The sequence below is a fragment of the Pinus tabuliformis genome, chromosome 9, assembly GCF_031772625.1.
Source record: "Pinus tabuliformis cultivar Carrire ecotype Pingquan chromosome 9, CPIR1, whole genome shotgun sequence".
Lineage (NCBI taxonomy): Eukaryota > Viridiplantae > Streptophyta > Pinopsida > Pinales > Pinaceae > Pinus > Pinus tabuliformis.
The window spans coordinates 1,533,525,591-1,533,597,679 of record NC_142307.1 but is presented as its reverse complement, the minus strand read 5'-3'; the positions used below and the strand labels follow the sequence as shown (position 1 = coordinate 1,533,597,679).

Sequence of the window (72,089 nt, the reverse complement as noted above, 5' to 3'; positions counted from 1 at the left end):
ATTTGAAAAGAAATGCATCAGGATCCTCTGAAGTTAGCCCATGAAAGGTAGGAATATTCTATAATGGAATAACTTTCATGGGAGCATTGACAGCTGTATCAACAATAGGATATTGTAATGTAGAGGTCTGAGGCTGTTGTTGATTATTAGCCATTTGATAAAAAATATGCCAATATTCTTCAGGGATTTCCGGAGCTGGAGATTTGTTCCTGGGGGATTCAGAAGAGACTTTTAGAATGATTTTAACAGCACTACCTTGGTCCAGAATACTGGGTGTCCTCTGTTCAACTACTACTTCAGGAGATTTGGGTTCTGATGATTTAATCTTTTCAGCACTACCTGTTTCTCCTTCTCCTTCACGGAGGTTGCAAGAATTCCCTTCTTGTAAAGGGTTAGGCTGTAAGTTTTCAGTGTTCTGAAAACTCTGTTCAGACCCTTCAGTCTTACTGTGAATCTCAGCGTCAGCTACAGATGGTGATCCTGCGGCCTGAAGGGTTACAGTAGGATTTCTTGTAGAAACGGTTCGGGGTCCTACTGATGACTGAGACTCAGCTTTCCTGATGATTTCGTCAATGAAGGTTGATCGTCCAAGGGGCACCGATCCCTTAGATTTTTCAGATCTGGGTGGAGGAATTATATCTTTTTCTACTCTTTTCTTCTTAGTCATTCATACAAAAATTCAAACATTTATTTCTACTTTAATTCCTACGCAATTTTGTTGAAAAGCGGGCAAAGGAGCAAGCACTTTACTTACTCATACGCAGGTTCTTACCTTCCGTTTTTAATACCCAATTCTTTCACAGCAAACAAACATCAAACATCTATTTCTACTTCAATCCCTACACAATTGTGCTGAAAAGCGGGCAAGGGAGCAAGCACTTTACTTGCTTGTACGCAGGTTCTTACCTTCCATTTTTAATACCCAATTCTTTCACAACAAACAATTATCAAACATACATCACCTTCTATGAAATGGAAACACTCTCCCTGGCAACGACGCCAAAATGTTGGGCGCATATAAGGTGTCTTTTAGAACTCCTAAATGCCTCACATTAATTATCGACCTGGGTAAGTCTTTTTGTTTCAAGAGTGTACACAATATGTGCAAGTGATGAAAATCGTTGAATCTACAGAGAGTAATGCTTTAAAATAACTTATTAATTTCAATAAAAGAGCAAACGGATCAAACCATAAACTACCAACTTGTAACTTCAAGGGAATTAACCTATTTAAGCACCAAAACTCAATCTTAATCAAAAGTTCTAATTGTAATTACAACAACCGAGTGCACCATAGCGATAATAGAGCTCTTTCAGCTGAATCTAAACTTCTATATAAAGTAATACACCTGATCTAACCAATAACACTCTGGCTTTCAATTAACACTAGTGAAAGTAAATCAATTGCAAAGCTATAAAACAGAGCAATTAAACTTGCAGTAAAAGAAAGGTAAACTATACAACAAGGAACAACAATGAAATCCACCAGTGACCAGGCCCAAGCCGCGAGTGATTACTGCTTAATTACTTCAGAATATCACGAATAAACAGCAACACGAATTATATATTATTCATTAAATCCAAATGTCATTACAGCATGATGTATCCTTCAAAATAACGCTCTGTATATTAAAATTACAACTAAAGTAAAAAGGCAAAAAGTTAAGTCCCTTTATTCTATTTGTTTTTCCCCTCTTATAGTCAAAGAGGAAAAGAGATAAATGTGATTCCTCAGGATCAGGAGATCCTGAGGAATTCGCAACTAAATACTATTATCAGACAATCTTCCATCTTGCGTTGATCCTCCTGATTTGCTTCTCAATTTGACCGCACAAGATGCACTCTTTTCTCCTTGTTTAGCCTTTGTTGTTCAATAGTTTGAACAACAGCTATTCCATTTGCTAATTTCTACATAAAAAACAACGAAAGTTAGTTTTGACAGCCAAATCGCATCAAAAGCAGTTTTGTTCACTTCTTATCGAAATTCTATCAAAACCTTATTACATCATGGCACAAATGCATAAAAATGAGGAAAAAGATAGTGTAATCAAGAGTAAATTTATACCTGTTGCACGGCCCAACAGTGTTCATCCTCGATTTTTCGAGCTCTCAATGCTACCTTTCTAACACTATCTCCCAAACTTGATATGGTGGATGAATTGGATACTCCTTGACCCATTTCCCTTTGCACTTTCATATACAATATCATCTTCAAAGTCATTGTAAACATAATTAAGCTTATTCTTCTAACTCTCATTTTGGCTGAGCAAACAAACTATGCAGAAGGGCACCAAATTTCAGACCAGATACTAGTGGCAGATGATATCATCCATTCTCGGCGACACTCTAAAAAATAAGGCTTTCTAATCAGGTTGGACCTCTCTAATGCCTTTGATAATTTAAATTAGGATCACATATATAAATATCTCTTAGCTCGTGGCTTCTCTAAGTCTTAGTTTAATTGGATTACCTCTCTATTATTCTCTACTTTATTTTCCATTCTCATTAATGGTTCACCTTCACCCACCTTCAATGCCTCGAGAGGTATTCATTAGGGTGATCCACTTTCGCCCTTTCTATTCGTTATAGCTAGGGAGGGTCTTGCTAGAGCTCTTAAAAATGTTGTTGTTGATGGAAATACCAAGGGTCTTGAACCCTTTGGAAGAAATTATCTGGTCTCTCACCAATAATTCATGGACGATACTATAGTTATGGAGGTTGCTTTGGTTAGAGAGGCTGGGGCATTTTCCCATGTCTTAGACATCTTTAAGGATGCCTTTGGCACCTACATTAATTGTTTTAAACCTCAGATCTGTAATGCCCCATTTTACCTTTCTTATGAGACCAACACTTCTATCTTACTTGGACTTTATGACATGGATTCTATGGCTTCTACTTTATTTTTGAGGACATCATGGTTGATGATCCAATGATTATTTTACTATTATGAATCCATGGGATGATGACTATGATGTATTATTTTGATTTCAATTTACATTGAATTGATGCTTATGATACATAATACTCTTAATGAATTCGATGATGTTCTTTCATGTTGATAAACTTCGACGATTATTTGGGGACCAGATATTACTGACAATTGTTTGAATGTGGCAGATCTCCTTGGCACACATGCACATTGTAGTGCCTTGCTTTGGTTGATTGACCCTGACATTACATTTTCATAGATATAGCCTCTAGGATCATACATTATTCTACGAGGACCTCATCTCAAGGATCTAGTTATTTAACTTTTACTATTAACAGAGGTGATAATAATTGTGATATGTTAGCGTGGTTTTATGATGATAATAGTTGTGATGGACTTGTTAGAGACTATGCCTAATCATGTGAAAGTTTCATTATGTTGTCTTCTTTATATTAGCTTCTTGCTTACAGTTAGTGATTATTATGTCATGGTGATGATTTAGTGATCCAAAAATGGGGCCTAAAGGCTTCTTGTCAGCTTACAAGAACCTCTCCCACTTCCAAAGCTTAAATATTTCCAAGACCTTATGATTAACCAATTGCGGAATTAAAAAGTGCTTGAAAATAGGTGTATGCTTTTAGTTTGCCTTTAACTGTTAAGTGCTTTAAGTTTTGTTGCTTATGCTGATATTTAAATACATGTGACAGTAAGTAAAGTAGAAAATATACAAACACACATAATAGCAATATAATATGGAGTTCACCCAAGCCTCTTGGGCTACGTCTCCTTGAGCTCTAGTCAACTCAACTAGGCTCTCTAGGATTATGGTTTAAATTCTTTTACAAGCTCCACGCTCAACTCCATTGGTTTACACTGAACCTATGGGTTTAGAAATACCATCTTATCCTGCTAGTTGTCCATACTCTGCAGACAGATCTAGGCTTCTCTGGACTAGATTACTTCAATCAGCGCTCTTAGCGATCTTGCTCTAGCTTGCATAAACTCCCTCAGAATTATTTCACTGTCTTTGGAATGCATTCTTCTATCTTCAACACACTTTGGACACCAGCAACAGCTGGATCATTTGATCTCTTTGTTGTTGTTGGCTCTGGCTCTTCGGCTCTGGCTCTAGCTCTCTGAGATTCTCTCAACCTCTGCGTGCATCAATGGTTCGCTCGACCTCCACGCGCCCCTTAGCAACCTTCCAGTGACCTTCAGCAATCTCTCCGTGCTCCCTGGTCAATCGTGCTCTTTGTGTTTTTGTAACGCATCGGTTACAGTCCTCCATCATGGAAAACCATGTGTTTCCCCAAAAGAATCAGTTTCTCATTGCCATAAATCGGTGGGCACAGGAAAACCCAATCGTTCAGCCTTCCTCCTGCGGAAATAGCCAAAAATGCAATACACATGAAAAGCTGACAAAAACACATGATTGAGAGTTTCCCGGACTTCAAATATTATAGGATCGCGCTTAAAATTCTATCGAGTTCGCCATCCCATCGCAAATAGCAATCGCATGGCGTATTGGCCAAAAAAACCAATACACAGGAAATACATAGAAATCTTGAATTCCCGAATTTCAAATATTATGGAATCGGGTGTATAATCGCATTAGGTCCGACCCTTATCGCTTATCACATGTCGCACTGTCAATGGCCCTTTATATAGGGGATCACCGATTGCCGATCACCCTGATCAGATCTTCACCATTGATCTAACACCTCGATCCGATGGCTGACATTGCACGTCGCGTATTGCTATCACATATCGCATTTGGAACGGCCCGGGGGTTCTTTCCATTGACTATGGACTGTGCCGACTCGATCCGCCGATCCGATCATCGGCAATCGCAATGTCGCATAATCGCAATCGCCAAGTCTGGGGTCCCGATATTGTGCGAAGGCCTACCTCCGATGCGATAAGTCAGAAGTCGCAATCAGGGTTCCTTCCGCCCTTGTCTTAAGTCCTCCCCTTTGCACATTTGCGATGCGATTTCCTTAAGGAACCTTTTATGCCATTTTTAGAAGAAATGCCTCCTTTTCAAAGGACAAAGGCAACCTTCTTTCTGCGATAACTTCATCATCCGAAGTCCATTTTAGCCCATTCAAATTGTATTAGATTCAGATTGAAAAGATCTATGCAATGTGACTATTTCCAGGAGCAACCCTTGACTTTCATTTTTCTCTGTGAGGAACACTTTAGACTTAGAAGTCTATCCAAGATCCATTTTGGATCACACCTTCCCACTAAAATAACTTTTGGTCTCCAGAAGACTGACATACTGATCTGAGCAGTAAATGAGAGTAACAACACCCTCTTCTTTCAGCCTCCATACACTTGCCTTGCACAGTGCCTCTGAACCAAAGCCTTTGACCACTCTCCTTCTTGGATGTGCTGGTCCTCTTGGGAAGAACTGTCTTCCTCCTTGACTTCCTATAGAACTCCTGCTGAGAAGGTTACAGAAGGTAGTTTGAACTTCTCTTCCTTGATCATTGATCCAAGGTGGCTCAAACAGATGTGAAGTTACATCTGCTTCACAAAAATTTACATTTGTACCTGTTTGACATGCTGTCAACAACATCTGTTAACAACAATAGAAATACAGGCAACAACTGGATGGCCTAAACTCTTGCTTCAACAAAAGAAATAGATTTTGACATCTTGTGAACACCTCCATGTCTTACATCTGCATACAAATGATGGACTAGATAACAAGCCCACAAAACATGCCTTTAAAACAAATGACCCTTCAAGTCAAGCATGTAGAAAAGATCTCAAGGATTCTTTTCAAAATATGAAACACTTCATCATCATCTCCATCTTGGAGACCAAATCAACTTTTCCCAAGTCATTATTGCATTACATGCATGCCAAAGCAATCAACCCTTAAAGTTAATCACACATACATGTTTAAATACAATGAAATCATCAACATCTCTGTGTTCATGCTCATCATTCTCATGCATGCATTTCATCCTTCAACTTTCGCTTAAGCACACTGTACTTTCAAAGCTAAAATGAAATATAATGTTGCAGCAATAAAGTGAGTCTCCTACTCAACTTTTCCATTCACCTTCTTGGTAAAATCTTGCAACTTGCATTCCATTAACAAAGAAATGAAAATAGATGCATCAATAGACATACACTCTTAATTGGATAAGAACTCTAACCATTTATTACCAATCCATTTCAAAGGTAGGACCTTTGTCTGCACATCAGCATCAACATGTGAATCATCTTGAAACACATCACTCATGGAATCTTTTTTTCCATTCCTGCCATTTTCTCTTTCCACCTTCTTCAAGTTTCGTGGAAGCATTGTTGAATTCAGAGTCCAACACTTTGCAGCAACATGTCCTTGTTTATGGCAGTAAGTGCAACACATGTGCTTCCTCTTGACAACATGATTTGCCTTGTCCAATGGACCTTTGGTTTCTTGCTCCCTTTCCTTCAAAAGTTTCTTGTATGTGGCCATTCTCTTCCAACATCTAGAAACATTATGGTTATCCAAACCACAAAAGGAACAAGCAATTCTTTTCCCATGCTTATATGGAAATTTACCATGCTGAACATAATCAAAAGGAATATGATTAGAACTAGAATTATACCTTTCTCTTTCACCTTTATTGCCTTCATGAGGAGGTGAACTGAATGAAGAAGTGGCTCCCTTTGGAACACCATCAAACTCTTCAAGGCTGTCAGAGTTTCCACAACTCTCTGGTTCAAGTGCATGCTGATGAACACCCGCATCTTGAAAATGATGTTTCAAGATATTACATTCTCCATGAATACAATCTTCGCACTCTTGAGGTAGAAGACCTGAAATGAAACTCCTTCTTGGAACTGTTTCAATGGCCTTCATGGCAGCTTTGGAACTCTCTCCATAAGACTGTCCATAGCCAAAACCCAAATACTTAGGCCTTCCCTCGACTATTATTGGCTCAACAATACCCTGTGCATGTTTACCCAAGCCTTTTCCTTCATAGACCATCTTGGATATTAACTTGGAACCTACGTCTTTGGTATGTTTTTCAAAAGAACCAATATAAACATTCTTAGACGAAATTGAAGACAAACAATAACTATTTACCTTTTATTCAAGTTGATACTTGACTAAGGATTATTTGACAACAAAGAGTTGTGCCTCCAACTCATGCATCCTTTTCAGGTTCATATTTGCACTATGAAGTTGCCTCTCCATTTCTTGCAATTTGTCAGAAAGCAACTGCTTCTCTTCCTCCATGGAATTCAATTGCTCTCTAAGTATGTTGCTCTTCCTTCCATCCTCATACATTTCTCTCACCATATCCATCATGGTGGACAAGTCTTGCTTCATGTCTTCATCAAAGACTCTTGTGAAGAAAGAAGAATTTAAGGACTCACTTGTAGAAGTTGTCATTATCAGAATGAACAAAAGAACTTCAAAAAAGATTAACAAAGAGCTTATTCAACAACCTTTTGCAACAAACCTCTTGTGCTTCAAGGATTGCCTTGAGGTCCTTTGGGATAAGAAGAGTGCCTTTAGCCCTTCTTCCTTTTTGTCCTCTCCTGGACTAAGCTATCAATAGATTTCCTTTCACCTCTGCAAACTCAAACAATAGTCAGTCTGCAAACAAGCATACAATCAGCCTCTGACTGTTTAAACACCTTTCAGACAAGCAATATTTGCTTTGTCAATCAAGCATTCTGATCTCATACCACCTGCTCTGGTATAACTAGCTTTGATATCACCTTCTTTGAAGGTGGGGTTAATCAAACTTAAGCTCTAATACCACCTGATCTGAAAATGGGGCACTAAAGGCTTCTTGTCAGCTTACAAGAACCTCTCCCACTTCCAAAGCTTAAATATTTCCAAGACCTTATGATTAACCAATTGCGGAATTAAAAAGTGCTTGAAAATAGGTGTATGCTTTTAGTTTGCCTTTAACTGTTAAGTGCTTTAAGTTCTATTGCTTATGTTGATATTTAAATACATGTGACAGTAAGTAAAGCAACAAATAAACAAACACACATAACAACAATATAATATGGAGTTCACCTAAACCTCTTGGGCTATGTCTCCTTGAGCTCTAGTCAACTCAACTAAGCTCTCTGGGATTATGGCTTAAATTCTTTTACAATCTCCACGCTCAACTCCATTGGTTTACACTGAACCTATGGGTTTAGAAATACCACCTTATCCCGCTGGCTATCCATACTCTGCAGATAGATCTAGGCTTCTCTGGACTAGATTCCTTCAATTAGCGCTCTGAGCAATCTTGCTCTAGCTTGCACCAACTCCCTCAGAATTCTTTCATTGTCTCTGTACCTTCAGCACACTTTGGACACTAGCAACTGCTGGATCATTTGATCTCTTCGCTGTTCTTGGCTCTGGCTCTGGCTCTGGCTCTTCGGCTTTGGCTCTGGTTCTGGCTCTTCAACTTTGGCTCTAGCTCTTCGGCTCTGGCTCTGGCTTTCTGAGCTTCTCTCGGCCTCTACGTGCATCAATGGTTCGCTCGACCTCCAAGCGCCCCTTAGCAACCTTCCAGCGACCTTCAATAATCTCTCAGCGCTCCCTGGTCAATCATGCTCTCTGTGTTTTTGTAACAGATCGGTTACAGTCCTCCATCATGGAAAACCATGAATTTCCCCAAAAGAATAAGTTTCTCATTGCCGTGAATCAGCGGGCACAGGAAAACCCAACCGTTCGGCCTTCCTCCTGCAGAAATAGCCAAAAATGCAATACACAGGAAAAACTGACAAAAACACAGGATTGAGCGTTTCCCGGACTTCAAATATTATAGGATCGCGCTTAAAATCCTATAGCGTCCGCCATCCCATCACAAATTGCAATCACATGGCGTATTGGCCAAAAAACTAATACACGTGAAATACACAGAAATCTTGAATTCGCGGATTTCAAATATTATGGAATCGGGTGTATAATCCCATCGGGTCTGGCCCTTGTCGCTTATTGCATGTCGCGCTATCAATGGCCCTTTATATCGGGGATCACCGATCGCCGATCACCCTGATTAAATCTGGACCATCCATTCCTTTCCCAATCTGACAACTGATATTGCATGTCGCATATCGCTATCGCATTGGCCCTTTGTATCGGGGATCACCGATCGTCGATCACCCCGATCAGATGATGACCGTTGATCTGACACCTCGATCCAACGATTGACATTGCACGTCACATATCGCTATCACATATCGTATTTGGAATGTCCCGGGGGTTCTTTCCATTGACTATGGACTGTGCCGACTCGATCCGCCGATCCGATCATCGGCAATTGCAATGTCACATAATCGCAATCGCCAAGTTTGGGGTCCCGATATCGGGCGAAGGCCTACCTCCGATGCGATAAGTCGGAAGTCGTAATCAGGGTTCCTTCCGCCCTTGTCTTAAGTCCTCCCCTTTGCACATTTGCGATGCGATTTCCTTAAGGAGCCTTTTATGCCATTTTTAGAAGAAATGCTTCCTTTTCAAAGGACAAAGGCAACCTTCTTTCTGCGATAACTTCATCATCCGAAGTCCATTTTAGCCCATTCAAATTGCATTAGATTTAATTGAAAAGATCTATGCAATGGGACTATTTCCAAGAGCAGCCCTTGACTTTCATTTTCCTCTGTGAGGAACACTTTAGACTTAGAAGTCTATCCGAGATCCATTTTTGATCATTTAGCACATGCAATTATATCAATGACTAACATTATGAACAAATATTATTGATGATTATTGAGTGTGATAGGAGACCACTCAGATGCACTTGTATGTGATGATTCAACAACATCCGGTTTGATTGAATTGCATACTATTGCCTAAAAAATTTAAAGTTCGAATTAATATTATGCTAAGATTACTAATGGGATATTAGTGGCTACAAGCACAGGATAGTTGCTTGGTCGAACGACTCACACATAGGTGATGGGGCTGTACAAAAAGAGGGAACTTCATGGGAGGGGTGGGACAACGTCCCTGAACTCACTCATTAACACTCCCATCGTGACTTGGGATGGAAGGTGTGGGATACCTTTGCCTTGAAGATCACAATGTCATGGGGGTAGGCCCCAGATTAGGTCGCTCACGAGGATTTTACTAGGGGGTGTGCATCGAGGAATATTCCTCGATCCATAACACCATTAGTCTCACTATAGAGGGTAACATAGGAGAGGATAACATTCTTCGTCGTTGTACCTAGATCTTCCCCTTGTAATCACTGGATGCTTGAAGGCCAAGTGATGTGGCACCCTTGAAACTTAAAGGGAAGTTATTGAACGGAACAACCAAGTTGGCACCCTTGGCATTAAGAAGAATATGCTTAGCATCGCACCCTTGGAACTTCGAAGGGAAGTTATTAAAGGGCAATCAAGAAGAAACTACTGAAATATAATCAGGATATGAAAATCCTACTAATTCACATAAGGTGGTAAATGAGGTTTTAGAACCAAGGCAATTAAATCTAGAATAAAACTTGGGGCGAAGGGAGAATATGAAGAAATAAAAAGGTTGTACAGCTTGAGAACTCTACCCTTCCTAGATTTAGAAAATATTAGGTAGATAATGTGCATAAGTGTTTTAAATAAGCAAAATAGGGGAAATGTACATAGAGTTAATTATAAATATTAATCCTAAAATTGTTTAACCTCATCAAGAAAAGAGGGTGGTGAATGAAAATAAGGAATAATAAATTAAATTAGAGAAATTTAAATTCATGAGAGAACCCCCATGTGGCAAAAGCCAACACAAGGATATCCAACTAAGAGCCAAAATGAGTGAAACTAGGGTGTAGTTGGGGGACGAAATGTGACACCTACCAGTTGACTTAAGTGATGAACAAAATCAAGGAACATAAAGGGGGAATCAAAAGACAACTAGGAGAAGAAATAGAGAGCCATTTTGGGGTGAGGAAAAATATCATTTTTGAATTAATTTTAAGTAAATATTTTTGGAGAGCCTTATTAAGAGGGTGACACATGGGTGGGTGAATAATCAAACTTTTGGATTAATAAAAATAATTATTTATGCGTGAAGTGCCAAGTGTCACCTATGAATAAGAGGCAAGCTATGGGAGAAGGGACCTTTTTTGGCCCTATTGTTGGATGAATGAGATAATGCTAATTTGGCAGTGAATACACCTATAATGAGTTTGGTATAGTGGAGGTTTTCTTTTGAGAAGGGGACTCTTGAGCAAAGAGTGATCTCTTCCATTGGCTAGCACTTATCCACTATGTTATAGCCCCATTGCAACTCGGGGTCCGTGGGGAAGAATATTACCCAAGGAGTAGGCTGGGAGGTCAACCAGTGAGTTGACGACGTTCGGTCAAGGACGCTACATCCTTCACACCCATATGTGGATAGCCACAAGGAAGTGCAAGAATCAAAAAAGTCAAGTCAGTCTCCATCCCTTTGGTGAACAATACTTTGGGTTACATAAATTTCCACTACATGTTTATTGTATTGCATTAAATTGTATAATTGAATTATGGATGAATTGACCTTAAAGTATTATGTGTATTTCATATTGATGCTTGGTTTATTATGTGATTCATTGATAGTAATTGTTCATGGATAAATGAATGTCAAACATAAATTCTTAATTTGTCTCCTTCTTTGTAATACAATATATTAGGATTGTCTCTATATTTGATTAAAGAATATATATAGTATCTTGTATTCCTTAAATTGTTATTTACCCATTTTGCATGTCGTTAATATAATTAAACAAAAAAATGTTGTGGGTAATAGCGTTATAGGTGCAGCCTTTACAAGGTCTTTTTTATTAAAACCCCTCCCTCTATCCAAGGAGCATTGCTTGTCGAAAGGTTGATGAGTCAATGAGTGAGAGAGAGACGCGGAGCGGGAGGAGATGCGCAACTAGGGTTTCTGAGAGTTTCAGTGCTTGCTCCTAATGGAGGGTCGCAGAGGAGGGAGCTCCACTCCCTCCTACAAGGACGTCGTTGCTAGCAGAGGCAAGTCCCCACTAGGTAATGTCAGAGGTTCTGTGGAAGAAGAAAAAAGTAATAATGAAAAGGAGACAGATGGGGTCAGGCCCAAGGAAAATGTCAGCACTAAAGATAAGGAGGAAGAAGACAAAAGCCAGGGAACAAGGGACAATAAACAAAAGGGACCGTGCAGACCCAAAATGGAGATCACTCCTAGAGTAGTGTTAAACGATCCTGCACTACAGGCGCACAGGGAACATATGGGGACTTACGCTATAATCTGCAAATTCATGGGACTATGGCCCACGGAAAAGGCTTTATAGATATGGATCAAGTACCACTAGAAACCCAGAGGAAGCATCGATCTTCATCTGGGGTCAAAGGGATTTTTCACCGTGGTGTTCACAAACATTGAAGACAAAGACAGAATATTCGAAGGAGGACCCTACTTTTATGCAACAACTATCCTCTATATGTAGCCTTGGAGGATGAACTTTGTTCCAGAGCGGGAGACTTTCACTTCGGTACTGTCTAGGTAAGGATCTATTCTCTACCTCTTGATTACTGGCAAACTGAATCACTTGTTGCCATTGGCAACAAACTAGGTCGTTTTGTCAAAGCTTTGGAAGCCACAAGAAGGGGCAAATACACTTCCTATGCAAGGATTTGTGTAGAAATGGATCTATCAGGAGCCCTTCCGGATGAAGTCATCCTGGAAGTTTTTGATGAGGAATGGGTGCAAACTGTGGACTATGAGCATATCCCGTTCAGATGTCATAAATGCCACGAACATGGACACTTGTTCAGAGACTGCCCTATTAGTAGAGCAGACAACAAGAGCAAACCTAATGCAATGAAGGACACAGAAAGCTTTCAGAAAGTGGCAAGTAGAGGAAAAGGAGGCAAAAAAGGACCAAAGCAACATCATAATGAAGGTCAAAAGGCCAGTCAAAATAGGTATCAAGCACTGGAAGAGAATGAAGAAATGGCTAATGAAGACCAATCTATGGAGGACGGCCCTAAGAAAGAAACTATGATGAGTGAAACAGAACTAGAGATGGATCAGGCAATGACCCAGAGTGAAACAGATTTGGAGGACCATGAACTTCAGGAAATTCTAGATAAGGAACACCTAGATCTAGAAGGGTTCTTGATGCAGGGAACGATGGGAGGGATAGATTCACTACCCCAAGAAGACTGCAACAGAATTCAACAGTTGTTTTTATGGAAAAATCAGGAAGGGGGTTAGATAAAGGAAAAACCATTGACAAGCAGGAGTACAGAGGTGTGAAAACAATGAAATCAACTCCAGGATTAGCTACTAGAAATGCAGGAAAGAAGAGGGGTAGGAAAAAGCAGAAGGACCTCTTGATGGAGTGTGGAAAGTTAATGATAGACTCGGGTAAGATGAAAGACCTAACCAGTTACTCCTTTACAAATCTTTAATTATGAAGTTCACATCCTGGAATATCAGAGGTCTAGGTAGTAAAAGAAAACAAAGAATGCTTAGTTATAGAATGAAACAAGAAATGCCGGATATGATCTTCATCCAGGAAACGAAATGTTCCATTCAGAAAATAAAACAAATTCATAGCAAATGGCTCAATAGATTTGAGTTTCTAGAGGTTAAAGCTGAAAACACAGCAGGGGGCATTCTAACTCTTTGGAATCCCCAGAAAATCAGCATAATAGATGCAGAAGCATCCAGAAATTACTTATCAGTGGTCATTCAACCAGTGGGGGTTTCGGAAACCTTCCTGGTCACAAATGTTTATGGTCCTCAAAGAATAGATGACAAACTCAAATTGCTAGAATCCCTAATAGATCTCAGGAACAGACAGGTTGGGATTCCTTGGATCATGGGAGGTGATTTTAATATGATCAAATCTCTTTCAGAAAAAAAGAAGGAGGTACCAGAGTGCTAAACAAAGACTCCTTAGTGTTCCAATCATTCACAGATGATATGAAATTGGTTGATTCAGAATTGAGCAATGGCCTTTTTACCTGGAACAACAAAAGAGGAGGTGAGGCACAGGTAGCCTCTAAATTAGACAGGTTCATGATATCAGAGGAGCTTATGCTTATAGATAAAGAAATAACAGCAAGAGTCCTTCCCTTTGGAGGTTCCGATCACTGGCCGATTCAATTGGAAATCAAGGGTATGGTTTCTCCCAGGAATAGGCCCTTCAGATTCGAGAATATCTGGCTCTCCCACCCGGATTTCATCAGTAACATTGAAAAATGGTGGTCTGAAGACTTGCAATTCCAGGGATCAAAAATGTACCTCCTTCATAAAAGACTAAAGCATGTCAAGTTCAAGCTCAAAGAATGGAACAAGAAGGATTTTGGTAACATTTTTGTGAACAAAAAATCATTGGAAATCAAAATTCAGGAACTCAACTAGGCACTGATCAAAGATGGCTTTGAAAAAGTCAAAAGTGATCAGGCTGACAAACATCATCAAGAATGGGAAAATTTATGCAAACAAGAGGAAATATTTTGGAGGCAAAAGTCTAGAGTTCAATGGCTCAAGGAAGGAGAGCGGAATACAAGATTTTTCCACAGATCCACTATAGCTAATAGAGCATACAACAGAATCTCTACGATAAAGGACGAGAATGGGGAGCTTCAGAACACTCATAAGAATATTGAAGCTGTGCTTGTTCAACATTTCAGAAACATCACTCGGGAAAACAATCTAGACAGGGAACAATCCATTAGGGAAATTATAAGGCATATCCCTAAGTTGGTGTCTACAGAGGACAATTTTAACCTCAATAGACCTGCTACTGAAGAGGAGGTTAGCGAGGTTCTCAAAGACATGCAGAATTGCAAATCACCAAGCCCGGATGGTTTTAATGTGGATTTTTTTAAAGCTTGTTGGCATATTGTCAAACATGATATTCTGAATGTGGTGGAGGATTTCAAGGGTAGAAAAACTATCTGAAAGCCCTCAACACCTCCTTCATCTCCCTGATCCCCAAACAGGATTCAGCTCAAACTGCAGATAAGTACAGACCCATAGCTTTATGTAATGTGGTATACAAGATAATATCCAAGGTTGTGGCTAATAGACTAAAACCTCTCCTTCCTTATTTAGTGTCAGAGGAACAAGCAGGTTATGTGGAGGGCAGACAAATCTTAAATAACATTATTCAAGCCCATGAGGTGGTTCACACGCTTACCAGTAAAAGGCAGGTGGGGATGATCATGCAATTGGATATTGCCAAAGCATATGACAAGGTGAATTGGATTTACATCAAGAAGGTTCTCACTGCTTTTGGGTTTGACCACAACTGGGTCAGATGGGTCATGGCTCTGGTGACTTCTTCCAGCTTTTCAATTTTGGTGAATGGCTCTCCCTCAAAGATCTTCATTCCTTCTAGAGGCCTCAGGCAGGGAGACCCGCTCTCTCCCTTTCTTTTCATTCTCATGATGGAGGGACTTGGAAGGTCCATTAAGCATGCCAAGGCAACGGGCAAAATCAAAGGTCTTCAATTATCTGAGAATGGTCAAGCTCTGACTCACCAACAATTTGTAGATGACACCATGCTGCAAGGAATCCCCACAGTCAAAGAAGCTTCAGCCTACAATCAAATCCTGAAGGAATTTGCCATGGCTACAGGTATGGAAGTCAATCTCTCTAAGTCAAAAATCTTCTTCTTAAACACTAACATTGCTATTCAGAGAAATATTTCAAGAATTATGGGCTTCCAAAGGGATTCCCTCCCCACAAAGTATTTGGGAATTCCTCTCATAGCCAGACCAATGCACAAGAGTATCTGGGAACCGGTGCTTAATAAGTTGCAGGACAGAGTCAAAAATTGGACCTTCAAAGTCTTGAACCTGGCAGGCAGGTTGGTTCTGACAAAGGCGGTTCTGCAATCTATCCCGGTTTTCATGTTATCAGCCCTCCCAGCTCCCAAAGGGGTTTTAGAGCAATTCAGGAATATACAAAGAGATTTCCTCTGGGGTAAGGAAGAAACAAAGAAGAAATGGGCCTTGGTCTCTTGGGATAAAATCTGTAAACCCAAGAGCCATGGGGGCCTAGGCTTGGATGATCAGGAGATTCTTAGTAAAGTTCTAGGAGCCAAGCTTTGGTGGAGATGGGTTCAAGAGCCAAAAGCCCAGTGGGCAAGGATCTGGAAAGAGAAATATGCCAGCTCTTGGCACACTAATGATCTCATAAGAATGTCTGGAAATTTAAAAGGCTCTCACATCTGGAATAGAGCCTGGGAAAACAGAAGCCTAGTTCAAAAAAACCAGTTTCTGGGAAATCAGCGTAGGGGATCTTGCACTCTTTTGGGAGGACAAATGGCAACAAGAACCAACATTGTTAACAGAGGATTTTTTAAGCCTCAAGCAGGAAACAGATTCCCAAGGGTTAAACAAAGTTAAGGATTTCTAGGATCTTGCTTAGATCTCCGGAAAGTGGAGAAGCTAGAGAAAAATTGACTGTAGAGATGATAGCCCCATAAAAATTAAAGCAGAGGCTCTTGGGAGCTTGCTTAAACAAAGGATGATTTTAGTAACAGAGGGGCAAGATCAATTGAGATGGGGCAATAACAATAAAGGTACCTTTAATCTTAAAGAAGCTAAAGGTATTCTCCTTGGGCTTGATTCCAGTGTTCCAGAAAAGACTTGGCAACACCTCTGGAAGCACCAAGGTTGGATGAAGATCAAGCTTTTCATGTGGTTGGTTCATCATAAGAAAATTTTAACTTGGGACAACATTAGGAAAAGGGGTGTTATGGGGCCTTCTAGATGCCAACTCTATGAAAGGTAGGAGGAGACTATGGAGCACATTCTCAACAGCTGCTCTTACACCACTTGGCTGTGGGATTCTTTCTCTACCATTTTCCAATTGACAGATAGGGACAGAAGTAGTATCACAAATACCCTAAACAAGTGGAGAGGAAACTATTCGGAGAATGAGTTCCTTAATTTGGCCTGGGCCTTCACGCCAAGCTTCATTATCTAGAATGTTTGGATAGAAAGGAATAAAGAATTTTTAAGAATGAAAAGGCTATCCCTCATCATCTTTTTGAGCTAATCCTAAAACAACTCCGGGAGACAGTTAGTACCATAGTATGCAATCTCCCCAAAAATCCCCCCTCTGAGACTGAAGCTGAGAATTCAAGACAATTGGGAATGAAAGGGATTATTCCCCAAGGACTAATCAGGAAGGACATAGCTATGGATACAGAGAAGGATTTCTGGCAACCTCCACCGAAAGGCTATCTGAAATACAACATTGATGGGGCTTCAAAAGGCAACCCGGGAACAACTGGTTTTGGAGGAGTTTTAAGAGATGAAGAGGGCAGTATTATCTTTATCTTCCACTGCCATTTAGGAAGAGCCACAAATAATATGGCAGAATTAATGGCTCTGGAACAATGTCTAGAGTTTCTGATCTAGAACCATGGCTCAAATGTCATTGTAGAAGCGGACTCAGAGATTACCATTAACTCTGTGAAAAGAATCAACTGTGGTACTCGGCCGGAGAAAGTCTCTAATCACTGGAAACTAATCCAGGTCTACCAAAGAATCCATGTTCACCTCTAGGGGCTTCGAACGGTTAGTTTCAACCATGTTCGACGATCTGCCAATAAACTAGCGGACCTTCTGGCCAACCAAGGGTGAACAATGCAGATTGCAGGATGGCGAAAAAGTGGCAGGAGATACCTCAAAACCGTTTAAAGGCTCTCTGTGATGAACAAGCTGCAGAAGACAGAGAAGTGTTTCGATATCGGGCCAGGATGACAAGCATGAATTGATTTTTCCAGCAAGAACATACACAACCTATTAGTATGTACTTGGTAGAAGGGCAAGCTAAGTTATGTCTCATTTTATCCCGGAGTCAGTTGAATGGGGTCCCCAGTTTTTCGGAAGACAATTTGCTGGGTCTTTTCCCAAACAAGCACAGTATCAGGTTCAGGTTCTGTAGTAGGAATAGGCAGAACGCGAGGTTAGTTTTTTCGGCAGCTGGAATTTTCCCCCTTTCAGCTTTCGAGCTTGAAAACCGCCCTGGTCGGTTTTCCAGAGATCGCACGATTCATGAGCGGTTTGTGGTTTTGCAGTTTCGGGAGCGATCCCATAGGGATTGCAACACGTGGCAGGGTGGTTGACTTTGAAACCGCCCTCGATCGCACACTATCTTTCAGTCGTGTTAGGTTGCGCGATATGATTCCTGGCCGTTGGATCCAGCAGCCAGGATCAACGGTTGGGATCGAACGTGTAGTTTTGTGGGGCCAGGTGGGCTTTATCCATTCATCCTGTTTGGCGTGTCTTTTCCCTCTTTCGTGGTGTGTGGGTATTGCACGGTCGGGGGTGTCTGTGGTCGTATGTCGGCTCCGGGGAGTGTGTTTTTTCTGGAACGTCCCTAGTGGGTGGGGGTTCTTGTAGCCTTTCCATGTTTGTTTCTCATAAGTCTGGTGATCACTGTAGTAGGGTGGGGGGTCTTTGTCATTGGCAGGGATTCCTTTTTCCGAGTTCTTGTAAAGGATCGGGTTTTTTGTACAATATGTAATTTTACTTTTGAATTAATGAAATAGAAGGTTCGACGCTTGCTTCAGCAAAAAAAAAAAGGAACATTGCTTGTCTTCTTGGCTTTCGATTGTGCTCCATAACCTATAAATATCTGGATGCTCCCCTGATTGATAACTCCCTCAAGACTAGGTACTATAATTATTTGTTACAAAAATCTTCCAATAAGTTGGGAAATTAAATGCTTCATTCTATTAACATGGGAGGCCAATAAGTCATCTCAATATTCATTCTACAAGATCTCTCTATTTATCTCTTTTCAACTTTGGTAGCCCCAAAGTCTACCTTTAAATCTATGGACAACCTTCTGCACTCTTCCCTATAGTGGGGGAGCACATAAGAAAAAAAATGGTCCTTGGTAGCATGGGATAAGCTTTTTCTGCAATGATTAATGGGGGATCATGAATTAGAGACCTTGAAATCCCAAACAAAGTGTTGGGCACCAAACTATGGTGGCATTGACTCTAAGAAGGTGAGGAACTATGCCATCAAATTTGGAATCGAAAACATGGGCAAAACTTCTCTCCAATTTAGAAAGTGAGGTATTAAAATGTGGTTACAGGCCCCTCCATATGGAATCTAGATAGTAGCAATAGAAAGTTGATCCAACAACATCGCTTTCAAGAAATCCATAATGGATAAAGTTCCCTATTTTGGGATGACTCTTGGAACCAACTGTCCAAACTTCGTGCCCAAGTCTCGTTCATGAATCTTAGAATTGTGATGATATCCAAAGAGAAGTATGTTATAGTTGACTACTACAACTTTTGAATTAGCACACTAGCATATTGAATACAATTGAGAAATAAAGGATGTAACCTTTTAAAGTCCAGTCATAAACAAATCATGATGCCTCTCACTAGGATTCCTTCTCTAGAAAGTATATACAAAGTGCAATCGAAGAATCTTTCATAATAAGAAATCTACCTTGGATATGGTATGGGACAAGTCGAGTAAGGTATCATGGACTAATGACGATTGGAAAGCTTCCCTGGGAGTGTCAATAATCATGTAGCTCCTCTTGCTCTCTCCTTTCCCATTGGCAAAATTTACATCTCTCTTCTTGTTCTAGTCTCCTCTCATGACTTTTGGTCTCCTCTGGCCCTGAGTTTTAGCAAGTTTAATTTCAATGGAGCCTCAAAAGGGAACCCAAGGCTAGACGATTTTGGTGGAGTGTTTAGGGATGAGAAGGGTAACATCCTTTCTCCATATGTGGGAACTCTAGGGATTGATATCAATAATATGTCTGAGTTTCATGTGACGTAAAAGGGCCTTTGATACACCAAACTCAAGAACTCCACCAATATATTTGCCAAAAGGGACTCTAATCTAGTGATGTCTTTGATTAAAAAAATCATTCATGGTTCAAAGCCTCATAATATCTTTGGCATTTGGCGTCTAGAAAGTATTCTTCTTAGAATAACAACATTATTCCCTCTATCCTTATTATCCCCTTCTCATGTTCACTAGAATGGGAAAAAATTAGTAGGCCACTTAGCTAACAAAGGATGCTTACACTGTGACCCTACTCTGCATCACTTTTGGTTTGATCTTGCCTCCTATGCTTTGAAACAAGAATGTCAAGCTATGGCATCAACTGATCTATACCCTGTAGATAGGGTGAGAAGGAACATGCCCCACTCTCTAAAAGGCGAGGGCATTGACACCTCACTTAATTAGTGAGTTCGATATGCACCCATTCAGGTCATTATGTGACGACATGGAGGTTGCATTAGGGGCCAATTAATGCCACTTTGTTGATGGTTATGAATTGTAATGGGTCGTATGTGTGTTATACTCCTTGCACGATGCTTCAACTAGATGACTGTGACTTTGGTCCTCTTTACATCATTTCTTGGGTAGTCTAGTGCTTTGGCATTCATAACCATCATCCTCGACCTTCATGTGGACTTTAGTATGGGGCTCGAGTAACCTAATTTTTCTTTTCCTTCACCTTATTTGCTGTTTCTCATGCTTTTCTTAGCTTTCTATGGGCATTGCTAGTGGTAGCAAGTTCTCTGCATAAACATATGGGTTGAGCTCTTAAGCTAGGTTCTACATCCCCTCTTGTTGAAATATATTATAGTACGTTATCCTAAGTCTGCAAGGATGTTCTAGTAGAGAGCATGTTGCTAGAGAGGACATGGGAGTCGTGGGGTGCAAGGCAACCTTGAGCCCATGTGAAGGGGAAGACCTTTGCTAGAATATATAAGGAGAAGCTGTTGCTGAAGGTTTAGGAGGAGCTTTGCGAACTAGAAGATGATATTGCGAGATGATGCTTGTCAGACCTTGAAGTGATCATATAAATAAGGGACTAAGGGCTTGACATGGGCCACACTTGTGGTGTGCAAATTGAATATTTACTTACCATCGATTTATATCGAAGGATGAATTCAGTATTAGGTTGTGTTATCATGGGCCATAACAATGATAATGAAGAAATTCTATTGGTGTTGGATGAAGTGGTGCTTTAGGAGAAGGAAATAAGCACATGACTTAAGCATATTGAAGCTAGTGTTGCTCTTATTTTGGTCTAAGCAATTGTAGTCCTATGGATCTCAACGATATTAAGGTGGATGCTTCCACGTCTTTTTATTCTATTTATGATGCTTGCCTCTTATCTTGTGTGTATTTTTTGTTACTACAGTCCTTCTATGCCTGGACTGCGATATTTAGTTTATGTCTTTTTGGAAATTACTTATATTAATATGTTTATATACTAGTATGTTATTCTAGGGGTCACTTTGTTTTTTGAGATAGTTATTGGGAACTTGGCTTCTTATTAGAACAATGCTCTATTATTTTGTTAGTGGTTTGGTTTCCTTGGTGGCAAAGCAATGACATGCAAAGTCTTTGGACTTATATAGTCCTTGGCAGTTAATCAAAATTTAGCTTACAAAAATAAAACGTGTATTTTAATAACCATTGCTTTGTAAGGGGGGTTTAGAGGCATAAACATTTATATATGTTCCAGAATGGTGGAGGAAAGGATAATAATTTCAAAAGAAAAAAAAAAAGAGTAAAGGTTTATGAAAGTCTTCAATTAACAATTGACTTTAATATCCAACTTATAATCTAGCAACTTTTAATATATACACAAACACACACATAGGAAATACAACCAAAAGCCAATACCCTCCCTTTCAGCACGCAAATCAATATCTTAGTATAATTTCTTGTTGCATATCAATATCTTATTATAATTTCCTGTTACAGAAAAGTTAAATGTTTTTTTACACTATTTTGTTGTAATTTATTGTTAGGAAAAAATTTAGATGTTTCTTTTACACTATTTTGTTTTGTTATAAAAGAGTGTTATAATATATTGTAATAATAATTCTCATATAATATATCTTAAGGATGACATATAGAGTAAATTAAATTTTGCAAAAGTTGGAGACTTTGTCAACATAATTAACTCAAAGTCATTCAGAAAATACACTCATTACGTGCTTGAAATGTTCAAAAATTAAACTTACATGATAAAGATAACGATCATTCTTCCTAACTATTTAAACTAAATCCAATTAACCTACCTACCATTATTAAATTAATATTATTAAAAAATTTAATATAATAATATCACATAATTAAAAAAAAAACTAATATATAAAAAATAATAAATCTATTTAATTATAAAGACACATATCCACCATTTAAAATTTGAATCTAACTTTAAAAAAAATCAATACTACCACCATATAATATAATTAAAAAAAGGAAAAGAAAAACCCTTACTTAGGAAAAAGGAGGAACACACCTAGATATTCTTTTAACCACAATCCAATTCATATATCAAAACATGAAAACTTCTTAACTTGACATTGTAAGTACCTACAAGCACGTTTAGTCATTGGAACTCATACAATTTAAATGTGTCGCGTTTCAATTGTCAACGCTGTTAATTTGCATTTTATTTACTATTTCAATATATATATATATATATTTAAATTTCTAATTATAAATATATTATATATTATATCTAGAAATATTATATATATGTTTTTTTTTCAAAATAAAAATTCCATATTGATAATAACAATTTATTTAATAAAAATATTAACGAAAAAGTTGTTGAAAAGATTTTTGGATATACCATATGTGCATCCATTATATTTTGCTAATATTTAAGACCTCAAATCGAGATCCATCATCAAAAGTTAGATATAAATATTAAAAAACCTCATATTTTAAATCTCTGATATAAATATTAAAAAACCTATATTTTAAACCCTATTTTAAATAACAATTTAGAGAAAAACCTAAATTCTATTTTTTTTTTGGTAAATAACCTTATCTCACATATTTAAGGGTAAACTAAACACTAATACATAGATCATTAAGAAAAATGGTGAAGAAAAGGCACGCTTCACATAATTTGAGGTTGGAAAATGAATAAGTGGAGAGACATGATTGAAATAACTTGACTTAAGAAAATAGATTAACCTAGATGATATAATGAGCATTATTTATGATTAAAATACTTTTAATTTATATGAATTTGAATTATTTATGATTACAATATTTTTAATTTATATGAATTTCAATTATTTATGATTAAAATAATTTTAATTTATATGAATTTGGAGGTTTTTTTTGTTTGTTTGTTTTTATATTCAAAGACAGAAAGTTATGAAAGTTATGAGAACATGTTAGCCTTGGCATTGTCTTTTTAGTGAGGAGATTGTTGGAAGGTTGGCCAGCGCATCATCAATTTGAATAAGAAAATGATTGAATTGCAAAAAGCGAAAAACAGGGAACTAATGGTTTCATAGACTATTTTTAGTCTCATGGACCTTAACATATTATTTCATTTCATTTCATAGTATCTAATGAATGATTTATTTATAAAGAATGATACTTGTTAAGGTTTTTCTAAACTAGATAACAAGCCAAATGAGTTTAACTATGAAAAAAACCATGCTTATGTGCACTTGTGCCAACCTCATACTAGCATGGACAACCTTCTTGAGAAATCTTGGTTATTAGTTGTAAGCTTTGAAGGGTGACAATGGATGATATGCCATTTAGTTTGCTAATTTCAATATATTTCCAAGCATCATTTAATTCAATGAATAGTTCATAATGCAAAATACTTATTCATAATGTTTTGCAAATGATGTAGCAAGCAAAGTAGGGTTTCCATGGGAAAATATTTACAACTAAGCACACGGTTTCCATGGAAAAAGCTTTACAACTAAGCACACGGTTTCCATGGGAAAAGCTTTACAACTAAGCACACTTAGACTAAGCACACTTAGCCATAGTTGTATTAAGATGGGTGACTTTTCAAAGAAGTCTTACTTGCCACTAAATTTTTTTAGAAGTGACAAGCAATATCATGTGATGCATTTCACTCATACTTTCATTATAAACTCTAAAAATGAAATGCAATACCATGTGATTCATTTCACTAATTTTATTATTCACACATAAATAAGTAAGTTAACATCAATGTAAATCTATTTTAAGTATAGACTATTAAGGGTAAAAAGTATCAAATCTTTATAATTGAATATTTTTAAGAGAGTAAAAATTTGAAGAAAGAATAATTTCCATGGATTGATCACTCAACATTTGATATTCTATATTTAAAATAGATTTAAGTATAAATTTATAATAGTTTAATGATGTAATATTTTGTTATTATAATTTTATACGCTAGCTTAATTTTTTTTTTAATGATGATGATGATGATGGTTAACGTCTACTGAGACCAAAAATTGTCTATCGGACCTAAAGAGACAAATTATTTATTTTGATTTAAGATTTTATTCCGATGCTTAGAAAGCTTGGAGAGAAGCCTCCCGAGCTCACTATAATTTTGACATTGTAAAAGGTTAGGAAGGTCAGTATTGTAACAAAGATTGTGAAACTGAGATCTAATGTGATTGTACGCGGGACACTCTATGAGGAAGTGATTTTCATCCTCGATGTTCCTATTCTCACATATATGGCAGATCCTTTCCATCCATGGTGTTTTAGGCACTGCCCAATGACCTGTTTCACTATGGAGCTCATGAGAATTCGTTCTAATCTTTGCTATATTAATTTTCTTCTTTGAGCGAGTTAAAATAGAGAGATACTTTTGATCTTTTAGGGTGGGGTTGATGACCTTCTTATAATAACTTAATTTTCTTTTAGTTGCTAAATCTTTCTCACACCACATTTTTCCTTTGAACTTAGAAGTAACAATATATTCAATGTTATTTATGTTTTGCAATGCATCATTCTTGTTGATCTCCCAATAGTTTAATCAGGCTCTTGTGTCTTTATGCCACCCCTAATTAAGCCTTAGGTGGGGGTTTTGGCTGGAATTTAAAGCTAGCTTAGGAAGTCTATGACCGTCTATGTTATTGAGTTGGTGCTTGTACAACAGAAACCTAATCATAGCTAGGCTCTCAATAGGGGAAAGACCTGCTTCTATAAGGAGAATAGGATATGGTGTATTATTTTTATTTTTTAGGTTATAAGTTATAAAATGCTTCTGGATTTGCTCAATCTTTCTCCATGATTCTCTGGAGATGCTGCAACCCCAAACCTCATAGCCATATAAGATAACAGGAGTGACTGAAGTTTCAAAGAGGAACTTCTTTTTGTCTCACATTGCAAGATTTGCTGTTTTACAATTATTTTCAATACCAAAATAAGCTTTCCACCCCCATTAATCCTTTTCTCAATGTTATGGGTCTAGTTGAGCTTGTGATGAATATCAATTCCTAGGTACTTGTAAGAATACACTTCCTCCAAGTTATTATTGTCATACATAAAATTAGAGTAAGTGTCCTTCTTGGATTTTAAATTTTGAATTTGTCATGTATTAACATGGATAAAATCTTTAGAGATGTAAATTTTTTCTCAAAGACCCAGAATCTAAAATAGCACGTATCAACACCTTGTTAAGCACAAAAAAAATTACACACCATCTTAACTCTGTGAATTCCATATTAAATAAGTAAAGAATTACACCTTTTATATGTTAAAATCTTTTAATTTTTTTATTACTTTCAATTATTTGTGTCTATATTTTTCATATATTTAATTAACATTAAAATATTTTATTTAAAAAACATTTTTCAAATATTAATTGTCAATACATATCTTAAAATTTGTCTTTCCAATTTTTGTTTTCTTTTTTCCACTTTTGTTTTTTTTTCCCAAATTTGTGAAGTAAAATTTTTGATTTAAAATGGATAATTAAAATGTTTATCTATGCGTCACACTGACATATTTTCCTACATAAACATCAAAGGACCTCAACTCACGGTCAGTTCTCAACTCACCCCGGTCTGGTAACCGCGGTTTGAACCAGGCTTTAAAGTGGTGTCGTTTCCAGGGCTTTCATTTCTTTTCAGGCTCCCTCGATCTTTAGCCCTTTTGTCGATTGTATGTGTTGCACACCCTTTCAGCGGGACGAGAAGATAGTGGGAAAAGGGCGCGCCGTTGCTCTGAGGTTTTACCGTTTGGAAACACGGATCACTTCGTCCCTTGACGCCATTGGGGATTTTGATATTTGGGTTTAGGTTTTCTTTTCAGGTAAGAATCGAACCCGCAACTGGAATTGAAATAATTTTAGAGCGTCTTTGTTGAATTTACCTGGATTTCGGCCTAGAGATTTCTGATCTTTTTTTCGTGGGGAATTTGCTGATTTTTATAAGAATCCTTCGTTCTGTGCGTTTATTTGGCTAGGTAGGGTTCAGAATGCTGTCAATATTTGTATCTCTAAAATATTGTGATGCAAGGTTTCTTTTTTTTGATTGATTGTTCGAATTAGGTTTTGCCGCTGGTAGCAGCGCTGTATTTGGCACCGCTTTTGCAGTTTTAGATAAAATTATGGTTTTAATTTCATGTTCTGTTGTAATTTCCGTTATAAGTGGATAGTTGCCCCCGGATTTATTAGTTTGCTGCAGACCTGTCTCTTTACTTTTCTTTGTAATGTCAACCCTTTATATCATTCTACTTTGTAGTGTTTTTCCCCTTCTCCAAGTTGCTTTGATATTTAAACTTATTTCATGTGACAGGTAAAAGATATTATTTCCTGTGACAGGTAAAGGATTCATGATGAGCATCGACAGTCCAGAAGTGGGTTGATTTTGTTTCTCTTACTTTTCCTCTATAAAGAGGAATTTATGATAACCCATGGGAGATGGAGGAGTTGCATGCGTGGCGTCACTGCATGTTATGGCGTCACTGCATGTTATGGAACATTTTTCCAAATCCGAGTCCTTTTGTGGGAACAATACTATCAGTAACATTCACGGATTCGACATAAAGTCAAATTCTGCAAAGTTCTCGGAACAGGAGCTTCAAGAAACTAACAGGAATATTAGCAACTCACAGAGTGTCAAGGAAGGGAGTAGTGCAGAAGAATTATCTGAGGCACGAGATACTAGTGCTAGTGTTATTGTTACTACTTGTACTAATGCTGTTGAGCATGTAGATAGGCCGAAGAAATCCTCGAGGTGGGATGTTGTTGAAGATAATGCAGGGAATTCGAGGATCGATGAAAATGAATTAGGAGTAGGACTAGGATTGTATAAGCATGGGGGTGGAGATGAGGGGCATGTCAGTGGCAGTGTGCAAGAGGATGAACCGGGAATGGCAGCATTTAAGAATGCTGCAAAAGAACATCCTGTGAATCAGAGTGATAGGTTGGATGCACGAGGTGGTTCGAAGAGCAGGAGGATTTTGGATGAGGTACATTCACGCTCGGGGCATTTCGAATCTACTTTGCCCAGAGTATCAGTTGATAGGCATTCGGTTCATCATAAGTCTTCCAGAACTTACTATGGTAGTTATTCACGACATTCTGAATTATCATCTTCTAGGAGTCATGACAGGTTTTCACGGAGGTCCGGGAGTGTGGACAGAGGCTATCCTGAAAGAAGTTCTCACGATCGCAGATGGTCCCACGAGGAGAGGAATGGATTCAGGAAGAGTGGTGGAGAAAAATGCCACAGCAGACACACCAGCCACTCCAGTCACACCCGTGAAGATAGGCGATATCATAGGGATGTTGGATGGAGAGAGAATCGCCGGCATTCAAACTATAGACAATCTCAGACTGGTCGGAGTGACCACCTTTCTGAGGATTGTAAGGGACGTGTTACGAGTCACTCTGGGGGTCATAGCAGGTCATCTTTTTCTAGCATCACAAAGGTCTCAAGGTCCAAGGACGTGGAAGCTCAACCGGGTGTATCACCTTCCCAAACTCTTGCATCAGAACAGTCCGAAAGGTTTTCAAATGAATTGCAAAAGGATAGCAACAGTGCTCACTTTAGTGAACAAAATGCTTTACCAGAAGAAATTTGCAACTTTGAAGAACCAAGGTGCCGTGGGTGGTTCTATCTTGATCATTTGGGATTTGAACAAGGGCCCTCAAAACTTGGGGACTTGAAAAGACTAGTTGAAGATGGACTGCTTCAATCTGATCACTTGATCAAGCGAGAGGGAACCAATGAATGGGTAACTGTAGAGCATGCTGCGTCTCCTATGCCCTTTGGTAATCTATCACTACCTACTCCCAGGGGCTTCTTACAGTCTCAGATTAGGGAGTTTGATGAAACTTCAATGAATAAACCTGGGGTGGCAGCAAAGTCTTGTAGAAATGTGCAGGGTATGGAAAAGCGGGATAGCACAGTTTTTGTCCAGCAGGATGATTTTGATAACGACAGGGTTGAAGATTTTCACATTGAAGAAAGAGTAGAAAAACTTATGCAAGGATTCCGTCTGATTCCAGGCAGAGAGAATGAGATTGTTTCAGGTATTGCTCCATCTGTTTCTCTCTTTCATGGGCAGAACAGAGTAGGATTTCATAAACCCCAGTATTTGTAGATTAATATTCGGAAATTTGTTAGCTGCGATGCTGCTTTTAGTTGACTTTTTGTAACAGGTTGATTTCTTTCTCATTTCTCTCCAATTCACTGGGATTTCATTTGTCAGCTTTTTGAAACATTTTTTATGTTACAAACCTACACACGTTTCTTCTTGCAGAAGCTCTATGCCATGCAGCTCGACATGTAAATTGTGACAGGGAACACAGAGCAGAATGGGAAGGTGCAGTTCATGCATTGCTTTTTCATTTTGTTGTTCTTTATTTATTCTAACCATTCTGCATGTTCTTGGCAATTTTGTGAGCTTTTGATGGTAGAGTGGCCCTTGCACGAGGCTTAAAGAGATTTGTAAGAGTTTATTGTTCAAGCAATGAAATGGCACTTGGTGAAGAAGTTGAATATGTGACAATATGTGCAGGGTCTCCAGGGCTTAGAGATGGATATGGTGAGTACTGCAATCATTGGAGAGATGCAGAGCTGGGAGGGGGGTTCATAAATGCGTGTAATGTGTCTAAGATGGCAACTACATCAGGAGTAACAATGGACAAGGAGTTTGATTATGGCAAGGATGTTTCTACTACTATGGGTACATTCCTTGGCAACGAAGGATCCTCTCAAGCTTCTGGCAGATGGCCATCTAAAGGCGGTGATTGGAAGCGGATAGGTGAAGTGGAAAACTTTCCACGGACTCAAAATGTAGTTGGCTGTGACAGGCCTTTGAGGAAAAAAGTGGTTCTCAATGATGGGGTTCTACTCTGTGACATTTGGAAGTCTGGACTATTGGATCCACGTAGAGAAGCTCCTTCTTATGCAACACAACTTAGGTGGCTAGAACTGCCTGCTTGGGCTTATCGCTGGCAAGAAGAGAGAAGTGATCCCATACATAGGATGGATAATTCTCTCGATGTCCACATGCAGGCAGGTCAGGCATCAAGTGCAACACCAAAAGCACACGCCTCTACACCAAAGTCACAAGTTTCTACTCCAATTACTCAGATTTCAACACCAAGGGGATCTGCTGTCACTATTTGTGGCTATGATGGGTTGAAAACAACAAAACCAAACAATGGGGATTTGAGTAAGAGTATCATAGGAAACAAATCAAATTCACAGATGTCTGCAGCAGCAAAAGGCTCGAATGTCTGCAAAGCTGCATTGTCATCTCAGTTTGAAATGAAATCTGTACTGAAGAACAATTCAACAGTTTTTAAAGAATCTGGCCCTTCAGCTTGGGAGCTATGCACTAACAGCCACTATACGGGACACACTATTGTGAAGTTTGAACAGGTTGCAGATAAGCCATTACATCAACATGAAATTGGCAATACATGTGAGCATCTTGTGGAGGAAATTAATGTGTCACCTTCTAAGGTTCATAAGCCAGGCATGCCTCCTATGCCTGAAGCTGAAGCAGCTAAGTCAAATCAAGGAATTTCTTCAGGACATGTGAGAACTGTAAATGATCTCAAAATACATATGGGAGAGTGGTATTATCGTGACGGTGCTGGCCATGAAAAGGGTCCATTAACATTCACAGAGCTTCAGATGCTCGTTTCTGAAGGCATCCTACATAAAGGTAGCAGTGTATACAGGAAGACTGATAATACTTGGGTTCCAGTTTCACATGACATATTTGCAACTCTTCATTCAAAGGAAATTTTACCTGTTGATTCCTCGTTCCAACCTCCTGGCACCGCTAATCCTGTTTGTAGGATTTCAGAGCAGTCTAAGCTTGAGGATTGTTCAACAAGCCAGGCTGATAATTGTTTCCATACATTGTATCCTCAGTTTGTGGCATATGCAAGAGGGAAGTTACATGAACATGTTATGAAATTTTATAAGAGTAGGGATTTTTCAGCAGCTATAGGGGAGGGGTTGGATACTTGGATGGCCCCTAAGCAATCAAAGAACTCCATGGACACACGAATTTCCAGCCTTTTACTGGCACCACTTACTTCCACAGCAGATAATGCTGTCATGTCAAAACACGTGGATAAACCTGTTGACCTACAGACCTCAGAAGTGAAGCTGGGTGAAATTCCTAGTAACACAATTACAGGTCAACCTGGCATCAGTCACATCATTTCACGTTCAGGTACACCTTTGTTTGTTTCTTTTTCTGAAACATTTCTCATACATCTTGCTTGCTGTTCCTTTTTTCTTCAGATTTTTAATGTTATTCCTCTTAGTTGCAGGTTTATCCATATCAGATTCTGGTCCTACCAGCAGCGGGGATCCAAGTGAAGAGACACACTGCAAAGTTAAAAGCCTTAAACAAATAAATGACAAAGTTTATGGAACAAGTAAGTCTTCTAGGACTCTGGATATTCATATGTCAGATGATTCTGCAGGAAGAGATATATTTATGCCTCCTCCACACGACACTGATCAAGGAGAGCCCATGGACGTGGATGATTTTCAAGTAGAGAGTAAAGCCACTGTAAGTGCTATCCACCAGCGTTCCCATTATCCTAAACGCATCAAACTATCTAGTAGTGGGAGGTCTGCTAAATGCCATGTTGAGGATGGTAGTTTGAGGGGAGAGGCTTCTACGAAGTCTTCTGCTGGATATCATGGGGGATTGGATAAGAGCATTGAGAAGCATCTCACTACTACACTGAAGGAAATAATGGGTGTCAATACGAAGAATTTCTTTTTGCATGAGGTATATTCCTTTCATCTTTACCTCTATTAGTTTGGAAGAGTCTCTTTTGAGTAGCTCTTTTGTTGAGTTTTACATTCTTGAGTCTGCAGGCAGCAGAGATTGAGGACAAAATCAAAGGTGGGAGTTATTCTGGAGATATTCGGGCGGGTTTAAAGTCCTTTCAGGATGATGTTTTCCTCTTCTGCAGAAAAGCATTCCAGTATGAATAAATTTCATTTGTTTTACATCTGATTATTTATTTTTTGTAGGAAATTTATTTTACTACTGTGCTGGAAGGTGAAATGTTTCTGGTTAAAAATATTGATTATTAACAATTCTATTGTTTATTGTGTTATCGCTCCCTCTCAATAGGGAACACAAGAGAGATAGTCCAGCACATCTTGCAGCAGAGGAAATATTCAAAACAGCTCATCGTTACATCTCCAGCCTAGAAAAGAAGTTTGAAAAGTTAACTTTTGTGGACACACACCGTCAGAAGTCAGCACATGCAAAAGAGATCTTGAGACCAGGAAAGGATAAATCTCAGGGTGCCTTATATTCGTCGAGTTTAAATGTAAAAAAGAGACTTACGAGGACCATAGGCTCAAGGACGAATAGAACCAAGAGGAGGAGAGGCATGTCTTATAGTGATTGTAGTGTTTCGATTGAGGGGGATGTGTCAGACCGTGAAAGCAGGAGAATTTCAAAAAACAAGAAAAGGTGCTGGTCGGATTCAGAGACTGAAACATCAGAGAGTTCAGGCTTCCTGGAGGAGGAATTTCAAGAGAAAGAAGATGATAACAATGATATGGATGACTCTGATCTGGATATGAAATTTGGAGTTGAAGGTGAAGATGGATACTTTGGTGAGCAAAAATATGCAACGGAAGGTGATGGGCTCAGGCTGGACACTCAGTCTGGTGTTCGTGAGTGGGGGGCTAGAATGACAAGTGCAAGTCTGGTTCCTCCAGTTACCCGAAAATATGAGGTGATTGAAGAGTATGTTGTAGTGGCAGATGAGGATGAAGTAAGCCGAAAAATGAAGGTTTGTTTACCTAAGGATTATGAGAAAAAGCTGGCTGCAGCAAAAGACAGGAGAGAAATTGACCCTGCACATCTTGAAATTCCAGAATTAAAAGAGTACAGACCTAGAAAACGACTTGGAGATGAGGTTTTAGAGCAGGAAGTTTATGGCATTGATCCATATACGCATAATCTTCTATTAGACACCATGCCAAAAGGGTCAGACCTCTCCCTGCAAGAGCAGCATGCCATAATTGAAGAGGTATGTGAAATTGTTATGCTTTTTGATGTTGCCTCTATACTCAAATTTTTATCATTGGAGCTAAATGGGAGAAACTTTGCAGGTACTTCTTCGGGCTCTAAATGAAAAAGTTAGGGATTTTACAGGCACTGGAAATACTCCTATGGAGTATCCTCTGCAAAATGTTGTTGAAAGGATGATAGAAGATGCTGAAAAAGCTTGTGATAGTCGTATGCGCACATTTTTTCAAGGTCTTTTAAAGGCCTTGCAGAGCCGTCAGCCCGCTGATAAATATGTTGCTTATAGGAAGGTCTGAAATAAGTCCTTGAAGCTTATATAAAAGTATCCACCTCAGTTTCATTCAATATAAAGTAGTGATTGATGTTTATTTCCTTTGTCAGGGGCTTGGAGTTGTTTGCAACAAAGAGTGCGGCTTTGAGAAAGATGACTTTGTAGTTGAGTTCTTGGGTGAGGTATGTCTTATGGTGATCACGGAAGTGTGGTTTGTGGTTGAAGTGATATTTGTTTTTAATGCTTGAAATTGCTGAAGTAAATATAGCAAGAGATACTAAATGTTGCTTATTTTCTACATGGCAATATTTTTTTTAATACTCGTTGCTTTTCTTTTAAGCTCCCTAAAGCCAAGTTTTCATTACAAAATCCATGCTTTGAAATCCAGGTGGCAGTATCACACACAAGACAATGGAATGTTTTGTTAGTGTTTCATATTACTTATTCATAAAAAGTTAAAACTTTCCTTGAACTATAAACTTAGCAGAATTCTTTTAAGCTCCCTAAAGCCAAGTTTTCATTACAAAATCCATGCTTTCAAATCCAGGTGCCAGTATCACACACAAGACAATGGAATGTTTTGTTAGTGTTTATAGTTCAAGGTTCGAATTCTCAAAGTGGAAATTTAACCATTTGCACATATTTTTTAATTGGAGGATTTGATTGAATATATGGTCATGCTGTACGTATGTGGATGTTTTATTCTTTTTTTTTTTTTGGTTTATTCGTTTAGTATTTTTTAATTTTCTTAATCCTCTTTAAAAAAAGAGCAGATACTGTTTAGGGATTGGTTGAAAGGTTGGTTGACTCAGAAATGTTGGAATGTTTTTATTTTGAAGAATATCAAAATTTTTACTTGAAAATTGGTGAAGTGCTGGCAATAGGGCCTATACTGTAAGAGTATATACTATATAGCTCGTCTCACCCAAGTAGGTATGTGATTAATTATGGTAATTACTGTGTACCAAATCATGTAAGCTGATATCACTAACTCTTCTAGTAATGATTACAGTATTGATTGCTATGCATATGTACATATCTCTCCATGGTGTTATAATTAGGATCACTTAAAGCTTATGATATCCATACTCATGTAAAGCAGTACTATGATTTCCATATTAGTTAGTATGGTACCAGTATTTGATATACTATCACTATTAGTTACAGGAATAAGCTTACATAACTGCTTAAAGAACAAGTGTGTTTTATCACTTTAACTAGTACATAACAAGGGTGAAAGCGTGATATAAGTTTAGTTTCATCTCACTGTTATCAATATAATGGCAATCATTTGCTCTCCATATTTGGTGTTTACTTATAACTCATATCATATGAGTTCAAAGCATAGGTTTGAACAAGGGTTACAGATTAGTTTGGTGATTAGGTAGTTACTTACCCTATAGCTTATAGGAAATCAACATGGTTCGACAAAGAGCAATGGTTGTGATTAACATAACGCTATTGGATTACTAGTTGAATAGGGGAACATAGTAGATTGAGTAATAATTACGGATACTGTATATTACCCTAATCATATCTAAGCTGCTTAGTTGGAGCTGTAATGAGTATGACACAGATTATACAAGTGCATTACTTCTATATGATATGATAGATACATTAAGCTTAGCTTATCATAACATAGGACAAAAAGCTCAGATTAGTCATGGTTCAATTCATAACATAGGACACACTGATCATCAGCTGTAACAAGTTAAAGTAATAGCATTGATTATACATACAGGATAAGCATTACTTTTTCGTATAAAGGATGGTATAAGAGTTATGTAAACTAAATTTTAACATAAGCATAGGATAGAACTGTTCCCATATGTTGTCATTCTCTGTACACTATAGCTATAGTAAGCATGTTCATTAAGCTAATGACTTGTGTGATACTACTATGTTCAACGCTATTAAAAGCTTAGCAATTATCATTACATTGACTAGTATGTTTCCCATATATGTTTGTACTACTAGTATGCCATATGCTTCTCCTTATTTTAGTTTACTGTCATTGGTGAATCCCTAGGAACTAGTGAACAAACATGGTATAGATAGACTAGTAATCCCATTCATTTACACAGAATAGTACTAATATATACGACAATGACTGAGTCTCAGTCTTAGATATCGTGTTGACTATGAGAATAAATGATAGCATAGAACTGGATACGTTACACATTGGAGTCCAGACATATTATGTAAATACAATACTGTCAGATCAGTAATAGGGAATATTAGTTCCAATATCATAGGCACAACTAGCACACATTCTATGTAACAAAAAAAGGTTCATAGGTCAAAATAGTGTATCCTGTAAACACTAGTTCAAACTTCATAGCAATCAATATCATAGAAGTGGTGATTAGTGGTACTGAATCATTATGCAAATACAAGCAGCTAGCAATACAGTTCATGTAAACAGTGTGTGCAATCATCACAATGAATTAGTATCGATATGTAATGATATAATCTCTATATGGAGAATACGTGTTTTATATGAGCAATGAGTTTGGAACATACTAGTATCGCTATAGCTTACGAGAACAGTATGGTTAAATAAGAGTGATTACGGTAAATACGATAACCTTAACCTAATTCAAATGTCTAAGCAACAAGGACATGAAACCTCTTGCTCATGAGTATAATATGTATAAGTATGCTGAACTAAACCCATTGAATACACCAATCTCTAGTCATAAGTTTCAACAAGGTTAAGCTTACTTGCCTAATTGATTCAACTTCATTATTCCAGCTATGTTGTGCACTGATGGTAAAGATCTATGAGCCAAACCCATTAGTCTAATACAGGGTCATAAGCTAGTAATAGCTTTGAATAGAGCACCATATTTTATCTAATGAATAAGCTTATATTATCTCTAATATGGAATGACTTACTTATGCTTACAGATCCTGTTCAATATAGGTAAGTACACATGCTTAACATATGAGCTATATAGGTATTACAGTGTAAATCTAAGGCTTTAGCATCAACACCTCATCAAGAACATAGGTGCTGTAATTACCATAGTATTACTAACACATGAAGTCATAAGTTTCAACAAGGTAAAGCTTACTGGCCTAATTGATTCAACTTCATTATTCCAGCTATGTTGTGTACTAATGGTAAAGATCTATGAACCAAACCCATTAGACTAATACAGGGTCATAAGCTAGTAACAACTTTGAATAGAGCACCATATTCTACCTAATGAGTAATCTTATATTATCTCTAATATGGAATGACTTATTTATGCTTACAGATCCTGTTTAGAATAGGTAAGTACACATGCTTAACATATGAGCGATACAGGTATTACAGTGTAAATCTAAGGCTTTAGCATCAACACCTTATCAAGAACATAGGTACTGTCATTACCATGGTATTACTAACACATGAGCCTATCATGTAAAGTAATGATAATCTCTAACCCATGCTTAGTTATATAGAACAAAGGGTAATCACTATGCTTAGCTAGCTTGTTCAAAATGTATAGATGTGTTAATTTTGTCAAATGCTGTAACATACCTTGTGTAAAGTATTCAGCTGTTTGTTTTACTTACACCTCTTTCATGTCCATAATAACTGATATGTCATAACCTGCTTGTAATTAGTGAAAAACACGTATTGGGTTACTCTGCATCACATAAGCATTTCCCTAAGTATTCATGATTCATGTATCTAAGCTTACATATTGAATATGCATACATGCTTCTACTAAGGATAGTAAGGTACTCATAACTCTATGTTACTATATAAGCATAATGAATGAACATGCTATAATTCCCGTATGTTATTATACTGACCTGCTTCTATTGAGTAACTAGTAATAACTGTTGAAGCTCATCATAAGCTGGATCCTCTATCTTTCCATAATAGATACTAGTTGTAATTCATATTGACCTGAAGCTGTATGCTAGTAATGATTAATCAAGTACGGTCCTCTATCTTACCATAACTAATGAACAACCTTAATTACTCATATCTATGTATCTATGCTTATAGCTCAATGTAATCATATACTGTGTTTCCTGTATTCTGTTATTTGAACACCACCTTTAATGGTAATCATACTAATAGAACATCAGCTCTAGTGAGATCAGTAAGCTGTACTCATTTGTAACAAGTGTTACGTATTCTCTATAATTTAACCTATACTATTACACAAGTAGAACTAAGCAGTTACTGTAATGAAAGCATATCCATCTATCCTATATCCAGCTGTATTGATACATGTGAAAGGTAAGCTATAATAGTGAATACAGAGCTGTTACCCTTTGATCTTCCATGTTTCCATATTGGCTTAGAGCTTGATAAGGTTGTTATTCAGCATATACTGTGTTTCCTGTATTCTGTAATTTTAATTTAAACACCACCTTTAATGGTAATCATAGTAATAGAACATCAGCTCTAGTCAGATCAATAAGCTGTACTCATTTGTAACAAGTGTTACGTATTCTCTATAATTTAACCTATATTATACTCTCAAGTGTAATCTCAGGGGTCATTACACAAGTAGAACTAAGCAGTTACTGTAATGAAAGCATATCCATCTATCCTATATCCAGCTGTATTGATGCATGTGAAAGGTAAGCTATAATAGTGAATACAGAGCTGTGACCCTTTGATCTTCCATGTTTCCATATTGGCTTAGAGCTTGATAAGGTTGTTATTCAGCATATACTGTGTTTCCTGTATTCTGTAATTTAAACACCACCTTTAATGGTAATCATACTAATAGAACATCAGCTCTAGTGAGATCAGTAAGCTGTACTCATTTGTAACAAGTGTTACGTATTCTCTATAATTTGACCTACACTATACTCAAGTGTAATCTCAGGGGTCATTACACAAGTAGAACTAAGCAGTTACTGTAATGAAAGCATATCCATCTATCCTATATCCAGCTGTGTTGATACATGTGATAGGTAAGCTATAATAGTGAATACAGAGCTGTTACCCTTTGATCTTCCATGTTTCCATATTGGCTTAGAGCTTGATAAGGTTGTTATTCAGCTTCATTATGGAGATAAGCATAGTGAGTGTTAGGCATACCTGTAGGCTGTACCCATTGAGCTATAAAACACATCGGCTTGTTACATCAATGAGCTTAGAGGTTGTGATATCATGCAAATAAGGCAAATATATGAGCTTGGTTGATTCAAACACAGCTTCTATACCCACACGTCTTACCTATGATCTCTATTGATTCGGGATAAAGAGTGGTGAGTAATGTGATATCCATACTTGATTAGTCTGTTGAGCATTATATTAGTGCTATTCCCATTTCTTAGACCATTGCTGTTGTTTCATGTTACTTTCTTTCCTGTGTTCGAGCACATCTCTCATATGTAAATCACTACTAGCAACAGGTCAATGGTAACAGGGTAACATAAACCATACTAACTAGTGAATCAATGGTGGTATTTTACATAATGAATACCACTGGTATGATGGAATCAATGGCATTCAATCGAGTGGACTCCAATGTTACTGGTACGTGTTGTTACTGTATTCATATAGAATATGGTTCCATCTATGACATCTCTTGTTATACCTCCTTGTTCATAGTTATGAGATTGATTACACTACTATATCAAGTGAATCCATAATGTATGTGTAATTAAGGTATGTGCTGCTTGCTGCCTGTTTCTTGTCACGATTATTATATAATAAAATCAATGGATATAGCTCCTGTATTATCTCTTATCATGTACCAAATCTAATTACATGAATCAAATCACTTGGTTAAGCTATCATATTTGTTTACATTACTGTTACCTTATCCTGTATGTTGTATAAGTTAATCAATGGCATTCATAGTGACAGGTAACTAGCTGTAATAGGGTTAAGCTTCTGTATCATGCTTATTTATCTGTATCAAGCTTACTGAATGGGAATAGAACTGATATCATGTATTGGTTAGGAAGATACAGCTATAAACACAAGTAATAAGAGTAATAGCTGCTTAGATCTGTGTTGTCATCATAGTTATCATATCCTTTATTATATAGAATACACATATCTAACTATTATATCTTACCAATAGGGTTGAACCAAGAAACCTACCTTTCCTATACTTTATTACTAACAGCACCATGACTTTACTTATACTTTTGACCTGATTGATATATCTTATCTCTTATCTCTATCTATCTATAGAGGAGATCATGATCAGGTAGGCATGCTTTGTGTTCTGTTATATACGTAAATATCTCATGATTCGCTAGCCATTCAGTTAATAAAGAATCTGCTTGCTTCTCAAGTCATTGAGCATCATTAATTACATATAGAAATCAATTCAATCATGATGGTGCTGGATATGGGTATGGATCTGCTGCTAGATATCCATCAGGGTCATTATATCTAACTGTACCTGCTACTGCTAGTACTGATGCTCGTACTGGTTCAACTTATTGCCCCATACCCACCTAAACTTTCAGAATCCAGAGTTGACTGCTTCAACAATGATATCTGAAGTTTGAAGTTTGAACTGGTGCACAGCCTAGTACAATGTCTACTTCTGCTGGATCCACTTAGTCAACTGCTATTTGTGCTGCTGGTGGATCTACCTCTACCTTTGCCTTTTATGCACCTGCTGCCCTTTCTTCTGATGCTACTGATGGTGGAGAAGCTTCAATGGCAGTTATGCTGGATATTGGTCTAAGAACGGAACTGCTGCTGGCTTTGATGAAGCTATCTTAGCTGCTGGTTAAAAGATGGGAAATATATGCTGCGTATGGGCTGGTTAATGGATGGGAAATATATACTCATCCAGGGGTTAACATAACTCTATCAGGACTAGACTATGTATCTTATTCACTCTCCTCTTATAGAATTCTTAAGAACTAGTAATGAAAAGTAAAAGACTCTTTACTCATTAGAAGGATATCCCTTGAATATCTTACTTATCCTTTCAACTAGATTAATCATATTATAAGAAGCAATAGAACCACTTAGCTTTCAGCTCCTACATTAGGAAGATTAGACTGAACTTAGACTAGCTTAGCAACAATAACAAAAGGTCCAAGTGGAGATTTTATCTACACACAAAAGCTATCAATAGTGATAATATAATACATTGGTGTTACAATATCTACCTGCACGCTAGATAGGCTACTTTACATCCATCCCTATGGGCAGGACACCCTAGAGAGCATTCTGAGATTGGTAGGTTGTATTTATCCCCCCGGACCCAGCTAGGAGCAGCACTCTCTCCCACCGCTACCAAAAACACACTGGTGTTTTTGTGGTTATCATTGGCAAGTGTGCTGATGCTCTGGGCCTCCCCAGTCAGATCTCCTAACATTCCTCTAACAACCAATGCTTTCTTGCCAATAACTATTACGTATATAAGTTGTCAAGTCCAAGGAGCTATCGTTCGCTGCTTGGATACTGGAGGAAAGGAATCACAGACAGTATCGATCTCCATGATACTTCACTCACGTTCTTCCCTCTCACATTCATCCGATGTATGCATTCTTTCTCTCTGATATAGTAGCATTTAACTACATCTCTTCCTTACCTATCTCCACATAAAAAAGGCGGGGCGGGAATTACTTCATCTCTTAAATGGTGGAGGAGCTAGCTACGTCATTGGGATGGAGGAACCAATCTCAGCTTTTATGGTGGCAACTACTGGAAATGGGGGAGCGCACCTGTCTATTTGTGTTTAGGAACCTGGGAAAAACAGGACGAGATCTCAGCTTGGCCGGTATAGTGTACTTTATCTTCCCTTGCTTCCTTACTATTTAGATAGAGATAGATCGAACCTACTTTGGACCAACTGAGCTATTCCCCCACCGGTATTCTAATATTAGGGGGCTGGAATTCATAATAGTAGGACTGATATGACAAGACGATTGTCTCTCTCCCCCTTTATCTTAATAATAGTCAGGGAACTTGATGATGAACCAGGACAAACACAAAGCTTTCATATTGGTGTTCCTTATGCTCCTATTTATCAGGACCAGACATTCGAATCGCTTATCTATTCCTCTAACTATCCCAGTTGACTCCTTTGCATAGAAGGGGAGGGAGGGAGGGAAAGCATCCAGCAATAGTGGATCGGTTTGGGTCGGGCAATAGTTAGTGGTAGGGAGTTTGCTGCAGACTCGCTTATTAGCGCTCATTTATATCATTTAATAGTTTGGTTTGCTAGCCTCCCATACCTTGGATCTTTTTGCAGGCCTTGAATCAACAATCAATCTAGGAGAATTGTTTCTATATTCTATGAAGATGGGAATGTTTGCTATTACACATTGCTTTGTTCTATACCTTAGAGTAGAAGATAAAAGTTCATGGAGAATATGGGAAAGATAAGGATTTATCTAGCTTCATGGCCAAGTTGCAGAAGAGATTAATCAATGGTTCACTTTTCTGGTAATGTTGATTTGCTAAGGGGTGCAGCATGCTAAGGAATCTAGCTAGCCAATATTCACTTGCACGAGTTACACCAGCCAACACTCATTTCCACAAGTTACAATAAGTAATACTTGTACTAGTAGCACAGTATTCTCAATTAAGGAATTTTCTGGTTGTGACTGTCTCGTGAAGAGTCTATCAACATGATACCCTGTATTAGGACAGATAATGCATGAACAGCGTCCTATGGTAACTGAAAAAAGTAAAATGGTTTTTTCAATCAACATGATGGATACCACTGTGGGTCAAACTCCAGTTCTGCAATCTAACAAAAACTTTACTGGAGTAGGATACTACCTAGTGTCTTCACAGGAAGCAGTGTTTGCAATATGCACATATTTTAAAGTGGAACAGAGGAGCGTTATAAAACAGTTCTTATTCTGTCATACATTATCATTAATGGGTCATGCCTATTTATGCTTAGTATTGGGTTGTTTCCAATGTTTTTACTTTTTATGATATATTTGATAAAAATACCTGACTAATAGTGTCATGATTCATCATTGTTGTAGGTTTATCCTGCCTGGAGGTGGTTTGAGAAGCAGGATGGAATCAGGTCTTTGCAGAAGAACAGTAAAGACCCTGCGCCTGAGTTCTATAATATCTTTTTGGAGAGACCAAAGGCAAGGATTTGGACTGCTCATGTTTTCATAGTGTGGTCTGGAGTTACAAAGAATTTTCAAAATTGAAATTATCTCAAGTGCTTTTACTTCGACATTAAATTATTCTGTTATGGTGTCTCTTTGCAGGGTGATGGTGCAGGATACGATTTGGTTGTAGTTGATGCCATGCACAAGGCTAATTATGCCAGCCGTATTTGTCATTCTTGTCGACCTAATTGTGAAGCCAAGTAAGCTTTCTGCCACTTCTATGCTTAGCATGTTAGTATCTGTGGTGAACATATATGACATTGCATTTTAGGGACAGTTTATAAGAGCATAATAATGAGAAAGCTTCTGGGATACTTTGCTTAATGCATTTAAAGTATTGCACAAATGTTTGCCTGCAACATGATTTCGAGGGTGAAATGCATATCTGTTTTGGACTTTCAAGCATGTTAAGAACATTATAGGCATTGTTTAAAAATATAGCATCCTGATTTATCACAGGTCTTGCGGTATCTAGTAATATCTCCTGGTAAATGTGATCTTGAAATTTACAAAGCCATAGTGCTAATCAGTAAGTGTAAGTTAAAGTGGAGATTGCATATAGACTTTGAGCAACTACTGCTTAGTTGCTTGGACTTCCATGTACTAATAATATTCACATGACAGGACTTAGAAATGAAAGCATTTTTGTTAGATTATTGTTTTTATGCAGTCATGCAACAATGCATGTTATTTCTGTGTTGCAAGATTTGTTTTGTGTTTATTATTACTCAATTCATTTTATCTAGGTTTTACAGTACTGAATATCACCACAAAGTTCTACCCTTACTGATACCTTTGTGTAACCCACAAGGAGAATATGCAGTTGAGCTCTGTTTTGCTATGTTTGAATATCTATTCAACGCTGATGGTGTTACTTAATAACTTTTCCAAATTCTAGTTCATTCGTTTATGTTTTTTTCCAAAAGTTGCATTCACTATCAACCAAAAATGTCCATGCTTAGATGCAGAAAACTGCACTTTTATGTTTTGGTTGAAAGCTGAACCCTCAAAATGTTGAAATTTACAATCAGGAAAATTATTCAAGCTTTAGATGCAACAATATTCATTTTCAAGCATTTGGTTAATTGGTTAGCTTCATATTTTATGGATATCACTAGTAATAGTGTCACCGGAAGCGTGGATACAGAAATGGGTATCAGAACATGAAATTTGCATGCTGCTATCATCTGTGGTTCATTATGAATTTATTAGGCTTTTCAAAAATATATAGATGTGTGTTATGAACCATTCAAAACCATGTGATAATTTCAGAAGTGCAAAAACAGACGAGAAAATGCACATGGTATAATTGCATTGGTGACGGGAGCTTTGTTGGGATGAGCCCCAGATTTCTCTCGTAGACTGTTCAATCAGGAAACAGGTCCTGGCAAATCCTGTCTTGAGTAAACATAGCATAGAAAAACTGATCTGGATAATTTTAGAGTCTTCTTGCTAAACAGAATAGCATGCCAAATATCTTTCCCCTTTGCTAGCTGCAGCTCATATTAATCGGTTGAAACTGGTGAGAAATAAGGGGGAACCTCCTTCATGGGGGTATTGTTAAAATTGGCAACTAGGGCCAAACTCCGTGTGGGTCATCTTATTAATAGTAGCTGATATGAATTCATGGAGATATGAATTTATTTGTGTTATGGGACAAGTCGTCAAGGTCGGCCAGCAACCAAATAAACTCCACATGTGCTCAACGTTTTAGTATAAATAGAGGTGCCTTGAAAGTCATTTGGACACATTTATTTGGGATCTCTTCCTCTCTACTTGTCTTTGGGTTTTAGTAGGAGGAGAGATCCGAAGGGACAATGCTGTCCTAATGGAGAAAGACTCTACACTATCAAAGGAGATGCCCTAGAAGGCCATATGCTGTCATGAAGGACAGCCCTTATCTCAGCCACAAGGAAGCCCTAACATAACAGATATACGCTGGCCATAATGATGCCCTAACGCTGCCATAAAGAGCCCGAGATATGGAGAAGGAAAAGGTCTTCTAAGAAGCACCTACGCTGCCCTATTACATTCAATGAAGCCAGCCTTATGGATGCTGTTCTAGAGGAGAATTATCTCATCAAAGAGAAGCACCTATGCTATTGCTGCCCTAAAGGAGGCTCCTAGTCGCAGAGGATGAAGGGTTCTATTCACAGCTAGCTGCAGTCCTAAAGGGAGATCCTAGCCGCAGAGATCAGGCCGCTATCCTAGAGAAGAACCCTTGCCCTAAACTCTGTCTATGGGAGCTGCAATGCACAGCCTAAAAGGGTCCCTTAAGTCAAGCTCTAAAAGAGCCCTAAACACAGGTCTGTACATCACCTTATATCTGCTATCAAGGAAGCCCTATCCGCAAACAATAGGAGGCTCTACTGAGACCTAAAAATGAGCCCTAATCCGCATCTATTAATGGTACTAATCTGCTGTTATATATAGTTCAGATGAAGCCCTAAAATGCTGTTAATGGAGGCCCTTATGCCTGAACTAGTCCTAAAGAAGCACTCATTAAGAGATATGTTCACAGCAAAGGTGGCTGTAATTATCACAGCATTAATACATGTTTGCTGTAGGTGATTATGGGATGAAGGGTGCTGGTATAATCATGTACTAAGGACTGTTTGATAAACCTCAGTTTTACTGTAAAGGAAAGGGTTGAAGTCTGCTCCTTGGAGTTGCTGATTTTACTTCAGAATTGCTATGTGCTAGGCCATAGGCCATAACATCATAGCAAGGGTTTATTAAGAACTAATCCATTGAGATTAGTGCCCTCATCAGGTCAGCTTCATAGTGATAATGAAGTGCAACATGAATGGTGCAGCATAGTGATAGCATGACTGTAAGAGACAGCAGCATGGTACTTGGTGCAGCAAGTACACAAAGCAACAATGGTACAGCAAGCACATGGGTGACAGCATGGTGCAGCAGTGGCACAAGGTACACTTGTGCTAAACTCTGGGACAACAGTGCAGCATAAGGTACAGCAGTATGAAGTGTAGAATATGGTCATGGGGTCCAGCATTGTGATGATGGGCCCAGCATTGTGACGAGATGCAGCACAATGATAGGTGAAGGAGTCACCTTGGAGAATCAGTTGAAGCAGCATGTCTTCAACTGATCTCATGTATCATCTTCTTAGAGATGATCTATCTAGATAAGTCAAAGTGTTGACCTCTGTTGTAAATGTACTATCTCTCTCTCTCTCTGCTGAATTATTGAAGAACATATAAGAAGAATTGATCAAGGGTTTCCCCACATTGGGGTTTGTCCTTGGCTAGCGCCACATCTTGTGTCCTCTTGTCTTGGCTTGTTTTCTGCAATTTATGTTTATGTTATATCTGCAGTTTACTTTAATGCTGATGTGATTGTTAATCTGGAAAAGATATTGAGTTAACTGTGAAAATTGAAATAAATTGCTCTAAGCATAGAACATAACTAATATTAACATGGTATCAGAGCTGAGGTGAAGACAAAGCCCAAGCAAGAGTGAAAGAGCAATCACCGTAGACAGTTGGGAAATGACAAAAGGATCAATGGATTCCTCATCCCTCTTCAATTCACCAAGGGTGAAGTCGAAGCAGAGAATATTATCGGAATGGCGCAATGGAAGTTTCTTATGGCCTACCTAAAGATCACTTCAATGAGAAGTCCGGATCTAAGTGTGGAAGGAAAGGCAGATGCCTTGGTTGTAATAAGTTTGGCCATTATGTGAAGGAGTATCCAAGGTAGAGACACATCACATGATGATGATAACAATCATTCCAGGGACATCTTCAATGATCAGAGGAATGACAGGTAATGCAGGTCATCAAGGAAATGACCGACTCTTCAGAGAAAGCAAGGAACCCTAGGTATGAAGAATCAAATGTTTTGGAAAATATAAAGAAGCATTATCTTGTACTAGCCCTCTCCTTCAAATTCTTTGGGAATTTGGCTTATAGATTGTAGTGCTTCAAGGCACCTCATTCAATAGAAGGGTGCTCTCTCGAATTTGGTAGAGGTGGAAACAACCCTGGGATTATACTTAGAGTCGATGCAACCTATCCCGGAAAGGGTGTAGGGAATGTTGCCCCTCAATTAAATGAGGGTAAATCGTTTCATTGACAAGAATCTCTTTTATGTGCCTGATCGCAAGAAGAACTTGGTGTCCATTTCGGCAATGGAAGTCAAAGGTTTCAGGGTGGCATTCATCAATGGAAAGGTACGTATTTGAAAATGGAACTTTCTATACTTTTGAGTTCAGGGGTGTATCAAGTTGCAAGAAGTCCATTGGGGACCATGTCAGTTGACACATCTCACCGGAGGTCTACTTTATGGGGCCCTACTCGATGTGAGTCAGATGGTGACAGGGATGCCTGAATTCAAAAGGAGCGTCAAGGTACATGTGAGATGTATCGAAAGAAAATCCTACAAGGGGACCATTCCCCTCATGTAGCAGGTCGACAGGTTTGGAACTTTCCGAGGGGTTTGAGATTCATGATCGGGAATTTCATGTGTGCAGGTGAAAGAAATCCCTCTATGGCTTGAAGCAAAATACCTCGGGTTTGATATGAGAGGATTGATAGCTGTCAGATGAAGCTAAGATTCACTAAGAGTGAAGCCGATCCAAGCCATTGTTTGAAGGTTGTGGATGATAGACCTCTCATACCGACACCTTCTGAGGATGACCTATTTCTGACAGGTGCAGACCCTCTCACTTGCAGAAGTAAGAGGGAGTTGGATTCCGGATGTGGAATGGTAAACTGCAAGCCCGTGACTACCTCGAGGATCTTAACTTTCAGAAGTTATGTCGTTGTGATGTTGGACCAGATTTGGGAAATGCCTCTGAGTTTCATAACCTCATTTACATTAATGTTCTTGGTGAACTTTCGATATATGTTTTGCAGTTAGCATGGTGAGCTCATATTTGGTTAAGCCTCACTAGATTGGTGCCAAGAATCTTCTGAGATATCTTCGGGGCACAATCTCTCATGGATTGAGATACACTGCCGGAAATATGAAGCTGCATGATTATTCCAATGCTGACTAGGCAGGCAGTATGAAGGATCACTAGAGCACTTTTCAGTGATGGTTCTCCTTGGGTTCTGCTTCGATATCATGGATGAGCAGGAAGCAGAAGTCGGTTGTTATAAGCACTGCTGAGACCGAATACATAGCTACGAGAATGATCTCGTATGTAGTTGCCTGGTTGTGAAAGCTCTTCAGTGAGCTGTTTGTACACATGATGAATACCACTGTGATCCTTTGTGGCAACAAGGGGGGATTCGATTGTTGAGGAATCCCGTATTCGATGATTGCTCCAGCAGATAGACATTAGATACTACCTTATCTGTGATATGGTATGTCGATGAGTGAGGAGGCTCCATCGCATTGAGACTGATGTATAGATCGCAGACATTTTGTCAAAGCCCAGGGGAAAGGTCAAATCTGTGACTTTCCCGAATGACTTGGATTCGTTGAGAGACCTTATAAGGGTCTTGCATGCATTGAGCTCTGGGAGCTCTCGGGGGGCTTGGGGTACTTACTGGAGCAACATACGACCATAGGGCGACTCACCCTCCCTTAATGGTGCGCTGTGTATAGGGTGAATGGCTCAACCTTTCCTTGTGATACCCCGAGGCGACTTAGGGACAAGATGGTTAGTTCTTCTGTTGTGGCATCATACCCATGCAGTTTGGGACTCATGGAAGTACCTCTCATCTGATCAATGAGCAAGGAAATGGGGTTAGAGACCACATTAATACTATCAATGGACGCATTGTTGTATCTACTGTATTCCCTATGCTAGGATGACCTCCATTGATCTGGGATCAGTATGAGTGGTTTGAGACACTCTCTTGTGATATTGATCTGGGATCAATAAAACTGACTTCGGGTCAGTAGAGAATGGTATGAAACATTCTCGATCAATTCGTCTTCTTCATGGTTCAGCAGAGCAGAGCATAGTTCAGCAGAGCAAAGCAGTGCAGGGCACTGATGGCAGAGATAGTACAATCGGACATATGGATCAGCGGATGGAGTTCTCCCTAGTTGAGAGGGAGTGTTACAATTGGAAACTAGGGCCAAACCCCATGTGGGACATCTTATTAATTGCAGCTGATATTTTTCTTTGATCCCTCTCATCGAGAGGTGTAGGATTAATCTAAAGGTCATCCAATTCCGATAAGTATTCATGGAGATATGAATTTATTTGTGTTATGGGACAATTCGTCAAGGTCGGCCAACAACCAAATAAACCCCACATGTGCTCAATGTGTTAGTATAAATAGAGGTGCCTTGAAAGTCATTTGGACACACTCACTTGGGATCTCTTCCTCTCTACTTGTCTTTGGGTTTTAGTAGGAGGAGAGATCCTAAGGGACAATGCTCTGCCCTAATGGAGAAAGACTCTACACTATCAAAGGAGACGCCCTAGAAGGCTCTATGCTGTCATGGAGGACAGCCCTTATCTCGGCCACAAAGAAGCCCTAACATAACAGATATACGCTGGCCATAATGATGCATTAATGCTGCCATAAGGAGCCCTAGGCGTGGAGAAGGAAAAGGTCTTCTAAGAAGCACCTACGCTGCCCTATTACAGTCAATGAAGCCAGCCCTATGGACGCTGTCCTAGAGGAGAATTATCTCATCAAAGAGAAGCACCTACGCTGCCCTAAAGGAGGCTCCTAGCCGTAGAGGAAGAAGGGTTCTATTCACAGCTAGCCGCAGTCCTAAAGGGAGATCCTAGCCGCAGTAAGGATGTGCCTTAGCCGCAGAGATCAGGCTGCTATCCTAGAGAAGAACCCTTGCCCTAAACACTGTCTAAGGGAGCTGCAATGCACAGCCTAAAAGGGTCCCTTAATCCGCTGTCAAATCAAGCTCTAAAAGAGCTCTAAACACGTCTGTACATCACCTTATATCCGCTGTCAAGGTAGCCCTATCCGCAAACAATAGGAGGTTTCCTAAAGCTGTATGTAGGAGGCTCTACTGAGACCTAGAAAGGAGCCCTAATCCGCATCTATTAATGATACTAATCTGCTGTTATATATAGTTCAGATGAAGCACTAAAATGCTGTTAATGGAGGCCCTTATGTTCAGCCTGAACTAGTCCTAAAGAAGCACTCATTAAGAGATATGTTCACAGCAAAGGTGGCTGTAATTATCACAGCATTAATACATGTTTGCTGTAGGTGACTATGGGATGAAGGGTGCTGGTATAATCATGTACTAAGGACTGTTTGATAAACCTCAGTTTTACTGTAAAGGAAAGGGTTGAAGTCTGCTTCTTGGAGTTGATGATTTTACTTCAGAATTGCTATGTGCTAGGCCATGGGCCATAGCATCATAGCAAGGGTTTATTAAGAACTAATCCATTGAGATTAGTGCCCTCATCAGATCAGCTTCATAGCAATAATGAAGTGCAGCATGAATGGTGCAGCATAGTGATAGCATGACTGTAAGAGACAGCAGTATGGTACTTGGTGCAGCAAGTACACAAAGCAGAAATGGTACAGCAAGCACATGGGTGACAGCATGGTGCAGCAGTGGCACAAGGTAGAGTTGTGCTAAACACTGGGACAGCAGAGGTACAGCAGTATGAAGTGTACAGCTTGGTCATGGGGTCCAGCATTGTGATGATCGGTCCAACATTGTGATGATGGGTGCAGCATGATGAGGTGCAGCATGATGACGAGATGCAGCAGGATGATAGGTGGAGGAGTCACCTTGGAGAATCAGTTGAAGCAACATGTCTTCAACTGATCTCATGTATCATCTTCTTAGAGATGATCTATCTAGATAAGTCAAAGTGTTGACTTCTGTTGTAAATGTACTCTCTCTCTCTCTCTCTACTGAATTATTGAAGAACATATAAGAAGAATTAATCAAGGGTTTCCCCACACTGGGGTTTGTCCCTAGCTAGTGCCACATCTTGTGTCCTCTTGTCTTGGCTTGTCTTTTGCGATTTATGTTTATTTTCTATCTGCAGTTTACTTTAATGCTGATGTGATTGCTAATCTGGAAAAGATATTGAGCTAACTGTGAAAATTGAAATAAATTGCTCTAAGCATAGAACATACCTAAAATTAACAGGTATTATAGGTAAGACAAGATTGATATGCCCCTTGAGTTAATTCACAATGCTTGGCAGTGCCTTTCGTGTGTGTCGTCAATTTAATATTTAGTATTGCGTATGAATTTCTGTTTACATTATACTGGAGCCATTGGTTTGATGTGTGCACATCCAGCCCTATGGTTTGATTCACCGTTCAACAATTCATGCAAGAAAATAGTTGTGTGATTCATTAGTTGCCAACAATATGGTTTGACTGGTATGATGCCTATCACTTGTTTTTTCTCTTCAGCCTCAGATGTTAGGAGAGCTTTTTCTGACTGCTCCTGGGGCCCTCTCAGTGGTGGATATTCTTTGGAAGATGTTATCAGGCTTTGCATTGGTACTTTCCCAGTGATAGATGAGGACAGGAATAGCTCCACTCCCTCCTGTACATCCAACCTTACTTTTGACGTCTGGTAGTGCCTCTTTTATAGGGTTTAACCTTTTCTACTGGCTACTATTTTCACTTGTATCTCATATTCTTTTGTCATTCAGGGGTAGCTTTGGTGCTTTCACATCAGGATTGTGACTTGATGTACTGATCTATTCTTTTGGTCACCTGTGGAGATCAATAAAATTATCTGACCCTATCTTATAATAGTAATGTAATATTGATAGGTTCACATTGGAACACACACTTCCACATGTTGTTAGTTTTAGATTTTTATTATATCTCTAATTTAATGTTAAAAGGTTTGCTTATGATGAGAAATGGCCAGTAAATTTACACATTTTTTGATAGATCTATATGTTTTTCGATTATTTAAATTTGCTTGGCAAATTCTATATGTAATTCATGAATCGACTCTTGTAGATATTGGAATGATTGTTTCAATGTGTAAAGTTTTGATCAATGGATTAAGCATAGAAATAGTTGCGAATTCATTAATTGCAAATGTTATTTGCACTTCTTTGAAATATCATTAAGAACTTTCAATAACACCATTACATATTCAAGGCACTCCTGGGCAAAAATGTTGAGGGTCAAGCTAACAGTATACATGAATTTTACAGTGGCAGTTATTGTATGATTATTCTATTAGTGAAGCTGACCTAGTGAAATTCATATGTGATAATACCAATGCAAGAAAAGAACAAATATTTCTTCTACCGTTGATCTCCCTGCCTTTGATTGATTGGTTTTATGATATTCTCTGAAACAGAGTTACTTCTGTCGATGGCCAATACCAGATAGGCATATATACTTTAAGGCCTATACAATATGGAGAAGAAATCACATTTGATTATAATTCTCTGACAGAGGTAAGTGATTCTATTTATTTTTTTATTTGTCTAGGTTTTTCTATATTGATCTGCAGGAAATTAATACTATGTTGCGCTTTTCACAGAGCAAGGATGAGTACGAAGTGTCTGTGTGTCTATGCGGCAGTCATGGTTGTAGGGGTAGCTATTTTAATCTTGCAGTTGCAGGAGCTTTTCAAAAGGTACTATCAGAATTGTGAATTTTTTTTTACTCATCCCTTTGTGAATTCAATGATGCCCACGGACATACACAAACATTTGTTTTTAGTTGATTTATTGTTCTGTTTTTCACTCTTGGAATTGGCATGTGACATGATATAATGATGATTACGGTGGCCGTAGTATGCTAAGGTGATGGTGTTGGACATAATGTGCTAATATTTTTTGTCATCTGGTGCTTGTCAGGTCTTAAAGGAATTCCATGGCTTACTACACAGGCATCAATTGCTTCTTGAAGCTTGCACAGCAAATTCTGTCACTGAAGAAGATATTAGTGATTTGCGCAGTGCAGGTCTTGGGACTTGCCTGCTGTCTGGGTTACCTAATTGGGCTGTGGCATTTTCAGCTCGTGTGGTGCGTTTTCCATTGTACTGCTCTACATTATAAACTTTGTTTTTTAATATACTTGTAGACTTATTTGGTGCATGATGTTTTAAACCAGGTGAGGTTCATAAATTTTGAAAGAAGCAGGCTTCCTGAGCAAATATTAAAGCATGCTATAAAGGAAAAAAAGAAAGCTGGTGTTGAGATTCTCTTGGAGTATGAGAAGAGTGATGCGGAGATTCAGGTACAATACTAAGGAGCACCAATGTTCAGTAGCTAGTTTATCTGCAGAATTTTTTATTTATTTTATTGTTGACCTGACTATATGTTTATCTGTGAGACAGGCAGAGGGAGTTTACAATCAAAGACTTCAGAGTCTTGCGATCACTCTTGATAAGGTGAGTGAAATGTATTCACATTTAAAATACTATCCTTTGAATCTAACATGCATATGTAATCGATATGCTTTGATCTGATTATGGATAACTGAAATGGCTGAATTGAAGGTAAGGTATATAATAAGAAAGCTTCATCAAGACCCAACAAAAGCTCCTCCACCTCTGAGAAAGCTCAAGGCTGCAGAGTTAGTTTCATTACTATGGAAGGGAGACCAGTCATTGGTTGAGGAGTTGCTGCGATGTATGGGACCCTATGTTGATGCAGAACGGTTGAACCGCTTGAAGCAACAAATTCATGCGCATGACCCTAGTGGTTCTAAGAATGTAGAAAAGGGCTTACGAGAATCTTTATTGTGGTAAGATTTACTAGTACCTTGTAGGCTTCTGAAGTAAACAATGTAAGCTTCTGTCGGTATCTTCAGTGAAAGCACCTTTGCCTAAGCCACAAACATAAAAATCCACAGGTTTTATTTCAACTAACTGGTATGTATTTTGCTATTTTTTGCCAACTTTCATTGTTTTTGTTTTGGCATATAGGCTAAGAGATGAGCTGCGAGACATCCCATCATCATGTAGAAGCCGACATGATGCAGCTGCTGATCTGATTCACTTGTATGCACATACAAAGTACTTCTTTACTCGTCTTGTAAGTAATATATGTCTACATTTTTTGAATATTTAAAAAAACCAATATTGGTCCAATTAAAGCATCAACTATGTTGAGAAACAATAGTGATTCTTATAAAACTGTAGAGTATTGATTCATTGATATTGTTTCTAAGGACGTTTAAGGGTGCTTGGGCTCATGCTCAATAAAGTTGGATTCTTCTTGGGTACAGGATTATGGTCCTCTGGAGTCTCCTCCTCTCTATATCAGTCCTCTTGATCTGGGTCCTAAGTATGCAGACAGCTTGGGATCAGGATTTCAGGAATGGAAGAAGATTTATAGCAAGGATTATGCACTGGGTCAGTTGATGTATTGGTATGTTCAGACTTCCCCAGACCCAGGTTACAGCCTAACCAAAGCACGCAGAGGTTGCCTAGTCCTTCCAGACATTTCATCATGCTATGCCAAGACCCCCAAACAAGAGTTTTCACGTGGGTATGGCTCCAAAGAGCATGCGGAGATGATAAGAAGAATGGTGTGTAGTAGTATTGGTGTTTAACTTCATAGTTCAGTTTATATTTCCTGTCTAGATACTTTTTCTGACGGATGTGGTATTCTTTACAGGAGCGACAACCTCAAAAGCAATGGCCAAAGGGTGAGTTTTGGGAATTCAAGAGTAATCGTGGATTGTTTGGGAGTCCGATGTTCGATGCTGTTATGAATAACTCGCCTTTAGATAAAGAACTCATGCAGTGGCTGAAAAACAGGCATGTTGTATTTGATGGTCCATGGGATCACTGACAAGAGGCACATATTGTTTTGGAATGATTATTTCATTAATTTACAGCTTCCTTTGGGCATATGATTTGGGAAGTGGTAATCATCTCAAAACAATGGTGTATCTCTTCATAAGAGGTTTTCTGTACAGTTTTGTAATTGTATTCCTTAGTAGCAATTCTACCTTGCCCCTTCACCCAGCTGCTTTTCTTGATTGATTGGATTGGGGACTTCTGAATATTCAAGTGGGTTGCAGCTGCCTCCACGAGGCTTTGTGTATGATTCTTTACAACCAACCAGAGAAAGACTTCTCGCTTTTTAGAGAGCTCCTTTCCTTGTTTATTACACGGCATTTTGCAACTTGGAATAGTTCAGACGTCTGAAGTGTCTATTAAGTAGACAGCTTCACATCTTTTAATTCAGGTGTCAGCTATTTTTTGGTCATGATGCATTTATAAAGTGAAGTGCTTTTCAGATGTATACAGTGAACTGACCATGATGGCCTGTTGTATTTTGCATTTTCGATTCACTTACATGGTTATTTCTTTTGCAATGTCGGTATCCATCTCCGTCGAAGAGAGGCCATGACATTCATTTCCTTTCAACATCAAGGGGCTGGAGTTTTACACCCTTCAAAGGCTGAAGGAGTATTTCCTAGAGGCGACCTATCCAATAAAGACTGACCAACCTGGTATTCTCATGAGGTGCATTCTTACAAGTGGAAGCAAAAATTGAATTCATTGGTAGTTCTTAAAATAAGTGAAGTTACAATTTTTTTGATCTATTTTTGCAACTGTATTTGCCCATTATTTAGACATTTTGTCATCTTATGTTGATGCAGTTAAGATTTACTATAAACTGTAATATCCTAGGGTAATTTTTTGTCCCAGGGTTTCAGTTCAATTTAGGTCTTCCAACAAATAGCAATATAAATTATGTATTCATACAATAATAGTTGCATCTTCACATAATATCAGCAACCATAAACATATAAAACTGATAGCAGGCAATTTTCCACTACACGACAGTATGCATTGTCCACAATTTTCAGGCTGTTCACAACCAGTATTTCATTACAAACACAGTAATAGATATAGCTGACGAAAATCCAACAGTTTACTCAATTCTGTAATAACCAATTCTATCCTTATACAGGACCTGTCAATAGCTCATCTTGGAATGATCCTTGTAATGGTATTTACTATGCAACAGGCCAAATTTCTATCTGGGAAGAAATGAATCTGTGGTAGGATGCAGGCCTAGAGATGAGGGTTGAAACTCTTGCCTCAAGCAGTCTCAATTTACTGCCTCAGAATATCCTCAAAATCATCGACAGGACCCCCCCTGATTTTTGCAGGATGACTCAGATATCCCCGAAATTCTTCCTCAGGAACCTCTGAAAATCTGCCTCGGGAATTTGGCTGCAGACAGGGCTGAAATTATCCCAGACTTGACTCAGGAAACCTGGTTGCAGACCTGAGATTTGCCTCAGACCAGGCCACAGGGCTGAGCTAGGTCTCAGGGAGGCTGAATTGCTACAGGACCGAATCTGCCTCAGGGAGGCTGAAATATCTCAGAATTTCCCTCCAAAAATGCCAGAATGTCCCTGCAATTTCATTACAGAAAACCGTCTGTCACAGAGAGGTATTCACCAAAGAAAACTGTCTTAGAATAGGCTTGAACAGATCCAATGAATTTGGATCCTTGCCCTTGATTTGACACCAGACTTTGAAGTCTTCCAGATAGACAGATTTACTGTTTTGTTCCAGAATAAAACTGAAGATAGAGAAAGGGTTTACTAACTAGGGTGGAATCCTTCACCACCGAAATTAGTAGGGGAGAGGGGTCTTAACCTTCAGAGCCGCTCAAGAAAACAGATGTATTTGATCCAATTTGATGAATGATTATTTGGCTCCAACTCTCTTCTATTTATAGATTTCTCCATGGACTCCTAAATGTGAGGGTTTGTGAGTGCAACTCCCAATTTTGGGTGTTTTTGCCCCAGCCGACCCAACTTTTGCAGAGTGTTGCCTCAACATTGTAAAAGTTGGGTTTTACCCCTTTTTTCAAGCCTAGCCTACTGGGTCGTATAGGCTAATTTGTCCTTACACAGGCAATCAATTTATATGGAACATTACATAAATATTGCTTAAATTGTATGATGGTTAAAATCTTCGGAATCCATGGTGGACTGTTAAATTCGGTGGCATTGCTGTAAAATTGAATTTCCTGGTATGGAGGACATCCATTTTATAACTGAGTGCACATCTGATAATTGTTACTTCCTAGTTTCTTGGAAGCAGTTCACATCGCGATATACTTTTGACATGTCATGCTTTCATGTTTTTTCACTCAAATAATCAAGGGGCTTTGTTAGTGATGCTTATCAGATGGAATTGTTGTGTCCATCATTGTTGTCTATTGTCTTCCTACAAAACTAGCTTATAAGATGATTAATTTGAATGATATAACAAACTAATACAATTTTTGGTTATCATACGAGTGATTTTGCGCCAAAGGTTTCGCTATCTAACATTTGAATGCAATAACAGTGAAGTATGCTTTTACCAGAAGAGTGGAGTAAATTGGAGCTAGAACCTCTAGCATGGTAAATGTGAAGCTGGCGAGGCTTATTGTGCTTAATTGAACTGCAGCTTCTTGTAATATTGGAGTGTTCACTACCCTGGAAATGTTAAGTGCAATGTGGATAAGGTGGTTCACTGTGTAATCGCAACACAACTTGCAATCGGCACATGTTTAAAAGAAAGGTCGTGAGCATGTTTGAGATTGTCCTTGAGCTGTATTCTTTCTTTCAACCTTGACGTGCCAGGTTGTTGATAGATGGAAAACTTGCAAGCGGCACATGTTTACAGGAAAGGTCTTGAACATGTTTGAGATTGTGCCTAAGCTGTATTCTTTTCTTTTAACCTTGACGTGCCAGGTTGTTGATAGATGGAAAACATTTTCGATAGTGGATGTCCTATAGAGGCTGTCTGAGGTTAAAAAATAGATGTATTATTTTTACAGTATGATTGGTGGCATTTTTGAAGACTTGCGAGTCCTTCAATATATTCACGGTTATTTATAAAAAATAGTCATCTTTAACAGGTGTGCGAGTGAAAGCAACCACCTTTTCTTAAGGGGGGAGAGGGAGAGAATGCTCTTTGGGTAGATGTTCAGAGTCTGTTAATTTTCTAACACCAGTTTATAGTAAATTATTTCCTAGTGAATTTTCTTGCAGAAAAATAAATTTAAATTTGCTCACTGAATAAAATGCACACACTGGAATTTGTACCTGTATGGCTGGTATGACTCACAATCTCCCTGAATCAACTCCTCAAATTGCTGCCTGCTGCACGTCCTTTGTATGGTTTGTACAACCTTGGACTTCGTAACTGAAGTAGAGAGTCTGTTTTTCCTTTATGATTTATTAACTAAATCCACAATCTTATCTCCAAAATGATTGACAGTTAAGATTAAATATCAATTTCACTTTAGATTAACAGTTGAGATTTATCTGATTCACTAATACAAGGAACCTCCTTTGCATTTGCATTTTCATCAGATTAATTCACTTTTTTCTTATGAATGAAATTGATCAAATAATTAAAAGATTTGTTAAGGTCAAAGGGGAATTATATGACTTACACGTCTAATCATTTAAATCTGCGATGAAATAATTGTGTGAAGTACAAACATCAATAAGCCATTTTCCTCCTCTCGCTGGCTTCCTAGTATTATGATTTATTTGCATTTGTATATATAAAATATTTGTTTTAAATATAAGAGTATTTATTTGCATTTGTATATATAAAATATTTGTTTTAAATATAAGAGTATTTATTTGCATTTGTATATATAAAATATTTGTTTTAAATATAAGAGTGATAATGCTCACAGCGAAGACGAGGAAACTCTCTAACATAAGAAGAAACGTGTAGATATCATTAAGAGTGGTAATGTTCGTTGGGAAGATGAGGAAACACACTAACATAAAAAGGAACATGTAGATGTCATATGTCTGCATATAAATATCATGACTGGACACGTTGTTGAATACTATTCCGTTGATCTATTTATGGTTTGTACATAGGAAAAATTTATTATAAACGGCTGTGCTTGTGAGGGCAACCACCTTGAAGACATTGGACATTAGGATGACGAACAAATGCCATTCCGTTGATCAATTTATGTTTTGTACATATGAAGCATTTATTATAAATGCCTGTTTTCGTGAAGGCAACCACTTGAAGAGTTGGCCGTTAGGACGATGAACAAATGCTAACATGAACACAACCACTTGAAGAGTTAGCCGTTAGGGCGATGAACAAATGCCAACATGAACAGGATTGTATAAGCACCATGTATTTCTACAGAATTGTCGGAGGCAAAGTGCAAGACTTTACTGGTTATATATATATATATATATGAATGATTGTATAAGCACCATCTATTTCTACAGAATTGTTGGAGGCATTGTGCAAGACTTTCTACTCATTATATATATAATTTAAACAGCCATGCTATTGTAAGCAATCACTTATTGACCAATGACTGAATGGCATTTTGATGGTAGGAATTTAACCAATTACCAAAAGTTGTGATATAACAAAGACCTTGGATAAAATTCCCTCCCCAATTTATACATTGTTGTGAAAGATATCTATTTTGTAAATCGTAGCATCGTGCAATGATATCAATTAGGTTGGCTTGTAATTTGAAATCAGTGTGTGATTTGAAAGTGGATGTGAATAAAAAGGCTAAAGGAGTAAATCCTATCCTATATGATTTAGTAAATTGAGTAATCTAACCATGAGACGTTTTTATTTATTTTTGTCGGAATTTGGCAATGAATTTTTTGTGGAATAGTGGATATTTACTATTTGAAATATGTTTTCGAATGCATAAATAGATTCAGTGCTCAGAAACTCCCGGGGCACTAAAATTGTGCTGGTTATAGAACTCAGAATTACCATTCCTAAATTCCTTACCAGAAAAAAGTCAAACATCTGATAGTTAGACTACCCAGCAAATTGATAGTTTGCCTGCAGTTATCATTTCAATAAAACTGTTTTTAATATATTTTTGGATTTTAAGAAAGCATAAGATGGATGATGGCTTTTTTCTGACCCTAGCTATGGGATGTGATCATAAGTCACTTCATCAAACCTCATATGTTAAGTTTTTGAGTCCTTAGATCAAATGAAGGTTGATATTTTTTTGGATCTAATTAGGGCATCAGTTGAATGTGGCCTTTTTTCGAGTCATAATGTTTGGAAAGTAAACTAGGCATGAATTATGATGTTTCATCAAGTCGATGTGGTGCTCTGCTTATATCCAAGGTGTTCAGAGGTTCAAAGAAGATTACAAAAAACAGTGGTTGTAGGAAGGAGAGTCAATCAACAATTTGATCTAAAGGAGGTCGCACCATTCAGCGAGAAAAGGGTTGTACTATTCGGACCAAACAGTAGGGAAGGAGGACGGACTGTACAACTGCGGGTAAGGAGGGCCATACCACTCCCAGCATAGCTGCACAACGATTCAAATAGCAGGTCATACTTCAATTCAGCTCAACTGTACAGGAAGTCGAGGGTCATACATGCCGTACAAAGGATGTGTAGTAACAGCGCCTCGGGTTGATTTAGGGAGATTCTGAGTGTCATACCAACCATACAGGGATTCTATAGGAAAACCAGAAATCAGTGTAGTTTTCTATTTTATTATCAGAAGCTATTGGGTTAATTTTCTTTGTTTGCGAGATTGATTTAATTTTGTTTCCGCTGAAATAATTTCTATTTACTTGTAAAAATTGCAGTATGTGCATTTTATTCGGTGAGCAAATCTAAATTTAATTTTATGCAAGAAAATTCACTATGAAATAATTTGCCATAGATTAGGTTAGAAAATTAACAATCGACATGTTATGTTCATGATGGAATTTGAGTTTTTTTCCCAAAGAGCATTCTTTCCTCCTTCCCTCTTTGAGAAAACGTGGTTGCTTTCACTAGCACACCTATATATATATATATATATAGAATGACTCGCAAGTCTTCAGCAATGCCTCCAACCGTACTGTAGAAATAATACATATATATTTTTAAACTTAGGCCTCTGAGGGTCATACCAACCATACAGGGACTCTATAGGAAAACCAGAAATCAATTTAGTTTTCTATTATCGGAAGCTATTGGGTTAATTTTCTTTTTTGCGAGATTGATTTAATTTTGTTTCCACTGAAATAATTTTTATATACTTGTAGAAATTGCAGTATGTGCATTTTATTCAGTGAGCAAATCTAAAATTAAGTATGTGCATTTTATTCAGTGAACAAATCTAAATTTGATTTTATGCAAGAAAATTCACTAGGAAATAATTTGCCATAGATTGGGTTAGAAGATTAACAATCGACATGTTATGTTCATGATGGAATTTGAGTATATTTCCCAAAGAGCATTCTCTCCTCCTCCCCTCTTAAGAAAACGTGGTTGCTTTCACTAGCACGTCTATATATAAATATTTTGAAGGACTGGCAAGTCTTCAGCAATGCCTCCAACCGGACTGTAGAAATAATACATATATTTTTTAACTTGGGCCTCTTTAGGACATTCACTATCAAAAATATTTTCCATCTATCAATAACCTGGCAAATGAAGGTTAAAAGAAAAAAATACAGCTTAGGCACAATCTCAATCCTGTTAAAAACTTTTGTTGTAAACATGTGCTGAGTGCTAGTTGTGTGTTGCGATTACACAATGAACCATTATCTGGATTGCAGTAAACATATCCGGTTTAGTGAACACTCTCCAATTTTGCACTTGAAGTTCAATTAAGCAAAATAAGTATAATATTTCTCGTTGCAGTTCAATTATACATAATAAATCTCGTTAGCTTTATATTTGTCGTTTCTAGACATTATGCTCAATTATACATAATAAATCTCGTTAGCTTTATATTTGTCGTTTCTAGACATTATGCTTAATCGATTTAGAAGTATAGAATGCTATCTACTTAACAAAAACAACTTAAATGAGAAACCCAAAAACATGTTAAAAAATTTTGTTGTAAATATGTGCTGAGTGATAGTTGTGTGTTGCGATTACACAATGAACCACCTTATCTGGATTGCAGTAAACATATCTGGTTTAGTGAACACTCTGGTTTCAACTTTGCACTTGCAGTTCAATTAAGCATAATAAGTATAATAGTTCTTGTTGCAGTTTAATTATACATGATAAATTTCTAATCCGAAATTTTACTGTAGTAACTGATTTATTTTACCTACACTCCCAATAAGTTATTTACAAAATCCTTTCAGCGAACATTAAAATAAAATCTACTGATCATATAATTACATAGAGAAAATAATAGTGATTTACAAGCACAATAATCAATCACATCAACACAATTGTTTTTGGACAATCGTCCCCGGAAAAATCCAATGTGGGAAAACCGATGCAACAGAGGGGGCTTTTATTAATTTTTAGCAACAATTGTTTTACAAGGAATGATTTTACAAAAACACTGAGACACTTGTGAGAGAAAACACCCGAGACAAAGTTCCCTGGAGAACCTCTGACACCCTAGAGACCCTTCACCCACCTCTGCGTCACTTTTGCGCTAGCTTGCATGAGGATTGCGTCTCTAGTGGTGCTGTCTACCTGCTCTTCACTCTGCGCCGTCTCTCGATAGCCATGCATCACCTCTTCAGTCATTGAATGTTGCTGATGCTTTCCTCTTCCTCCACCTTGCAACTCTCTCTGAAATCGATCTCCTCTTTGAGAATCGATTTCCCTTAGGATACTGAGTATCTGTCCGGTGTATTTCCAAATGACTCTCAAGTCTTCTCTTATATTTTTTCTATTGATGAATCAACGACCGAGATTAAGTCTCTAATCAATGGCTAAGATTAAAACATACTTGATCCTCGTCTCTTAGAAGCTTCTCACACATATCTTTATTAATACCCATTAATATTTTTATTTTTCTTAGTTTAGAGTTAAGAACCCATTAAAAATATTAATTATTTTAATAACTCCTGATCTTGGTGGAATTTCTCCAAACAATTTATGGGTCTTGGAGATCTCATATGTTCTAGCCCTTATACAAAATTCAGGAGTTAGAGCACTTCCGATGCTACCCAAAATCAACACTCCCTCTTAGCGAGGAATGTGCGCTAGTAGTACTTCCTAATAGAAGCACTACACTGATCCACGACATCGGTCCTCTGCGTTTTTTGATGCTTGGTCTACTGCCCTTCATCTATTGCGCTGCTGCAACTTGTACTGCTGCTTATGACAGTGCAATTGTCACTGCTACATCTGTACTGCAACTCCCTTTGAATATGCTGCATCATGCTACCCATAACACTTCTATTGCTAATTGTTGCGTTGCATCTATACTATCCGCTTTTGCTACTGAAATAGATTTTTCACCATCCCCATCTTCTCCCTGAAATAAACAAACTTTGTTCTTCCTAGATGGTGAGAATACCTGCCACATGTTCTCTAATTATAGTGTACCTCAACTGCACTGCCCTTCGTTGGACACAGTCTCTGACAAAGTGACCTGTGATATCAATGTGCTTCAACTGATCATGAAATACTGGATTCTTAGAGAGTTTGATGCAACTCTGATTATCACACAAAATACTGGTCACTTCCATCTTCCTCTTGAATAGATTCACAAGCAATTCCCTAAGCCATATGGTTTTGCACGAAGTTGTGCTAGTTGCCATATATTCTGCTTCAGCTGAGCTCAAGAGCCACAAATTTTTGTTTCATACTACACCAGGAGGTCATTCTTGATCCATTGTTGAAACAATACCCAATGGTACTTTTCCGATCTACTGAACTTCCAACCCAATCTACATCAGTGAACGCACTCAGCATGATGTCATTGCCTTGGGTATACATTAGTCCATGCTCCACTGTTCTTCGTATATATTTGAGAACATGCTTGGTTGCTTCCCAATGCACCCTCTTTGGTTTCACTATGAACTAACTGAGGGTATTGATAGTGTAACAAATGTTTGGCCTGGTATTGACCAGATACATCAGGGACTCTATGAGCTGCCTATACAAGGTGGGATCGATTTCTTTATTTTCGAATGCATCAATCTTCTTTCAGTTGGTGATCATTGCAGTGGCCATAGGTCTACAGTCCTGCATTTTGATCATTTTCAAAATCTTTATAGCATATCTCCCTTGTCCAAGGAAGATTTCACCTTTCTGTTGCCAAACTTCCAACCGTAGGAAATAATGCATCTGTCCCAAATCCTTCGTTCAAATTCTGTGGCTAGGTTCTCCTTACAATATTCGCTGAGCCTGGATGAGCCTGTCATGAAAATATCATCCACATATAACACCAGGATTAGAGGCTCATTCTCTACAACAAGATAGTAGAGATTAAGATATGCATCACTCTTGACGAAGCCCATCTTCTGCAAGTAGCCATCAATTCGACCGTACCATGCTCTAGGTCCTTGTTTAAGCCCATATAAGGCTTTCTTCAACTTGCATACATAATATTTCTTCTCATGTGCCTCAAAACCCTTTAGTTGTTTAAAGTATACTTCTTCTTCTATCACACTGTTCAAGAACGTTATCTTGACATCCATCTAGTGAATCTACCACCCCATCTGTGTTGCAAGTGATATCACAGATATAATAGAAGTATACATGGCTACTAGGGCGAAGGTTTCTTGATAGTCTGTCCATTCTTTCGGAGTATACCCCTTAGCCACAAACTTGGCTTTGTATTTTTCCACATTGCCATCTGCAACATCCTTGACTTTGTAGATCCATCTTGAACCTATCACTGACCTGTCCTGGGGCCTAGGTACCAATTCCCAAACATCATTGACCATTATAGCACTGTATTCTTCCACCATAACATCTACCTGTCATGCGGAAAGAGTCAATTTTGCGGACAAAACCGACCTCCCTAGAAAACAAGGCTTTTCTAGTGACAAACAAAACAATCAAGCACTATATTTCCCTAAATATGCATTTAAAATAAAAGCAACCAGGTGTTTAAGGCTTACCTCTAGTCCAACGCTGTTTGTAGCAGCCAAGCCTCTTCGATCCAGATGAGCTCCTTCTCCTTGAAGCCTGCATTCACTAACAAGCAAACGATTACATAGCACCTGAATAACTCATATAATAAAACATATTCATCATAAAGACCAAGGAGTTCATGAAACAAATTATATATAACTTGTTGAGAAAAATGAACTTAATTGTATTAATTGGAAACAAAAGAAACCTTACAACCAGTGCCTTGGTGTTGTGCAGGTCCCTCCCAGGGTCCAGCAAGAGTTCTCCTCTACTTTGATCAGCTCACCCACTTCCAAATGAAGCTAAGAAAGGATTGGGATCTCTCCTCTCAAGCTCTATAAGGGAGTCCTAATTTCAGCAGCATCTACCCTTAAGAATATTCAACTTTCAACCTCCCCTCCCTCTGGCCCAATGCCTGTATTTATAATGCTTTGGAGGAAGTTAAACAGGTCCACCATCAATGGGATAAGCTCCTCTTTCAAAGGGATAGCTCCCCTCTTCATGGGATAAGTTCCTCTTTCATTGGGATGCATGAACCATATGGAGGCGCTCAATACACGTCAAACCATCTTCTAGAATGCTCTAGAATCGACCGCAAGTAAGTTTTTTGAAATAAAACTTGCGCCTTTTGACTTTTACAGGGGTACGCACCCACCCCTTTACAGACAGAGCGTACAAGTACGCAGGTATTATGTACTTGAGGTGCGTACACGCAGGTAAGAGTAAGAGAAAGTGCGGAACCAGAGTTATATTGATTTTTTAAAGGCTTCTCTCTTTTTTGGAGTTTGACATGAGGAGCAGAGGTATAAGACTTGCCAATGAGGACAATATGGTTATTGATGGATCCATACTGACTGCAAATAGTCATGGTGACAAATTTTAGTGTAACAGATTGCCCCCTAAAGTGCGAAGCCTGTAGTAGATTAGGGTTTTATATCATCTAGGGAGGGTGAAGCACTTTATCATTTCGAGGATTATCTTGTGGAGAGCCCAGTCGGAACCTGTAAATATTCAACACAAAATACATATATGAGATCATATCATCGTTGAGGTAGGCATTCCCATACTCAGATCAAAAACTTAACTAACAAACTAACTATTGCTCTGATATAGGAATGATTTCGCAATACATCATAATCATAGACACATGTAGACACAGTATGGACGCAGCCATCTGTTTATAATTAGTTTACTGTATAATGAATACAAAACTCCTCGCAGCCTGGATGGCGGAAACTAGATCCAGGGTCTTCATTTCCGCTTCCCGAAATAGTACGATTCTATCCATGCGAATAAATGAGTTGATGTCGAACATAGTAGAAACCACTTGATTACCAGTCAATGATGTAAACTGTTAACAAGTGTGAGAGAAACCACCAGTGATGTCAATGGCTCTCAAAGTACCTAGTACAATCCGTGAGATGTGAATGAATGTGTTGATGTCGAACATGTCACAGAATCCCTTGATCGAAGGTCATTGATGTAACCTATCGTCAAAGGCGAGAAACCTGCCATTGAGACATGCAGATCTCAATGTACTGATGATTTCTAGATCATCTTTCTAGATAATGTGCTGATGTCGATAGAAAGCGATCCGTCGTAGGCAAGCCCACAACACGAAATCATAGATCAAGTTGAAGAAATGTAGCTGCAAGGACTGACTCAGGGATGGTCAAGATGGATGACAGGTATTTTGCAGATGAATGGTTTATTTGCAGTGACCTCTTGAACACATAACGACACAACAGATGGCTTGGTGACAATTGACCCAAAGTTAATACCCAGAAACCAGCTGAAGACTTTCAATGTGGTTTGATCAACTGTTAGGCAAAGGATTTCCCAACCCAGGTGAAAAAGTGTCGTGTTCAAGAGTGGTTACAAAGTATGACAAATAGGCTCATTTTCCTCTCTTTTCCCCTACCATTTCTGGCAAGTACCTCTTTATTTTTTACAAGCTTGAGGAGGATAACATTTGCTTGATTATAAGCTCATCCTTCGGATGAGTCCAACTTAGTTTAGATTCGAACCTTAAGAAGGAGTGGTCCGTTCCTGTTTGTAATCGAACAAGTCCTTTACTGTGAAATTTTAACGAGTCCAGTATAGAAGAAACTCGACGTTTTTTAATTTTAGAGAGTCTGAAAAACTTAAGAAGACTCCAGGGTTTACCTTTTTCGTAAACTTGTGTCTCCCAAGCCCGAAAAAGTATAAAATAATACTTGAGAGAACCGCTTGATCTTTTACAACCAAGGAGTACTTTTCGTCATTAATGCCTTTGACCCGAAAAAGTAAAAAAACGATCAATGACACGTCGTTTTATAACCAATATCGAATTTGAAACGACAAGAATCTGGCAATCTTTTCATGTTTTTACGGTTGGAAAAGAGCTGTAAGTGGACCGTCTTTTTAGTTCCGTTTTAACGAGTTTAAAAAGAAAAACTTGGCAATCTTTTCATATTTTGAGAGTCTGAAAAGGGCTTAAAAGAGAACTCCAAGGATTCATTTTTTCGTAAGTTTTAACGAGTTCGAAAAAATGACAAAAATGTACTCATGATTTTCACTTTTTTCGTAAGTTTTAATGAGTTCGAAAAAATGATAAAAATGTACTCATATGGCCGACTTTCAATTTAATTTACGAGCAGGAAAAGACGGAAAGAAGTAGGCATTTTCATTTGTTTTACGAGAATGAAAGATAACAAAATAATCTCGGTATTTTCATGAGTTTAACGAGTCTTGAAAATAACTGAAATTGACTCGAAATAAGTTTCATTTTTACAAAAGCTTGAAACAGAGAAAAACTATGCTTCAAAGTAGTTTCATTTTTACACAAGCTTGAAACAGAGAGAAAACTGTGCTTGATGCCCCCTAAGCGTAACTGCTAGAGTGCATGCCCCCCAGCTTCATTTCATTCAACTAAGTACAAGCTGGATGGAATGAAGGTTCATGTACGAGATCATTTGAAAGACTCGACCTAAAATTGTAAGAAAATTATGCAAAAACTAAAATAACTAACCTAAATATGCAACTTAACATTTATGAGATCTAGTCAAACTCTCGACTCAATTAGAGGAGGGTTTGTTTTATTTTTTAACGAGCTTGACACAGGAAAAGAACTATGCTCGGATTTGGTTTCATGTTTACGCAAGCTTGAAACGAAAAACTATGCTTGTTATAAGTTCGCATGCCCCCAGCATAATGATGCAAATCAAGGTACATGCCCCCCAAGTTTCATTGCATTCAACCAGGTGGATGAAATGAAGGTTTACTTTCGAGATCCTGGAAAGACTTGTGGGAGTTGTTTCATTTTTTAGTGAGGTTGACACAGGAAAAGAACTATCCTCAAAACCCTTGTTTCATTTTTTAAACGAGCTTGACACAAGATAAGGAACTATGCTCATAACTACTCTCTACAATCTACCTATCAAAAAACTCTACTCTAAAAACCTTGATTCATTTTTTAACGAGCTTGACACAAGATAAGGAACTATGCTCTAACCAACTGATTCATTTTTTTAATGAGGTCGACACAGTAAAAGGAACTTTCCTCGATTAACTGATTCATTTTTTAACGAGGTTGACACAGGAAAAGAACTATCCTCATAGCAGTCTATTTCATTTTTTAACGAGGTTGATACAGGAAAAAACTATCCTCGTAATCCTACTTTCTACAATCTACCTATATAACCTAAAAATCTTACCTTATTCATTTTTTAAGGAGGTTGACTCAGTAAAAAGAGCTGTCCTCATGACAGCCTGTTTCATTTTTTAACGAGGTTGATACAGGAAAAAATTTTCGTCACAGCATCCAGTTTCATTTTTTAATGAGGTTGAGACGGGAACAAACTATCCTCACCGCATCCAATTTTATTTTTTAACGAGGTTGAGACAGGAACAAACTATCCTCACCCCTGATTCATTTTTTAACGAGGTCGACACAGTGAAAGGAACTTTCCTCGTAACATTGATCATGGCTTCCAACTGGAAGAAAGACATGTCAATGGACACACCTTGATCATGGCTTCCAAGAGGTCTTCATCAGAAGGAAGAATACTTCTCTGGAAGGAACACATGTCAAGGGACTCAAAAGGGATAAGAACATCGTGTTCAAGTAATCCCATAGAGTTTTCCATGTCAATTATCGGATCGAAATCAAAGGAAGATGAGCAAACAGTGAGAGGCTCACTTACATCGGTAACTGAAAACATGGGACCAGTTGCCACATAATTAACCCGTGGCGGGGTAGGTACTACTTGAGAATCAGGAACATTTAGGGCTGTCATATGATTGGTAGTTGAAACAAGACTAGGGAACGAAAGCTGGTCTACAGTCACAATATTTCCATTATGAGGGAAAGACATCACGCAAAAGAGTGTCGATACGGCAACTTTCATTGCATAAACATAGTCTCGCCCAAGGAGTAAATTGAAATACAAGGGACCTCGAACTACCATAAGATCAATACAGACAGTTTTACCTTCCAAGGTAATAGAAAACTTAGGAAGGATCCCTAAAGGTTCACTAATAGTTATGTTAAAAGCTTTCAGATTCTGCGTAATAGGCGTAAGCTGAGGGGAACCCAAAGCTTTCCAAGCAGTTGAGGATAAAATACTAACAGAAGCACCTTCATCTACCTGTGTGCGATGCATGTCCCTACCACCAGCCTTGACAATGATTTGGAAAGGGATGGAGGAAGGAAGACGAGGTTCTGTCAGTCTATTCCAATCAAAGGAAAAGACCTCAGTACTTGGAGGGGGTTCTGTCGAAACAGGTGAAATGCCCCTCGGCGTAGAAGAATCTGATGTAACAAAAAGAACCTGAGCGGTATGAAGTTCACTTTCTAAAGGGAAAGTGGGATCGACTGAATGTGAAATTGAATCGACCACTTGATCAACTAATGGATCATCAACCTGAGTGACCCGAGTTTCACTCTCCAATGGAAGAGTGTGATCGACTGTACTTGAAATTAGATCAATCACTTCGTCAGTTGACGGTAGGTTGGGAGAAAGTTTACGGTAACCAGTTGGAAATTCTTGCTGTGGAACAATAAGGTTTTCCAACAATTTTGAGGCTTCATCCATGTGAGGGAAAATGTGAGTTTGATGACTCCCTTTGCATAACTTACAAGGAAACCTAACTTTACCCTTTTTCCCAGGAACCTGACTATCACTGGTTGATGGATCAATGGAAGGTTGATGAGATTTTTCTGACCATACTTCCAGGACCTTTGGAATACCAGGACAATTGACAAGGAAGTGGTCACCCTTACAAAGCCTGCAAGGGTATTTGGGTTTACGATGCATGTCGGAGTTTTGCTCAACACAACTAACACTTACAGTCGTGGTTGGTTGGTTGACTTCTTTCTTATCTTGCTTCTTCTTCTTCTTTTTCTTCTTCCCTTTCTTCTTCTTCTTAGCCACCTGGTTACTAGCATCAAGGCTTTTACCAAGCGAAGAGGAAGAAATGGAGGAAGAAAAATTAGGCGAAGAAGGTAAAGGGTCAACAGAAGGTTGGTGATGTTGAGATGGTGAACTCTGTTGAGGTGAAGCATTCGGTTGAGGTGGAACAATTGGAGTATTTGGGGCCAACGAAGTTGAAAATAACCATATCGGTAAACCTATTGTAAATCCAGGTAATGACAAAGTAGCCATATAAGGAGGACCAACATTTCCAAAGTAAGGAAAAGTACTAGGATTCTCGTCAAGAGGGATTCCTTGGTTGGTAAATTCTGGAACATTTGCCATTATATTCAACTTCAATGAATTTTATTAACAATTTAAAACTAAAATTAATAATTCACAATTCACACCTATGGTCTCTAAAAGTAAAAACAAACAAATTAACACGCACTATCAAATCTAGGGGTCAAACCACACACAAACAGTAATTTTCCGTACCGAAAACACTAGTTGGTGATGAAATCCAACGTTGCAGAATTCAATACAGAAATAGCGGTTGGAACAGTTACCCCGACAACCTGCTTAATGAATAGACTGGCACAAGTTTCTCCACTAAACCGTTTCGAGTGAAGAGAACCCCCCAGAAAATCCAAGTGAGTCTAGCCGACGTCTGCTCCAGGTACAGTGGGTTCTTCCCATCACTGTCACCTCAGGAAGAATCCTAAAGAATATGGCCACTAAGGTTACCAACTAAAACAAATATACCTGGGGGAACAGTCTACGATCCGATACGCACGCAAGGGCAGAGTAGCAAGCTCAATCCCTTTGAAGGCTCCTTGACATAATCCAAGGTTTACCAACAAGTGACCCCAGGCTCCTCGACAATGGTTAATCCGAGGTTTACCGTTTTTAATACGTGAATATCTAGCGTCATTCTCAATGAGGAAGGATTGATTCCCACATTGGTTCGGACACGATCTCGTGCTTCTCCTTTAAGAGGAGCTTTCCCAGAGCATAAATGCAACAATTGGATTTATTCCTACCGCAAGATACAACTACTTGTTTGTTTTACTGTCTTGGAGAGTTAACTAAAACCTATTCCAAGACACTAGCCTAAGCTAGATTGGTGGAAAGAGCCCTAAAAATGTAAAACTTACTAGATGAATTTTAATTAAGCGCTGTGTTATTTAGGCTGTTATTACTCAAAAGGGTGAATGGATATGAAACCAATGGTGTTATGACTCGACCCAAAACTGAATGCAATCGAATATGATAATGTAATCTTTTCAATTCGATGAATCCTAACTAAGGTAAGGAGAGAGTTTCCATTCACTTCCAACAATGCAAGAAATTGATCACTAAGAGAAAATATAACAAATGTTCTAATGCACTAATTTCATCAAGAAAAACTAATGCAAATCAATTCCAAAAAGTTTTTATTTTTATTTTTATTTTTATTTTTGTGTGTTAAAAACAAGAATAAAAATATGTAAATTCAAATCAAAGAAAGCTGATCTAAATCTACGATTGATTTTTCAGAATGTAAACTATGCAATTGTAATCTATGCACAATTCACTTGAAAAGTATGCAAATGTAATCTATGCACATTTTTCATTCATATTCTGAAAATGAGAATTCTAATTATGCAAATGTGATCTATGCAAGAGAATTCTCAAACACAAGATGATTTTAATGTAATCTAAGAACCAATCAAGTGCAAGTCGAGAAAATTGGGCGAGAGTTCCAAAGATCAAAAATAAAAACACTCAAAGGCGATTAACACTTATACACAATTTAGCCCCCCCCCCGGCGAATGAGGGGGAAATTTTTTTGCAAAAACAAAAGCAAAAAGATGCAAAATTGTGAAAACACTAAGACAAACCTCCAAGTAATGACCAAAGGAAATCAAATTAAGAATTTCTCAAAAAAGAGACTCAAAACACCCAATTGATAAAAGCTTAAAGTAGGAATGCCAATGAAATTAACCAAGGAAAGTTTTTTGACAGGGACAAGCAGGTCTGGACAATGGCTAAAACCTATAAACAAATTCTAAATTGATAAAAAAGAGAAAAATTTAAAATTTTCAAATTTTTGACAGGGTACGAAGGCAACCTGTTTACACAGGTGCGTTTACGCTCTGTGCACAAAGCAAAAGTGCGTACAGGTACGCACTGTGCACAAAGCAAAAGTGCGTACAGGTACGCACTGTGCTTAACTCAGAGGGTGCGTACCTCTCCCAAAACTATGAAAAATAAAAACTAACTCAAAATTAACTAAATTCACCCAATCCCACAATCATCAAGTCAAAAACAGAAACAGAAAATACAGTTTCTCTGGTCAAAGTATCAATCAAAAGAGAAATCAATCAAATCCATGGATTCTCCAGCGGAGTCGCCATTTTGTCATGCAGAAAGAGTCAATTTTGCGGACAAAACCGACCTCCCTAGAAAACAAGGCTTTTCTAGTGACAAACAAAACAATCAAGCACTATCTTTCCCTAAATATGCATTTAAAATAAAAGCAACCAGGTGTTTAAGGCTTACCTCTAGTCCAACGCTGTTTGTAGCAGCCAAGCCTCTTCGATCCAGATGAGCTCCTTCTCCTTGAAGCCTGCATTCACTAACAAGCAAATGATTACATAGCACCTGAATAACTCATATAATAAAACATATTCATCATAAAGACCAAGGAGTTTATGAAACAAATTATATATAACAACTTGTTGAGAAAAATGAACTTAATTGTATTAATTGGAAACAAAAGAAACCTTACAACCAGTGCCTTGGTGTTGTGCAGGTCCCTCCCAGGGTCCAGTAAGAGTTCTCCTCTACTTTGATCAGCTCACCCACTTCCAAATGAAGCTAAGAAAGGATTGGGATCTCTCCTCTCAAGCTCTATAAGGGAGTCCTAATTTCAGCAGCATCTACCCTTAGGAATGTTCAGCTTTCAACCTCCCCTCCCTCTGGCCCAATGCCTGTATTTATAATGCTTTGGAGGAAGTTAAACAGGTCCACCATCAATGGGATAAGCTCCTCTTTCAAAGGGATAGCTCCCCTCTTCATGGGATAAGTTCCTCTTTCATTGGGATGCATGAACCATCTGGAGGCGCTCAATACACGTCAAACCATCTTCAAGAATGCTCTAGAATCGACCGCAAGTAAGTTTTTTGAAGTAAAACTTGCGCCTTTTGACTTTTACAGGGGTACGCACCCACCCCTTTACGGACAGAGCGTACAAGTACGCAGGTATTATGTACTTGAGGTGCGTACACGCAGGTAAGAGTAAGAGAAAGTGCGGAACCATAGTTATATTGATTTTTTAAAGGCTTTCTCTCTTTTTTGGAGTTTGACATGAGGAGCAGAGGTATAAGACTTGCCAAGGAGGACAGTATGGTTATTGATGGATCCATACTGACTGCAAATAGTCATGGTGACAAATTTTAGTGTAACACTAC

At 38.3% G+C, this 72,089-nt stretch overlaps 1 protein-coding gene across 2 annotated transcripts; it reads left to right on the top strand.

Moving 5' to 3' along the window:
* The first annotated feature begins 25,750 nt into the window (after positions 1-25,750).
* LOC149154464 (histone-lysine N-methyltransferase ATXR3-like) lies at positions 25,751-53,766 on the top strand. Of its 2 annotated transcripts, none has more exons than XM_089438863.1 (20): positions 25,751-25,941; positions 26,453-28,168; positions 28,399-28,461; positions 28,657-30,333; positions 30,434-30,903; positions 30,993-31,102; positions 31,255-32,167; positions 32,250-32,456; positions 32,548-32,619; positions 41,375-41,485; positions 41,612-41,712; positions 50,762-50,861; positions 50,948-51,043; positions 51,267-51,434; positions 51,523-51,648; positions 51,749-51,802; positions 51,911-52,158; positions 52,340-52,448; positions 52,642-52,944; positions 53,034-53,766. In XM_089438863.1, the coding sequence occupies exons 2-20, from the start codon at positions 26,545-26,547 to the stop codon at positions 53,208-53,210; spliced, it is 6,729 nt and encodes a 2,242-aa protein (XP_089294989.1). In that variant the 5' UTR covers positions 25,751-25,941; positions 26,453-26,544; the 3' UTR covers positions 53,211-53,766. The 2 variants fall into 2 exon arrangements, with proteins under 2 accessions (XP_089294989.1, XP_089294988.1); XM_089438862.1 differs by having other exon boundaries at positions 26,427-28,168.
* The last annotated feature ends 18,323 nt before the right edge of the window (positions 53,767-72,089 follow it).

Bases quoted from the DNA above. Each gene is read 5' to 3' on its own strand.
- LOC149154464 (XM_089438863.1), top strand. From the start codon at position 26,545: ATGGGAGATGGAGGAGTTGCATGCGTGGCGTCACTGCATGTTATGGCG. The intron at 30,904-30,992 runs GTATATTCCTTT...TTGAGTCTGCAG, and splicing joins AGAATTTCTTTTTGCATGAG to GCAGCAGAGATTGAGGACAA. The intron at 41,486-41,611 runs GCAAGGATTTGG...GTCTCTTTGCAG, and splicing joins TCTTTTTGGAGAGACCAAAG to GGTGATGGTGCAGGATACGA.